Raw genomic sequence first — 72,089 nt, forward strand, 5'->3', positions numbered from 1 at the left:
CACAACCTGGAGAAAAGCCAACATAACTTCACCATTTGCTCTGTGCAAGTGCCACCCAAATCATGTTTGCAGCCTGGAGTTCATTCCAGTAACTCTTCAGTAACTTGCTGGCCATTTTCACCTTTCACTTGCTAGTTGTGTCACCAGACCTCAAATTTAACCAGATTAAGAGACAATACATGGCCTGCAAAGAAGCTCCAATTTTCCACCTTCACCCTATGATGCCATTGCTTCTCCTGTCATCTCTTTAGGTTCATATCTCCTTGCCTTACAAGTTACATATAATTTGTCTTTTAATTCTCTTTCCCTTCATGGATGTCCTAGCTCAGGTTCTTATGATTTCATGTCAGCCCTTGGCAATAGTCCTTACATTACTCCCTCACCAGCTCTCCTCTTTTGCTCCTTGATAACACCCCCTCCACACACCACCACCAATATCACTTTCCCAAAACACCACTTTCAGTATGCCACTTGTCTGCTTGAACACTTTCAATGGCTTCATTACCTAAAGAAATAAGCCCAAACTCTCCAGCTTAGAACTCAACTTCCCCAAAATCTATAAGGAACTCACCAAACTCCACACCTGAAAAACAAACAACCCAGTGAAGAAATGGGCAGAAGATATGAACAGACACTTCTCCAAAGAGGACATCCAGATGGCCAACAGACACATGAAACGATGCTCAGCATCCCTCCTCATCAGGGAAATACAAATCAAAACCACACTGAGATACCACCTCACGCCAGTCAGAGTGGCTAAAATGAGCAAATCAGAGAACTCTAGATGCTGGCGAGGATGTGGAGAAACGGGCACCCTCCTACACTGTTGGTGGGAATGTAAACTGGTACAGCCCCTCTGGAAAACAGTGTGGAGGTTCCTCAGGAAACTAACAATAGAACTCCCCTATGACCCAGCAATAGCACTGCTAGGAATTTACCCAAGGGATACAGAAATGCTGATGCATAGGGGCACATGTACCCCAATGTTCATAGCAGCACTCTCAACAATAGCTAAAACATGGAAAGAGCCTAAGTGTCCATCAACGGACAAATGGATCAAGAAGATGTGGTTTATCTATACCATGGAATACTACATGGCAATGAGAAACAATGAAATCTGGCCATGTGTAGCAACATGGATGGACCTTGAGGGTGTTATGCTGAGCGAAATAAGTCAGGCAGAGAAGGACAAATATCATATGTTTGCACGTATAGGAGGATTAGGAGGAACTTAACTGAGGACCATGGGGGAGAAGAAGAGGGGAAATGGTGGGGGAAAGGGAGAGGGGCAAACCATGAGAGACTCTTGAATGCTGAGAAACAAACTGAGGACTGATGGATGTGGGGGGAAGCGGGGAGATGGGCATGGAGGAGGGCACTTGTGGGGATGAGCACTGGGTGTTATATGGAAACCAATTTGACATTAAACTATTTGTAAAAAAAAAAAAAAAAACTCAACTTCCTTTTCATTGACCCCAATTCATCTTTACAAACTTGATTCCCACTATTCTAAAAGAAATGAAGCAAACACGCTGGTACACTCTCCATGCCCTAAACATACTTAGCAAATTCTCACTTATGTGCCTTCACATGGCTGATGCTTCCACCCAGAATGCGTCTCCACTTTGACATTGGTTTTCTCAGGTCCTGTAGATCCTTGAATACTCCTCATTTAATTCTTATTTCCCAGATACCATCCCTGAACCTGTACATGCATCGATTTGTCTCTCACTTGTCATACTACAAACACTGATTAGGTTTACCTTCTCTATTTCAGCATGTTATGTCTGTGCCCACACTCTATTATAGATTCCGAGGACAGGAACCACACCTACAGCTATGTATTCCAACTTACCTAGCACAACCCTCTGCATGTAACCGGAGCTCAGGACATAGCTCTGGCTCACTATGTGCCTGAATGATAGACATTATCTCAGGGCAAGCTGCTTCATCCTGTTTCATCTTTCCTTAACCTTGAGGCCAAAGTATACAGACTATAATGAAACCACCGAAAATTGGATATGAAGTGATTAACGCTCATGCTGCTTCCCAGAAATTATTTAAACACTGTTTCTCAAAAAGTGCCATGGTTCTGCCAAATGGGGTCTACATCCATCCAGCCTGAGAAATGGCAGCCAGTGTTCACACAGCGTTGGCAAGGGGAAGCAGAGCCTTTTATAGAAATCAGTTCAATGAACATGTAGGACTTAAAAACTACACTTTCAGCAATTTTGTAAACAAAGTCAGTATTACCAGCTCTGAAGGGGGAAGTAGGCACTTCAAACATTATGGTGGGGGCCTCTATATGGCCTCTGACACACCAAGGCATTCCCCCAGTCCTGAGGATAAACAGAAGTTAGACACCAGAATCCAGTAGGGGTCACCAAACAGCAGTGTCTGAATATTGTTCTCGTTATTACAGAGAGTGTCGGCCATCTTTGGCAAATTCCTTTGTCATCTTCATAAATTACCCAGTCTGGGTGAAATATCTGAACAGGGTGGACTCAGGTGACTATTCCAGAATGGACAGAACCCACTAAGGAGCCTCTCCCACAGCCTTTCTTCATCCATTTGCTGCACTCTTGCCCTTGAATCTGTTACAGACACCCACCTGTAAACGTGGGTGTGAGGAAGAAAGGGTGGAAAGGGATTTTAGACAATGTTTACTGATACCTATTAAATACCAGGCTTTTTGTTAGGCAGTTCATTCACATTACCTGTAATCCCTATCGGAGTCCTGAAAGGTGGCAACTGTTAACTTCATTATGTAAATAAGGACACTGAGACTTCCAGAGGTGAAGCCAAGGAGGCTGATATTCCAGCTGGGAAACTTCACCCACCTTTGAAGCTCACACTGTGTGGCCACCTGTGCCTGGGGTCCTGAAAATCTGCAGGAAGCCTTCCTTCTCCCTGTCATTGGGGCCTATAGAAATGGAACTGGCCCTGAAACTAGCAGAGTCATTTCTTAACACAAACAACAACTATTTCATGTAAGATAGCCTTTTGGTGAAGAGGTTTGGAAACTCTGGCAGGAAATGATGCATGTATTGCACAGCCCTCCAGAAGGCAGCATGAGAATGCTGCTCATTGTGTGGCTACCGGGCTGTCATCACTGTGTCCCTCAGAGTGGTTACTCAGCGACAGCAAAGGGAACCTTGACTCACTAGAAGGGATTCATAAGAATAGTTTCCCTTGCAACCTACCTCCCCACCCCTGCCAACATTATCTAATTTAATCCCTGTTTTCCAAAGAAGGGAGCAGAGAGCCCCAGAGGGTAAGGAGGGTGTCAAGGCCACACAGCTCCTAATGAGCAGGGCCACTCCGACTCCAGGGTTCTGCCTCTAGAACTCATGGTTTCCCTGCTATGGGGAAGATGTAACACTTTCCAGAAGAGCCTCTTCCTCCTCTCAGAGCTGGAGTTGTGCCCCCAGCAGCCTCAGGCTGGCCAGTGATTCAGAGACACTAAGGCGGCTGTCCACTGACCTCTAGACTCTCCATCCTACCTACATTCTGAGACTTGGAAGTGTTTTGTTTTGTTTTGTTTTGTTTTTAATAGAGAACAAGTCCTTTCATTCTGTACCTAGATATGCTGCAAAATGCAAAAAGTGGTACAAAATGTAGCAACACTGATTTAAATTTGCCCTGACATGCAGATAGGTTACATAGTCAAAAGGGAAGAACATGAGCTTTGGAGTCAGAACAGAACTCAAACTTGGCTCTACCAGATGTGAGCTGTGTGGCCTCAGGCTTGTTGGTTCACTTCTCTGAGCCTGAGATGCCTCATCCATAAAGTGGGCAGGAAGATCACTTGGGAAGTGCACGGAAGTGCCTAGTGCATAGCCTGGTGGACAGTATGTGCTAAGTCAGTGATAATCATTCTCTTCATGACCATCATAACTTCTCGATAGTTTAAAGTTCCCAAAAGGTGTAACCGTACAGAAGAAATAACAAATGTTATTTTCCAACTTCAGCTCCACCAGCTGGTAGGTCTATAATCTTGGGTACATTACTTACCCCCTTACCCTTAGGTTCCTCACTTTAATTCAGACTGTTGTGAGGATCAAATGAAACAATGCATGGGAAAATGCCTTGTAATGTGGGAAAGCCTGTGCCAATATGCAGCTGTGGAGGATATTCGAAAGTGCAGGGCGAGTCCAGAGGTCATAACAATTTACAGTTTTCATGCTATTGATCAGAGTACTAATCACAGGTTATAGAATGTGAGTAGCAGAATCTTGTTGGAACTGTAAAGAAATTTCACCTTAAATTCTCTATTAGTGTGTATATGTGTAAAGAGATACATACATTTTATAGGTAAGTGCAATAATATGTTATATGATAATATCAATCTAATTATACACCATATCAATCCAGCGATAGCCTTGACCTTTTGTTTTAAAGCACTTTCTAGTGCTATCCTCAGGCCAATCTGGGAATAAAACCTCTTTGCTGATTCACAAAAATAAAACACGATACTGCAGGCTGGGTCACCAGACACGCAGATGGAGCCCCGAGGTCAGAGCTAACCTCAAAGCAGCGTGCCCCTGAACAGGAGATCTCAAATGGCCAGGATTGGTATGAAACATTAACAGACATGAGCTTCCTCTGAGGTAACTGGAAAACAAATATGAAAAAGCCATTTGCAACTTCCCCAGGCAAATAAGGTCAGGAAAAGGCTCCGCTTGGAAAGCACCTTGGAAGTTGCTGGCAGCTGCTGGTGACTACCGCTTCTGCTCTGCCGTCCGGGCAGCCCAGCTGCGTCTGCAGAAAGCTCGCCTATGTCCCCTTCCGGAATGCCTTCGCTCTTCCACCCTCTTCCATCAGCCGAAACTGTTCTTACTATTCATCTGCTTACCACACGTTCTTGATCTGTGTTTTACTAGAGAATTCTTTTTTCACTAGAGAATTTGCCAATATGGCCTGGCACACAGAGCAGTTTTGCTCTAGAGAAGTAAATATAGCCTTTTAAGGATGTAAACAAATGTAAGAGGGAAAAACGCAGATTGTTTTATGCAGCTTTTGGCCCAGTGGTATAGTTAACAGCTATCAGGCCCTTGAAATATGAAAATTAATTAAATTCAATGTGATAAATGACAATAATCACTTCAAATAGGATAATGTGATAAATAACCCATTTCATACGGAAAAGAATAATTTTGGTGCTACAGATGCCTTGTTTTGAGGATGGCTGAAATGCAAAAAATTATGAGCTTATGGTGTGAATGGTATTTATGATAATAAAGTGGTGCCCTGTAGGCCCCACCAGCGAGATTTCTGCTTCTCGATAGTCAGTTTGTTCTCACATTCCAGCCAGCTGGGGCGTTCTGATCCCCAGAGGTAAATAACTCCTCTGCGTATTCAATTCCTATTGCTGCAGTAACAAATTACCACAAACCTAGTGGTTTAAACAAACACAGATTTTTGCTCTCTTTTGGTTCTATAGATCAGAAGTCCTGATATAGCTCTCACTGGGCTGAAATGAAAGCAAGGCTGTCTCCTTTTGGAGACCCTAGAGGGGAATCATTTCTTTGCCTTTTCCAGCTTCTCAAAGCCATCTACGTTTCTGGTTCACGGCTCGCTCCTTTTTCAAAGCCAGCAACGTAACAGCTTCATATTTCTCTCACTCTGACCCCTGCTTCCAGTTTAGTATACATGCATGTAGTGCACACACATTTGTCAAAACCCATAGAAAGTACAATAGTAAAAGTGAGCCTTAAGGTGAACTGTGGACTTTGGGTGATTATGATGTGCTCATGTAGGCTGGTCAATGGTAACAACTGTGCCACTCTGGTGCAGGATGTTGATAGTGGGGGAGTCATACTAATCTGAGGGAAAGGACTAAATGGGAAGTTCCTGTACTTTCTGCTCAATTTTGCTGTGAACCTAAAGATGCTTTAAAAAATGGAAAAAAAATTAAGTCTTTTAAGGAAAGAATCATGTGAGCAATGTTCTTGTAAGGGTTTACTGCACTAGACTCTAAGCTCCTTGGGAGATGAAACCTAGCATTTCAACTTTATATCCTGAGCTCTACAAATTCCTGCCCATGGTGGCAGCTAAATCTGTGAGTGATTTACACTCACAGTGATTTACACTGGGGGGGTGACCAGGTTGTGGTGAAGTTGCATGTGGCCCACGGCCACCCTCAGGGACAGCGATGCCTTTTGCAGTGTGACGGCTCTTCCTGCAGCCCAGAACGGAAGTGGGGAACCAGAAACCGGCACTAATCATTTAGCCCAGTGCCAAGTACCTCTGATTTTCCCACCTCAGGCTCGAAATAACCCTACAAACTAAATATGAACATGTCTACCTTTAAAATGAAAACAGCAGGGCTCCTAAAGTTTAAGTCACTTGCTGAGCTACAGGTTGAAGGGCCTGGATTCAAATACAGGTTTGTGTGGGTCCAAACTCATGCCAGGCTTCTTCCTCAAGAAACAAGTGTAGAGAAAAGCAATTCTTTGAGTGTTTTGAGCTCTGGATGTAGGGGAATGATGCAGCAAAATGGACTCGCAAACCAGGAGAGGTTCCAAGGGAGGATTCGCTGTTGAAGGCAGCTTTGTGCAGTCACATAAAAGACTGGTTGCCACTGGAGGAACTCCCAATGCTTTTAAGATGACAGCAGTACCTGTGGACTCTCCCCTTTAGTGCGAACCGAGCTAAGGCCTCCAGACCAGACCAAGCAGTGCTAGAGCAGAGAGGGGCCAGCAGAAGGTGCTGTGCAGATGTGGTGACCCAGGTCTTTCCTGGGCACTGCCCAGGGCTAAGCCGGGGAAGGAGAAAAGTCTTTTTGAACTAAGTTGGTTTCCTTCCCTTGAGACAAAGTAATCCAGAGAATATTTTTTAGAAAGCATTGGAGAGTGAAGTTTGCCTCTTGCAGATAGTAATTGTGGTTTTCTTTCTCTGACATAAAATGTCCTTTTGCTACAGTAGGTGTCAGGAGGCAGTGCAGAAAAGTGAGTATAGCAGAGAGAGTCAGCATGTGCAATCCCAGATCTGCCTCTTATTAGACGTGTGGGTTTTGTTTCCTCTGAGATTCCTTTTTGTTTTTTGTGTTTTTTTTTAATCTTTATTGGGGCGCCTGGGTGGCTCAGTCAGTTAAGCGTCTGACTTCGGCTCAGGTCATGATCTCACAGTTTGTGAGTTTGAGTCCCACGTTAGGTTCTGTGCTGACAGCTCAGAGCCTAGAGCCTTCTTCAGATTGTGTCTCCTATCTCTGCCCTTCCCTTGCACACGCTCTGTGTCTCTCCCTCAAAATAAATAAACATTAAAAAAATTTTAATTACAAAAGTAAAAATGTTTATTTACTTTGAGGGAGAGAGAGAGAGAGAGAGAGAGAGAGTGTGTGTGTGTGTGTGTGTGTGTGAATGAGCAAAAAGGGGGCAGAGAGAGAGAGAGAGAGAGAATCCCAAGCAAGCCTTGCAGTGTCAGCGCAGAACCTGATGTGGGCCTCGAACCCACAAACTGTGAGATCATGACCCAAGCCAAAATGAAACCAAGAGTCACATGCTTAACTGACTGAGCCACTCAGGCTTCTCCTCCTTTTTGTCTTCTGTATGTTGGAAATCAAAGGCTTTAGCTGAGGGGTCTGTTCTGAAGACTAAAAATGATGTACAGAAAAGATAGATACATGATCTCATGAACTTTGCAATCATTTTGGTCTTACAATGCATTTATACTCTTACAGGTTATTGAAGACTCAAAAAGCTTTTGTTTATGCACATTCTATCAATATTTACCACATTAAAAACTGAAATTTACTTTTCAGTTAAATTTCTTATTAAAATATGTATTTCAGTGGAAAAATAACAATAGCGAACCCATCACATGCTAACTTTAAAAGAACATGTTTTTATGAAAAATAACTATATTTTCAAAATAAAAAACCTAGAAGAGTGACAGTGTTCTCCACTTTTGTAAATCTCCTTAATATCTTGCATTCACATATATGTTCTCATTTAGACTGTTGTGATATCACACATTATGTAGACTCTAGAAAACTCTTCTTTTTATACATATTTTTTAAACATTTATTTACTTTTGAGAAACAGAGAGACAGAGCACGAGCAGGGAAGGGAAAGAGAAAGAGACACACAGAATTCAAAGCAGCCTCCAGGATCTGAGCTGTCGGCACAGAGGCTGATGTGGGGCTCAAACCCATGAATGGTGAGATCATGACCTGAGCTGAAGTCAGACGCTTAACCGACTGAGCCACCCAGGTGACCCTCTAGAAAACTCTTCTGTACAGTCATTGAAGAGAGTGAAAAATGCAAATAACATCTTAGTGTTCTGTGAAAATAGTTTTGATCTAGGCACTCAATAAGGAATAGTGGTTACATTGTTCCTTGAGTGAGTTCATTCCAACTTCTGGGTACCAGCTCCTGAGCTCATGGACCTCCCAGTATATGCCAAGGTGAAGTCTATCCAGAACATACAAAATCAAGAAGTCACTCAGAGAGCATCTGGTTAACTAGACACTTTATTTCAAATTTACATAAAATCTGCCTTTCAGTGACTTCCAAAATGCTTCGTTTCCTTCCTGCTTTTGATGATGAGATGCATTTACTGTGTTTCCATTTCCTCCCCAGCAGGCATCCAAGCCTGATGAATCCTTGTTAACGAACTTCAGCTTCCTGCAGAGACCTGTGAGACTTCCATGGGCCTTAATTGCCTTGTGTCTGCCCAGGTGGGCACAGGGCTTCCCTAGGCGCCTTTTGCTGGGGAGGGGGAGGTACACCTGCCAGAGGGGTCAACGCTTCAGCAGCCAGGTGGAAGTTTCCTCTGTCCGCCCTACCCAAATCCTCCCTCCTGACCCACTGCTCTCTCCCTGTCCAGTGCCACCTCTCTATTTAGCCCCTTTCTCTTCCCTCTTCTCCCTTCCATGCATTGCAATACAACACCTTCATGTGCCACACCCATGCTGGGCTCTCTTGCATGTAATTCAGGTACAATCTACAAAGTAAATGGCATTTGCACTCACTTTCCCAGGTGAGAAATGTAAGACACAAAAGAGTTAAGTGGCTTACCCAGGTTCCCATAGCTAGTTACTGCTCAGACCAGAGAGTGACCCTGTGGTTGCCTGGCTTTCCATCTCATCATTGATGAATTTTTAAAGTAGCTTCTTCATTTAAAGCTGCCCGTGTTCACTATCTATCTCATATGCCACCTTTGCCATGTCTCACCACACACAGCCCTACAGTGTGCCCTCTGGATGCATCTTCAAATAAACTACAAATTCACCGGGCACCAGTGATGCACCAGGAGCTGCTCTAGTCTGCAGGGAGAGGGCAGTAAGCAAGCCTTAGCTCATGGCACGTTTGCTCTTTTCCTTTCTGCATCGACTGTTGGGCCTGTTGAGGTTCCTTTGCTTCATCCGTCTTCTGCCGTTAGCCCAGAAACACTTTTATCTCGGGCACAAAAGTTTGCTTTGTGCTTTGTCTTTAGCAAACCCCTCCCAACCTTTCTTCTTGCAAGGTCACTTTCATGTAATTTCCCGTTTTGTTCCCAGCTTTTAAGATTTAGCTGGCCCTGAGCCACTCTGCTCTTCCTCACCCATACCCTCTCTAACATTTCAGGGTAGATGTCCTTTCTGGAACCTCTTATGTACTCATGGCAGCCTGCCCCCCTCCCCCACTGTTTGTTGAAAGCTGAAAGCTGACATGGCTATCAGAGCTGCAGGATAATAGCACCTTGGGGTCCATTGAGACGCCAGTGCCCATGAGGCCAACGACAGGACAGACGCCCCTGAGGGCCAGGCCTGAGTAAGGAAGAGCCAAGTCAGGGAAGCAAAAACTAAGGTTAAGTGCTCATTCATTCATAGTCATTCATTCAAAATCTGTATTGAGTCGCTTCTTTGTTTCAGGGGCTGATCGAGGTGTGGGCCGCAACAGTGAATGAAACTAATGAACCTGCCCCAGTGGAATTTGCAATATATTGGGAAAGACAAGCCACAGACAAATAAGTATATACAGTAATGTCAGATGGTGATAAATATTATAAAGATAAATAAAGCAAGATCAAGGATAGACGTGATGGAAGAGAGGAGTGCGAGCCATTTTAGATAGTATGATCAGAGAAGAACTTTCTGAGAGGGGCAGCATTTAAGTAAAGTAATAAATGAAGTAAGAGAGTGGGCCAAGTGAATACCTGAGGGAGAGATTTCTAGACAGAAGAAATGACTGTTTCAAAGGCCCTGAGGTGGGAACATGCTTGTTGGTTTTGAGTAGAAGTAGGAAGCCAGTATTGCTGGAGGGAGTAAGAGAGAAGGGGATAAGGGGTGAGGTGGGTAGAGCCAGATCTTAAATCATGAGGGAGCTTATAGGCCATGATAAGCTGTTGGGATTTGAACCCAGGATTTCTGATTCCAGCTATAATGTTCTTTATGTTACACCACACTGCCTCTTGAAGGAGTTTCCTTAAGAAATAAGTCCAGTTTTAAAGGTCAACAGAAGTGATGGCTTGGACTCTCTTGACATTTACTTTCCTTCAGTTCACTCGTAAGCCAACTAACAATCAGAGGGAAGGTCATGTACAAGATCAAAACTACAAAGGACAAAGCTTCCTAACATCTCCCTTAGTTCTCCCAGAGGTGTACCGCTGGTTCTGAGTTCCTATAGCCCATGAGGAGGGAGGAATCTGCCATGAGGAGGAGGCCAGAACCATTGTGGGGAGGAGGGTCATGTTGTCTCAGATGTATTGTATGCTTCTATGAACCAGACTGTGTCACCCCCAAAATTTATTTTGAGGCCCTAACCCCCAATGTGACTATATTTGGAGATGGGGCCTTTAGGAAGGTAGTTAAGATGATAATTCAGTGTTGGAGATGGGGCCTTTAGGAAGGTAGTTAAGATGATAATTCAGTGTTGGAGATGGGGCCTTTAGGAAGGTAGTTAAGATGATAATTCAGTGTTGGAGATGGGGCCTTTAGGAAGGTAGTTAAGATGATAATTCAGTGACTAGGATCAGATTATCCTAATCTGATAGGACTGGTGCCTTGTAAGAAGTAGAGGCACCAAAGACAATTCTCTGTCTCCGTTTCTGTCTCTGTCTCTCTCTTTGTGCACACAGAGAAAAGGCCAGGTGAGGACACAGGGAGATGGTTGCTCTTTCTACAAGTCTGTAAGGCCACATTAGTAAACAACCCTGATGGCACCTTGATCTTGGACTTGTAGCCTCCAAAACTGTAAGAAAATAAATATCTATGTTTTAAGCTGCACAGTCTATGGTATTTTGTTATGGCAGTCTGAGCAGACTAGTATACACTCTCATGAGTTCCTTCTGTTTTCTGTTCTTTATTGCATCTCTGGGCCTTTAGCAGGCCTGACCAGGGCCTATGTCACCATCAAATTGGAGAAAAACATTGCCTCTGACTTCTGGGAAGCACAGTTTCGCTTGCAGAAGGGCTGGGAGGGGATAATTCAGAATCCAAGATGCCTTAACTTGTTTATGACTCTGTTTCTTCATCTGTAAAATGGAGAGGATTGTACAAGTGCTCTGGGGAAAGTTTTAAGTATAAAGATCAATTTAATAAATAGTTGCTGACATTCGTTATGCATAAGCTGTTGTACTAACAAGGATATAAGGGCATGTGTGTGTGACCCCTTATGAGAAATTTTTCTCCATAATAATGTACGTATATAAAACAGTTGTGAAAGCATTTGGGGAGTGTCACATTTTTATTATTTTTTAAATTTTTTCATGTTTGTTTATTTTTGAGACAGAGAGACAGAGAGTGAACAGGGGAGGGGCAGAGAAAAAGAGAGACACAGAATCTAAAGCAGGCTCCAGGCTCCGAGCTGTCAGCACAGAGCCCAATGTGGGGCTCGAACCCATGTGAGATCATGACCTGAGCTGAAGTCGGAGGTTTAAACCAAATGAGCCACCCAGTTGCCCTGGGAGTGTCACATTTTTAAATAAGGAGGGCTTTTTCTTATCATGTTAATAGTCTTGTGACCTCCTTAATATAAATGCACTGATTTTTGTAATCATTATAGTCTTCTAAGTATTGTCTCTTAAGGTATTAAAATATTTACAAGACTCTAATGTATTTGTGAATTTAATTAAACATTTAGAAGTAGTGGATTAGGTTTGCAATGTTTAAATATTTAGAAAAAATTACTTTAATTTATATATTTTGGTTTATTAGTTATATACCTACTCTAAGAATATCTGGAGGGTTGTTGATTATTTAATTTTCAAAGAAATGCTAATTATTTAATAAATGCGTACTTGGGGGAATGGATTTCTGTATGCTAAGAAAACAAATCTTCTTGGGCATTTTCTTGAAGGGCTGTGTTAAAGGTTCTAATTGCTTAATTACCCCTTGGTTGCCAGACTGTGTTTCTTTGAATGTGCCTCCATGCTATAACTGTACCACACAAGTACTTGACTTCACACAGGTTATAAGAACAAACGTGCAAGGTAAATGCACAGTATTATTAAAATGAAGCAGTGTTCTCTGCTGTATCATTCAAATAGGCCCAAATTCTTCCCCCCTGGGAAGTCCAAATGGACTAAATGTAAACTTTCTATAAATTAACTTGTCCAAGTTGGCTTTACGGAGGGAGGATGGTGGTATTTAGGTGAGAGCATCTCCGGGAGGTCTACTCTGTACCCACTCTTTTGCTCATTGTATTTACATATGTTGTCTTATGTAATTTTCACACAGCACTATGAGGTAGATCTTAACAGTTTCAGGTTTACCGATTAGAAAATTGAAATTTTGAGAGATTGCGTCTTTTGTCTGGGAATTCCAGAGCCAGAGTTCAAACACAAGACCCCCAGACTGTGAGCCCACAGCTGTCCTGTTACACTAAACTGCTTCCCAGGACCTTAGCCTTGAGTCTTGTATGTCACCAGTAGTCCAATCCTCACCATTCTGTGATTTTTCTCTTTCTTGCAGCCTTGTGACAAAATGAAAACAAACCAATACAAAAGAAAACCCCTAACTTTTAGTTTAAGCTTGTGAATTTCAACTGTCCGTAAACAACAGGTGGTCAGAACTGAGCTCAACCAGGTTTGGGACAATCTTAATTTCTACTACACATCTTTGATAGTCTAACCTCTAACTTTTGAGATTATGGCTTTGTTCCCATATTTCTGGATGTAACAAAATATATTTATGTAAGAAGCTCTATAGATGTCTGGATTTTAGAGGTTAAGGAGACCCAGAGTTGCTTTGAGTCATGATGAATTTGGCTTCCATGACTTTACTTCTTAAGCAGAGGATTAAGGTCCGTTGTTCTAACAGTTCCTGGGGTGTCACCTGGAGCAGTTCTGGGATGCTTGTTTCTCCCTCATCTCAAGGGCTAAGGTTGACTTCTGGGCTCCTCTCTGTCCAGCACTACATTATGCTCAGCATAAACACTGCATTCTTTTAATTTTTAAAAATGTTTATTTATTTTTGAGAGAGAGAGAGAGGGCATGGGTGTGAGTCAGGGAGGGCCAGAGAGAGTGGAACACACAGAATCCCAAGCAGGCTCCAGGCTCTGAGCTGTTAGCACAGAGCCTGATGTGGAGCTTGAACTTACAGACCGTGAAATCATAACCTGAGCTGAAGTTGGACCCTCAAACTACTGAGCCACCCAGGTGCCTCACTGCATTCTTGTAGGTAGGAATATGAGTATGCCATTTTCAGAAGACTCAAAATAGCAAAATCCAAACATGAAGAACAAATTAGGGACCAACTCATAATTAATTAATAAATACTAAATAATTAATAAAAATTCCATTTAGACAAAATACCTAGTAGCACATGATAGTTTGCATTTCTGTAGAGTTTTATAGATTCCAAAAGGATTGACATGTTTTTACATTTTATTTTGTCCTCATGACTACTTTGCAAAATGGGGCAAGTATGTCATTCCCATGTTACAGATGAGAAAAACCAGGACAAAGGCAGCTATGTCCTTTGTCCAGGGTCACTTAGCTGGAGTGTTAAGAGCTGAGACTAGGTCTCAGCTCATTTGACTCAGTGTTACAACACTCTTTCCCTTTTAAACATGGTTCTTTTTCAGATTTATATTTTCCGTTGCAATAGAACTCATATACTCAGGAGCTATTTTGACATGTATTCAAATTTGAAATGGAGAACTACTTGTAAAAAATGATTTGACTTTTTCCAAAAAGGGTAGTGGGAAGTCTGAAATATTCTGAAAAGAGTATCTGAAAATATACACCATCAGGAGCGCTAATGAAGCTTTTAAAAAACACAGATAATCATGCCTAACTACAAATATATTCAATAAGAATTTCCAGGTCTGGGTTTGTTTGTTTGCTTGTTTGTTTGTTTGTTTGTTTTAAAAGGTAAAAAGTTGATTCAGCCCAAATTAAAGAGCACAAGCTCAAATGTGGCCAAAACGAGGCAATCTGAGGACTGGTGAAGAGAGTCATCAATTTTCAAAGTGAATGGTTCCTGTGCTCAAAGACTTACGCCATTTCCTTGCAGGCAAACCTAATAAAATTAATGTGTACTTATCTCCTCCAGCAGAGAAGAAGACAGCATGAATCATGTACAGTTGAAGATAATCAAAAGTAAACTCCATTTGGCTGCAGGACATTGTTCTACATTTATATTGAAGATCTAGTCTGCATGTTCCTTCTAGAGTAATGTTCCTCAGACACGAATGACTCCAGTCATTATGTAGTCTTCTTCAGAAGTCTCCCATGACTTCCCAGTGCCTCTTGAATCATGAGCTTGAATCATGATCACAATCCTCCATGATCCCACCCATCCTGCTTCCCCAGCTTTTGTGCACTACCAACCCCTTCCAGGAAACTGTATGCCCACCAGTCCACATCAGAGTGTCACAATTTTCAGAAAGCACTAGATTTGGTTGGGTCTTTATCCACATCCCTCAACTGCAATGTCCTTCTCATTTTCCTTCCTCGTTGTCCGTCTGCTAAACTCTGCTCTTTCTTTAAGGGTTAAGGTAAATGTCCCATTTTGCATAAAACCGTCATTTGAACTAGAATTCCTTCTTCTTTGTATTCTGTTGGTGGCTCATCTGTCTGTTTCTTGTTTGTAACAACCATCAGTTTGACTTAAGTTTTGGTGTTATATGGCATATAAAAAAAATCCAGTAGTGAATTTAATTTAATGTGGTCTCGGGGCTGGAATGCATCCAAGAACCTGGCAGACATAAACATAAAACCTCTCTGGGGCAGAGCCAACATAAGCTTCAAAATATTTCCACTGATAAAGTTCCAAAGAACAGGGGCCCAGAGTCAAAAATCACAAAACATACCAAATCACCTTGGATGAGAGGCAGCAAAGATGATATACATCATAGTAATATTTCAGAATACAAAAGATAGAAGATCTCAAGACCAGCCAGAAAGGAGGTCAATTCACTTATGAAGCAGTATCACACTACAGTTTGGTGTATAGTACATAAGAAAATAGGTATAAGTGGCAAATGTAGTAGCTAAGAGCATGAGCTCTGAAGCCACATTGATTGGTAGTTCTATCATTTGTAAGTACATTTCGGCAAGTACTTTTTCTCTAGGACTTACTTTTTTCATCTATAAAATCCAATTAATGACATTTTCAGTTTCTTGTATTTCATGAAAAATGTACACATATTTCCTAGAAAAGTATCTAGCATTAATAAATTGTTGCTATTTTTTAAAGTTTATTTATTTATTTTAATAGAGAGCACAAGTGGGAGAGGGGCAGAGAGAGAGGGAGGGAGAGAATCTCAAGCAGCCTGCGTGCTGTCAGTGCAGAGCCTGATTCGGGGCTCAAACTCACGAACTGTGAGATCATAACCTGAGCCGAAACCAAGAGTTAGACACTTAAACAACTGAGCCATGCAGGTACCCCTGGTAGCTGTTATTAAAGGAATTGGACAGATGACTTCTCTTTAGCAACAACAAAAAGCAGAAGATAGTCAACCTAGCTATCAATCTAGAACTCCTGATTTACCCATATATTTATCTACTTCTTTGTTCACTATTCCTTCTTGCATTTCAGAGTGTCCATCTGTTGTCATTTTTTCTTTTGCCAAAGATAAAATCTTTAGGTTTCCTTTTGTGAGTGTTTATTGCTTATTAACTCCTTAAGTGTAAATAATATATGAAAATCACAGTGCAGTATGAACACCACAGTGGAACTCACCAGGTTTCAACAGGCTAAAAGTCTAACTATCTCAAATGCTTCCAAGGAGGTAGATACATGGATGTTCTCATACACTGATGTCAGGTGGCTGAATGGGTAAAGCCAATTTGGAAGAGAGTTGGGTATTACATAGAATGGTTGATCATGAATACATTCCTAAGAATATTATCTAGACAAGCTTTGACATGTGTGCACTGAATGACACATATGAGAGTATTTGTAGGAGTGTTGTTCTTGATAGCTAAAATCTGACGTTAATCTAACTTTCCATTAACAGAAGTATGGATAATTCAATGTTACATTCATACCAGCAGCAGTGTCATGATTGAAGTTCAAAAAGATAAAGCTGAATGGAAAAAAATAGTTACTAGATTATTCCATTGGTACAAAGTACAAAAACATGCAAAACTAAATACAGTTGACCCTTGAACAATGTTGAGTATTGAGGGTGCTGACTTCTCACACAGCTGAAAATCCATGTATAACTTTTGACTCCCTCAAAACTTTACTGACAGCCCACTGTTGGCCAGAGGTCTTACTGATAAAATGAAACAGTTGATTAATACATATTTTGTACATTACATGTATCACATCCTATATTCTCACAATAAAGTAAGCCAGAGAAAAGAAAATCTTATTAAGAAAATTGTAAGGAAGAGAATATACACTTATGGTATGCATATAAGTGGACCCATGGGATTCAAACCTGTGTTGTTCAAAAGTCGACTGTAACATCTTGCTTGGAGATACATTTATAAATGTAATATGTAAAAGAGTTATTACACAAAATTCAGAATAATGGTTACCTTCAAGATCAAGGGTACATAAATATGTGTGGAGGTACTAATAAGATTCTATTTCTTAGGCTAGGTAGGGAGTAAGAACAGAGGCAACAATCTTCTTTAATTCAAACGTTTTTATTTGTGTGAAAGATCTTGTGAATAAAGAAAGTGTCATGCTTAGTTTTAAGAAAATTGATTCACATCAGACTCTAAGCACCAATCACACAAAGCTAATAGGAAATTCAGTCTTGGCCATTATAAGGGTTCTCCAATTTGAGAGTTATACAAGAGTTTGCTTTTCCCTAACTTGAGTGTTATGCAAAGGTCCTGATGTTCTACATGAGCGAACCAGGCCCCTCTGGTCCACTGACCCAGACTGTAGCTTCCTTTTATGTCACATGGGCACTGCTACATCCTACTCTACACTTGGAATGCAGGAATCTTTGGGGACAAGAGCAGGGGAGCAGGAGGCCAGGGCTTAGAATTTAGCCTCCTCAGGGGCATCTGGGTGACTCATTCGGTTAAGCATCTGACTCTTGATTTTGGCTCAGGTCATGATCTCATCGTTTGTGGGTTTGAGCCCCGTGTCCCACTATCTGCTTGAGATCCTCTTTCTCTCTCTCCCTCTGTCCCTCTGCCCCTCCTCTGCTCGTGTTCTCACTCTCTCTCAAAAATAAATAAACTTAAAAACACCTTAGCTTCCTCAGAACATCATACAGCTAACCCTGCTGAGACATTTCCAGCTCCCATGTAAACTAGCCTCCATTCTAAGCTGTGTACCTTTGAACTCTCTGTGAATGCTTATGTCAATGCCATACTCTTTATTTACTAGAGCTTTAAATACGCAGTAATGTTTTTTTTTAACAAGGTCTCTTTCGTTATAATTCTTGTGGCTTTTATTAGTACTAAGTAGCTGCCTCTATCTACATGGGGACAGAATGTTTCAGAGGAAGGATCTTTTATCCCCATATCCCCTGCATTACCCCCTCCCCACCTTACCCCCATTCTCCCTGGACAGGGTCTCTATTTGCAAGCTCTTTTCCAGGAAGGAAGAAAAATGAATTCTCCCTTGTCAATCTCCACTCCCAACCTGGTTTTGGCCAGTTTGATATTATCTCTGCTTCAGAATAAATTGCAAGTCATCCTAATTAAATCCAAAACAGAAAATTGGTCATTTAAAGTAGTTATGAAATATAATGGCATTTGTTCTTAGGTCTTCACTGAAACAGCATGGTGTCAGTATCATAATTCCACTAAAGTTGACACAACGAAAATCCTTTCTCCCAGTTGAACAATTTACGCACTTGCTTGAGGGGATATCTAATCTCTCAAACAAAAAGGAACTGTATTTAAAACCTCAGGACATTCTTTGCTTTCACTTTGGTAAATAAAAAGTTTCATTTTGTTTTCTTCCTAGAGGACAACATTCTTTACCAGATGAGATGCTTCACCCTGACTAGAGAAAGGAAAACTCTTGGAAAAAGAAAATGTAAGTCATTAAGCATACGCTCGCTCACTCTCTCTCTCATACACACACAGAAACATACACACACACGCACATGCACACACATGCACACCCACCATAGATTCAAAGACATGAAGAGCTCACAACCCCTCCATGAACATTCATCCCAAGGACCTTGGGTGCTCTGTTACCACAGCTTGATCTGAGCTAGCTTAACCTTGGAGAGTTGTTGAGATTTCTTTTTTTTTTTTTAATAGTTTATTGTCAAATTAGTTTCCACATAACACTCAGTGCTCATCCCCACAAGTGTCCTCCTCCATGCCCATCCCCCCTCCCCCCACATCCATCAGTTCTCCGTTTTTGTCAGCATTCAAGAGTCTCTCATGGTTTGCTTCTCTCCCTTTCCCCCACCATTGTTGTTGAGATTTCTAATCACCCTTTGAAAATCCCTATGACTTTACAACATAAACTCCTATTTTAGCGTTCATCCTTCTTCCACCAGCACATCATCCCCTCACCCTCCTCAGCTGCTGGGGCTGCTGCGTAGGTACTGGCCACGCTGGGCTTGGATGTCTGACTGGCTGGCAGTTCTTTTCCACTTCACTTGCAATGCAGAATATGTGGCTTCTGCAAATCCCATTTCGATCTTCTTCCAGCTGAAATTTCAGTGGGTTTAACCCTACTGCAGGTGTAGACTCTTATCATCCTCATTCCATCAAAGCAATGCCTTCTTTGGTCTAGTAAACTAGAGCTGGTGTGTAATCTGAGTAGGTCTGATCAAGAGTAAGCCCTATGACTTTTGTTAAGTGCTTTGAGCAGGAGATACCCTGTTTCTTCTCCTGGATATAATAAGTAAGGAAACGTAATAAGTAGCCTCAGGCTGCTTGCAATCAGCTTATCCCATGTGGTGATTCAGCCATGAGACCAAGCTGATAACTGTGGAAGAAGGCTCACAGAAGCCCCAGGTGAATAGGCCCGAAGTCCAGCTTCTTTTTGGATATTACAGTTATATGAGATAGTGATTGTTTAAGCCACTTAGAGTTGGGTTTTCTGTTACATATGACTAAAAAATATCCTGATATACCAAATCATCTCTCACCCCAGGAAGTGACTCCATTCATTCCAACAGGGGTCCCCCCTCTCCCATGGCAGGGTTGGGTGGGCCTCCCTCAGGGGCCCAAATCCAAGTCTAGCCATTTCCTGCTTTCCTTTATTTCCTTCTTTTAAAAAAAGTTTAAAATAAAGTTTATTTACTTATTTATTTTGAGAGAGCAAAAGAGAGTGCAAGTGAGGGAGGGGCACAGAGAAAGAGAGAGAGAGAGAATTCCAGAGAGAAAGAGAGAGAGAGAGAGAGAGAGAGAGAGAATTCCAAGTTGGCTCCTCACTGCCAGTGCAGAGCCAGACATGGGACTCAAACTTACCAAATGTGAGATCATGACCTGAGCCAAGATCAAGAGACAGACACTTACCTGACTGAACCATCCAGGCACCCCCCTGCTTTCCTTTCTTCTGTCAGTATTCAGTGCCCATTTCTGGTGGCCTTTCTTTTCTGTCTTATTTCTTTTTTAATGTATTTTTTCAATTTTTTAATGTTTATTTTTGAGAGAGAGAGAGATCTCAAGCAGGGGAGGGGCAAAGATAGAGGGAGAGAGAGAATCCCAAGGAGGCTCTATGCTGACAGCTCCATGCTGTCAGCACAGATAAATGTGGGGCTTGAACCCATGAATCCCGAAATCATGACCTGAGCCGAAGTCATCGCTCAATTGACTGAGCCACACAGGTGCCCCTCTGTCTTTTTTCTTAAAAAACAAACAAAAAAACAAACAAACAAAACCCACAGAATTAATTTGAATTTTTTAATTTAATTTTAACTTAATTTTTATTTCAGCAATACACATTTACAAGTTAGATGATTAATTCATAAAAGGAAAAGAGAAATCTCCACCCTTTTCCCCCCCCACTCCAAACTCCCCAGAGACCATCCTTGTCTATTCATTGTTTCTTCTGGGTTGTAGCTCCTATTGCTAAATAACATTGTTACACAGTTTTTATCATCCTTTACCTCTAGTTATTATGCATTTTCTGTGATGGAAGATGGGAACCTAGATTTCTTACACCCCTCCCCTGTATACATATCTTCTTTCATTTCCTAAAAAAAGTTATATCACAATATTTTGTTATTTACATTATACTGTGTAAACATGATTCACAGCTGAGCCATGTAGTGTAGTATGATTACATTTCCTTTCTTAAACAGCAGTTTCTTTTTCCTAGCTTTCAATGACTGCAGTGTCTTTTCCCTTGCTTACTTTTCTATGTACTTTCACGAGTTCATCCCAAATTCTTCTAGAAAAATATAAATCTCTCCAAATTGATTGTTCAAATCAATTAGTTTCTTGTTGTTCTGTTACCACCACCATCCTGTGTTGCTCACCTTTCTCCTGTACTGGATTCCTTGTTTCCTGGATGTCATGTTTTTCTTTATCTTAGCTTCATCACTTATTTTGGAGGGCAATCCACACGGTAGGTTTCTGGTAAAAAGTGCAAGGGTAATAAGAGTGTTGAGATCTTTCATACTGAAATTGTCTCTATCTATTTTTTGATTTATTTGTTGGTATTTTTCATGCTTGGACCTTCCTCCCCTGCCCACGTGTAGTGGTCATAGACTGTTCATAATTAAGAGTAAGGCATTACCAGGTTGACTAGACACTCTCTGAATAGATTAGTTGCAGTGTGGGCTTCCCTGTCAGGTAGGTAATAAGGCAGATGCTGGCTCTTGTGTTGGAGAATCCTCAACAGTCTGTATCTGTTAGTCTTTTTCTTGGGTTTCCCCGTAGGAGAATTCTCTAGTCTACTGTTTTGACAGGGTATTATTCTGTCAGCATTTTGACAGCAGAGTAAGGGAGGGGTTCTGGGACTCTCATTTATAATACAGACATTCACATCTTCCCCGACTTTAGAACACCACCTCCCTCTCACACTCCATTCTGCCTGGGGTCAACACCTCCAAAAAAAAAAAAAATCTCATGAGAGTGAGGAGGGGTAGGTGCCTGGTGGGGGAACAGAACTCTTAGATTTTTCAACCACTCTGCCTGAAGGTTTGTAGGAAGAGCAGTAGAGTAAGCACCCGGCCAACCATTCTGCATGGAGATTTTTTAAACTCTTACAAGCTGTGTGAACTTGAACAAGTTTGTTGATTTCTCCGAGCTTCCATTTCTTCATTCATAGAGTGGAAACACATGGCTTTAGTGTGAGGGTTAAATGGAGTTCCTGAATATCAAGTGCCTGGCACAAGTCTGCCCAACATGGAGAGAGCATTCAATTGTTGGTGGTACAAAGATCTGGGAGGTAGTAGTTGGTAGTCTCCCTAGCTTTGTTTCAGTGGACAGAAGGGACCCCTTCCCACTATCTAGTTATTTTCTATACTTCCTCAAAAGGAAAGCCACCCTACTCATATTCTGCCAAAATATTAATAGAACCTCAGGGGTACAACAACCTTTACAACTTACCCTTTACCACACCCTCTCTTTCAGTGCCCAAACAAACCCTTAGAGCCACCTCCTCCATTCTGGCTTCCATACCAACGGATTAATGTGCAGGACTTAGAACTGCAGTGGAGTCAGTCCAAACTGAAATCCCACAAGTAAAATTGACCCCCTTTTCTCTGCTATTTCACACGTAATACCTCCACCCACTTGGGTAATGCCCCAGTTCCTCCTCCTAGGCTTCCTATCCTTTCTAGCCCCTTGGCAAGAGGGAGGCAAAGGGAGCCTTCTTGCATTCAGTGTGCTAGAGCCTCTCCCCCAGTGCAAAATAAAATTTGTCTTTCTCCCTACTTCTTACCAGCTCTTTCTTGCCCTAGTCCTTCTCTTTTACTCTCACTGTTTTTTTTTGGGACCCTGACTCTGCCTTGTTAAAGGGCAGCCTCTTCACAGTCAGTCTTTTCACCAAATAATTAGGATGCTTTTCTTATCTGCTCTGGAACCTTCTTTAGCTCTGGAACCTGGCTATATCATAGGGGATTGAAGATGGAAGAGGAGCTGGAGAAGCTGAGGAAGTTGAGGTTGTCTTAAAGTTAATTTAGAATGGCTGGTGGAATGGAGGTCTGGTACAAAATCTGATGAAAAGAAGCACCCACGGTGCTCAGCATTTCTTCCTGGTCTAACATTTTAGGTTGCAAGACTATTAGAGATTTTGCCTGCTACATTCTCATTTAGACTCAACCACTAAAAACACACCTAATAAAATATTTGAAGTAGGACTTATTGACAGCAGTCATGGTCAATTAAATGTCAGGAATGATCTTTGTTGGAAATAATGTAAATACATGGTCATTTTGGACGAAGTGTGAATGAAAGTGGACACAAGGATACAAGAACAGACCTTACCTAATAATCCCTTAAACTTGTGTTTCCTTTTTCAACCACATGCAGACAGGAATGCTGCACTTTGTCTTCCACGGGTGATCTTTTCTGAGTGCAGACCTTAGTCTGTCCTTAAAATTTTCCCCAGCAAAATAATAGAGGAAAGGATTGAGGCAGCTATTGGCTGCTGCTAAGGTCAGTGTGATGACCACAGCTTTATGCAGATTTTCTCTGCATGTATCCACTTTCCACATGATCAGGTGGAGGGTTCTCAGTATGTGATAGGGCAGGAAACATAGAAGGAAGATGATCAAGGCAATGATGATGGTGATAAGTGCTTTCTTGTGAGAAACTCGCAGCCCAGATTCTGGGACCTCTACCTTTAACAGGGCTCGAATGATCAGCAGGTAACATATGCTGAGCATGCAGAATGGCAGCAGGAAGCCTATTACCAAGGCAATGTAGTTCATGGTCTTCAGTTTAACAATTTTACTGATATTCAGCTCTAAGCATAATGTGATATTCCCCTTCTGCTCAGAGCCATTTTTCAGAAGCACTATTGAAGAAGTCATGATAAGGAACCATATGATCCCACACAGAATCCAGGCACTCCTGATGCTAGTCACATGGAGGAGCCGGAAGGGATGAACAGTTGCCAGGAAACGCACAATGCTCAGCACGGTCAGGAAATAAATGCTGCTGTACATGTTGACATACATAGAATAAGACATAATCCTGCAGGTCAGGTCCCCAAATATCCAATTGGAGCCTCTGATGTAATAGTCAACTCTGAAGGGCAGTGTACTTATGTATAAGAAATCTGAAATGGCCAGGTTTAGCATGAAAACATTCACAGGTGTGGACTTCTTATAAGGCTGCAGGAAAACATATATGGAAAAACCATTTCCCAAGGTTCCCCAGACAAATATTATTAGGTACACAATGGGGTAAAAATCCCTCTTGAAGTTTTCAATTGAACAGTCCCCATTGCTGTTGTTACTGCTGAAGGTGCCATTGAGTTCCATTTATGATATGGAGATGCACAGAGGCAAGGGCATAAGTTTTCTCTCCACGCTGGATTAAAAACAAACAGATACAAAAAGTTACTTCCTGCTCATTACTTACATCTTTCCAGGTTTTAATGAAACAGAGAAATACTAGCTTTCCTTTGAAGCTTGAGTCAAAAATATCAGCAAAGTCTTTACCATATGCTCCATTATATTTCATGATAAATTTCTAGAGTACAAAACAAACATTAATTTATTGTTGAAACTGAAGCCTCAAACTTGGGAGATGTTTGGTCCAGTGCTTATGTTGATACTGCAGTCCAAATCTACCAGACAGCAGATGTCTCATCAAAATATATGGAAGACAAAAGGAAGTGGCGTAACATTTTCAAGTGCTGAAAAACAAGTCTACCAAGCCAGAGATCTATATCCAGTAAAAATATCTTTCAAATATGAAGAAGTCAATACATTATCAGATGATGGAAAACTTAAAGAGAATTGTTGCCATAAGAACTATCCTAAAAGAATGACTAAAATAAGTTCTCATATCAGAAAGGAATCAATAAAAGAAGGAACCTAGGAACATCAGAAAGTAAGAACATGATAAGCAAAAATATGGGTAAATACAATAGGATTTTTTTCTTCTATTTTGTAGTCCAAGTTATGTTTGATGATTGAAATGAACATTGATGTGTTGAGCTTTGATGTAGGGCAATTTTTAAAGATAATTATAATTATATTATAAATGGGGAAAGGTGAAAGGACACAAAGGAGGTAAGGTTTCCACACTTCACGTGAGTTGGTAAAATGATGTTGCCAATAGACTGTGGTAAGTGATGTGTGTGTAATGTAATACCTAGAACACCCATTAAAAAGCCATACAAAGAGATAAGCTCAAAAACGCTAGAGATAAATTAAACCAGAATTCTGAAAAGTGTTTAAGTAACCAACAGGAAGATAGGAAAAAGAAAATAGATAATACAAATAGAAAAAAATGGCTGACTTATCCCTAAAAAAATAAATAATTATAATAAATAGAAATAGTATAAATATACCAATTAAAATACAAATTGACAGAATGGTATATCTATATCTATCTATATAGTTATATATAAATTATATGCTATATATAAGAAATTCACTTCAAATAACACTATTGGTAAGTTGAAAGTAAGAGGGTGAAAACATATGTCATGCAAACATATATCAAAGGAAATCAGGGGTGGCTCTTAATACCAGATAAAGAAAACTTTAGAACAGAGAAAATTATGAGAGGGAGATTTTATAATGACAAAAGAGTTTATCTACAAAAAAGACACACCAATTCTAAATGTGTATGCAGCTAACAATAGTTGCAAATACTGAATAGTGAAGCAAATAGTGAAGCAAAAACTGATAGAATTGAAAGGAAAAATTGACAAGTTCATAGTTATAGTTGATAATTTCAAATATCACTTTCTCAGTAAGTGAGAGAACAACTAGACAAAAGTGCATAAGAATACGGAAGAACTCAAACACAATATCAACCAACAGGAACCAATAGACATTTATAAAAACCCCATTCAACCACAGCAGAACACACATTCTTTTCAAGTGCCCACAGAACATATACCCAAATAAACCACATCCTGGGCCATAAAACAAACCTCAACAGATTTAAAAAAATTGAAGCCATACACAGTGTGCTCTGTAACTACAATGGAATCAAACTAGAAGTCAACAGCAGAAAGATAATAGAAAAGTCTCCAAATTCTTGGGCACTAACCAACACACTTCTAAATATTCCCTGGGTCGAAGAAGAAGTCTCAAGGGAAACCAAATAATATATTGAACTGAATAAAAATGCACAGGTATCGTATCAAAATTTGTGGGGTATATCAAAAGCATTGCTAAGAGAGAACTGTATAACATTAAATGCACACATTACAAAATAGTTTTAAATCAATCACCTAAGCTCCCATCTCAAGAAGCTAAATTTTTTTGAATGAAATAAACCCAAATCAAGCAAAAGCGGGCAAGTAATAAAGGTAAAAGCAGAAATCAAGGAAATTGAGAACAAAACAAAACAAAAATCAAGGAGAATAAATGAAAAAAAAGAACTGGTTATTTGAAAAGAACAATACAATTGACAAACCTCTAGCAAGGCAGACAAAAGTAAAAAATAGAGCAGACACAAATTACCATTATCAAGAATGTGAAACAGGGGACATCATTATAGATACTGTGGACATCAAAAGATACTGTGGTATAATAAAGGAATACCATGAATACCTCTACACGTATAAATTTGATATCTTAAAGGAAATGGATTAATTCCTTTAAAAAAAAAACTACCCCAGCTCACCAAATACAAAATGATAATTTGAACTACTGAGAAAATTAAATTCTTATTTTAAAGCTGTAAAAGGAATCTCCAAGTCCGGGTGATATCACTGGAGTATTCTACCCAAATCTACCATATTTAAATAAGAATTAACACCACGTCCATGCAATCTCTTCCAGAAAATAGAAAAGGAGGATAGATATCCCAATTTATTTTATGAAGCTAGTATTACTTTGATATCAAAACCAGACACAGTACAAAACAAAAGACTGCAGGCCAATATTCCTTATGAATATAGACACAAAATCTCTTAACAAAATATTAGCAAGTAAAATTTAGCAATATACAAAAAGAATTATATACCATGACCAAGTAGTGTTTATTTCATGCATTCAAGCCTGGTTCAATGTTTAAAAAATAGTAAGTGTAATTCATGTAAAGAGGCTAATGAGAAAAATCATGTGATCATATCAATCAATGCAGAAAAAGCATGTGAACAAAATCCTATACCAATTCATGATCAAAACTCTTAGAGGAATAGAGGAGAACTTCCTCAACTTGATAATTATCAACAAAAAACCCCGCATAGCTAACATAATTAAGGGTGAAAGACTGAATACCTTCTCCTTAAAATTGGGACCAATGCAAGGACGTCCATTCTTACTTCTCTTATTATACATAATGCTGTAAATTCTAGCTAGTGAAATAAGGCAAGAAAAAGAAATAAACATCTTACTGATCAGAAAGGAAGAAAGAAAAGACTCCCCATTTGCGACGTGATTGTTTACACAGAAAATCCCAAGGAATCTACACCAAAAAGTCCTAGAAGTAACAAGTAAATTCAACAAAGTCATAGGATACAACACATAAAAATCAATTATATTTTTATATACTAGCAATGAACATATGAACACATTGGAATAAAAAATACAGTACCATTTGCAATCATTCAAAAATAAGATGAAATACTTGTGTATATCTAACAAGACATTCCAGAATTTATATGCTGAAAACTACAAAATGCTGATGAAAGATATCAAAGTTCTAAGTAAATGAAGACACCTACCATGTTCATAGATTGGAAGGCTCAACAGAATAAAGATGTCAGTCCTTCCCAAATTGATTTCTAGGATTAATGCAATTCCCAATAAAATTCCTGCAAGATTTTTTTGTTGTTGTTGAAATAAGATCATTCTAAAATTTATGTGGGAAGGGAAAGGAATCAGAAGTGCTCAAGACTGTGTGATATTGAAGGAATAGACACATAAATTAGTGGAACAAAACAGAGTACCTAAAAAAATTGTTAAACAAATATGCTTAACTAATTTTTGACAAAGGGCAAAAGAGATTCAACAGAAGCAGGATGGTCTTTTTGCAGGTGCTGGAGCAAGTGGACATTCACAGGCAAAAGAACAAACCATGACCTAAACCACATATCTTACATAAAAATTAACTGAAATGGATCATGGACTAAGTATAAAATGTAAAACTATAACTTTTTTAGGGAAAAAATACATAGGATAAAATCTTTGGGATTTAAGGGTAGGCAGAGAGTTCTTGGACGTAACATCAAAAACATTATCCATGAAAGGAAGAATTGATAAGTTGGACTTCATCAAGATAGAAAACTTCTGCACGGCAAAAAAATTCTGTTAAGAGGATGAAAAGATGAGCTACAGACTAGGAGAGAATATTTGCAAACCACAGATTCTACAAAGGACCAGCGTCTACAATGTATAAAGAACTCTCAAAACACAATAGTAAAAACCAAACCAAACCAAACAAACAATCTGATTAGAAAATAGGCAAAAGACATGAAGAGATATTTCAGAAGGTGTGTAGATAAACATATAGGTACATAAAAAGTTATCCAGTAGCATTAGCCATTAAGGACATGCAAACTATAACTACAATGGGATAGAACTACTCATCTATTAGAATGGCTAAAATAAAAAATAGTGATAACCCCAAAACATTCTAGTTACCAATCAGACTGGTAAATGCCGTAAATTGTGACAATTGTTTCCTAAACTTCTAATACCCATTGTATAGTCTGTCTATTGTCTTGAGTGTTGTTTGCCCCTCAGAGGAAAAGTCTGTAAGGAAAAGATAAGGAAAAGCCCCACAAGTCCATCTTCCAGTTGTCCCAGGGACTGAGTGTTCAGAAGGACTGGCATTCTTTGGACAAATTTTGTTCTTTGGATAAACTTTGTGTAAGGTCATCATTTCAAAAATTGGAATGACTTCTCTTTTGTATCTTTGTGACCCTGAAATCTGCTTTGTTGTTTATTCAGCTCTAACTTGAGACAAATTTCTGCCCAAATTTCAGAGGCAAAAGTGCGGACAAGCACCATCCTTACACCACCACAGTTCTCCTAGGGTCCACTCAACTTCAGACTGCACATCTCCCAGGGCCAAGAGGTTTCCTTCAGCTTGTCCTCCTTGTAAAGCACACGTGCAACTGCACAATATCACCAGGGACGATTCAGAATTGTAATGGCCACTTTGAGGAACTTTTGACATAAACAAGATTGTTTACTTGAAAGACACTCTAGAAACAAAAAGTGAGGCAACTTTCAAGAGGAAGTTATCTAAAAGAAAGATTCTTTTATTTAATGTTCGTGATACCCCTTTCTTTCCTTCCATTTGTTGGGGATTAATAAATGCTGGCTTTTATTTTTAAATCAGTCATTGACAAAATTGGCAAGGACTTAAGCCAATTTTCATGTATAAATTTCAAAGTATGCTTTTTGTTTTTTAGTTTTTGTTTTAGATTTTATTTTTAAGTAATCTCTACACCCAACATGGGGCTTGAACTCACAGTCCTGAAGTCAAGAGTTGCATGCTCCTTTGACTAAGCCAGCCAGGCACCTCAGAAATTTGTTTTTCTATATACAACCTTTCTTCTCAGAGGGAACATAATTGTCTTTTTTTAGTGTTAATGTCGTATTCATCTAAAGGAGATTCCTCTTCCTTTTTTTTTTTTTTCATTTTCTCTTTCTCATTTTCCTTCTCTTAAGAAATGAATGATTACCTGATCAAGAGTCCTTCACTCTTTATGTGCACATTCTAGGAATGTATAGTCCAGATAAACAGGTGAAATGTCTGAAATAAAAAAAGACAAAGTTATTAAGATGTATTTCATTTGTGGACCCTAAAAGTGTATTTACATAACAGCTTTTATTATTACATTTGTGAGAAAAGAAAGGGCATTACTTTCAAGTAAAAAGAAGGTAACATTTTTAGCATGATTCAGAGTCTTTATAAAATTAGTTTAATATATAAAAACTAGTGTCAGTACAATATTTTGATTTGTACAAGGCCGGGGTTAAATTTCTTTTGATTAAACTGGATTTCCTACATTGTTTATGAGTTAAGCAATATTCCACTACTTCCATAACTTTTTCGAAATTTAAAATTATACATATAAAACTGTATTTAACTAAAATGAGCAATAACAATGAATGCCTTTTTAAAGGTTTAATTTTATGACATAGTAACTTTGGGACAAAGCATAAGAATTTAATGTTTTAACTAAAATTATAGTTTCCTAAAATTATGATTATAATTTATCATTATAATTATAAATCCTAACTAACTTTAAGCCCTTAGACAAATAGTTAATTAATAAATAATCTTTGGATGCCTAAACAGTTTCTAAATAAGAAACAGATACAAAGCAGTGATCATTAAATATAATTTTTACTTTATTTTTTACAAGGGCAGTAGATGAACAAAATTTGTAAATGCTTTTGAATTATACTTTTTCATTATGTTATACTTTAAAATTATTTAAATTGTATGACATAAAAGCTAGTAGACAGAAAAATATCTGAATTATTCTTTATATTCTCTCTGACTTTCCTTATGCTTGATGACAAGGAAGGTTGATTATTTTGGTTAAAGATGATAATTAATATAAATAGTTAATACAGAGAAATATGAATATGTATAGAAGATAATGAATATGATTTTCTGTTTGTTTATTAAGAAAACTGAAATAGTTTATTCAGAGGGTAAATTTAATTTGATATACACTTTGTTTTATTTAATAGATTTAATTTTAAAGCTATAGTTCAATACTTTAAATTCATGCTATTTGTGTATTTATACATTTGTGAATGTCTAAATGCATGCATATGAGGGAATAATAATACATCCTTTATTATAGATTATTTTGTGAATAATGTACAAAAAAACAAAATTAGGATTCGTCTTTTTAATATAAAATAATTAGGTTATTTTATACTAATTAATAAAAATTTTTGTCAATAAAATATTCTGTTAAATTTCAGTGCTTCTGATATACTTTTCATTCATTTTTTAAAAGATTCCTTTCTTTCAAAGAAAAGTTAAGTTTCTAATAATTATTGTTGAGTATTTTTATGTTGCCTATAATTATTTCTTGACTCTATGAGTTATATCTTCTCAAACAACTATTCCCTTTTCTTTCTTTCCCAAATTCAGGCCCAAATTTAGGATAAAGCTATTAAACCATCGTAGGCACATTGGGTTTTACTAAAATGGCCAAGGGGTAACACAAGATTTGTACTTTCATCCCATGAAAGGAAGAAAAAATGGGAATAATTAGATTTCTAAAAATCCTTTGAATTTTGATTAAATAAAACTATTATAGGAGTGTTTTTATTTACCAAGCTTAGTAATAAAAAAGCTCATAAATTACCAAAAAAGAGTTGATGTCCCTAAGTTAATTATACTTAGATAAAATATACTAATATAAATATCTTTCAGGGATTGCATACTTTTTAAATTAAAAGAAGCATGCTCATGTTTAAATACAAAATTTTCTACTAGACTTCTGGTGGAGTCTGTTGGGTTTTCCATGTAGAGTATCATGTCATCTGTGAAAAGTGAAAGTTTGACTTCATCTTTGCCAATTCTGATGCCTTTTATTTCCTTTTGTTGTCTGATGGCTGATGCTAGGACTTCCAGCACTATGTTAAACCACAATGGTGAAAGTGGACATCCCTCTCCTGTTCCTAGAACTGATCCATGAATTCAGCAAAGTTGCAGGGTACAAAATCAACATGCAGAAATCCATTGCATTTTTAAACACCAATAATGAAGCAACAGAAAGAGAAATCAAGAAACTGATCCCATTCAAAATTGCACAAAAAACCATAAAATACCTCGGAATAAATCTAACCAAAGATGTAAAAGATCTGTATGATGAGAACTAAAGAAAACTTATGAAGGAAATTGAAAAAGATACAAAGAAATGGAAAAACATTCCATGCTCATGGATCAGAAGAATATTGTTAAAATGTTAATACTACCCAAAACAATCTACACATTCAATGCATTTCCAATCAAAATTGCACCAGCATTCTTCCCAAAACTAGAACAAACTATCCTAAAATTTGTATGGAACCACAAAAGACCCCGAATAGCCTTAAAGTAATATGGAAGAAGAAAACCAAAATGGGAGGCATCACAATCCCAGACTTTAGCCTCTACTACAAAGCTGTCATCATCAAGACAGTATGGTTTTGGCACAAAAACAGACATGTAGACCAATGGAATAGAATAGAGAACTAAGAAATGGACCCACAAATATATGGCCAATTAATCTTTGACAGAGCAGGAAAGAGTATCCAGTGGAAAAAAGACAGCCTCTTTAACAGATGGTGCTGGGAGAACTGGACAACAACATGCAGAAGAATGAAACTAGACCACTTTCCTACACCATACACAAAAATAAACTCAAAATGGATGAAGGACCTGAATGTGAGACAGGAAACCATCAAAACCCTGGAGGAGAAAGCAGGAATCAACCTCCGCAACCTCAACTGCAGTAATTTCTTACTCGACACATCTCCAAAGGCAAGGGAATCAAGAGCAAAAATGAACTATAGATAGAAACCTCATCAAGATTAAAAGCTTCTGCATGGCAAAGGAAATAATCAATAAAACTAATAGGCAACCGATGGAAAGGGAAAAGATAGTTGCAAATGACATATCAGATAAAGGGCTGGTATCAAAAATCTATAAGGAGCTCACCAAACTCCACACCCAAAAAACAAATAATCCAGTGAAGAGATGGGCAGAAGACATGAATAGACATTTCTCCAAAGAAGACATCGAGAAGGCCAATAGACACATGAAACGATGCTCAGCATCACTCATCATCAGGGAAATACAAATCAAAGCCACACTGAGATACCACCTCACGCCGGTCAGAGTGGCTAAAATGAGCAAATCAGGAGACTCTAGATGCTGGTGAGGATGTGGAGAAACAGGCACCTTCCTACACTGTTGGTGGGAATGTAAACTGGTGCAGCCCCTCTGAAAAACAGTGTGGAGGTTCCTCAAAAAATTAACAATAGAACTCAGCAGTAGTACTGCTAGGAATTTACCCAAGGGATACAGAAGTGCTGATGCATAGTGGCACATGTACCCCAATGTTCATAGCAGCACTTTCAGCAATAGCCAACTGACGAATAGATCAAGAAGGTGTGGTTTATCTATACAATGGAATACTACATGGCAATGAGAAAGAATGAAATCTAGCCATTTGTAGCAACGTGGATGGAACTTGAGGGTGTTATGCTAAGTGAAATAAGTCAGGGAGAGAAGGACAGATACCATATGTCTTCACTCATATGGGGAACAGGAGAAACTTAACAGAGGACCATGGGGGAGGGGAAAGGGAAAAAATAGTTAAGGAGAGGGAGGGAGGCAAACCATGAGAGACTCTTGAATGCTGAGAACAAACTGAGGGTTGATGGGGGTGGGGGAGAGGGGAAATGGGGTGATGAGCATGGAGGAGGGCACTTGTTGGGATGAGCACTGGGTGTTATATGGAAACAAACTTGACAATAAACTATAATAAATAAACAAATAAATACAAAGATTTCTTTTTCTTTTTTTACCATGACAAATCTGAATAAGCACTACTAGACTTTCTGACTCAATTACATGGGAATCATCAGAGACCAATTGTTGATTTCAGTCTTTCATTATATCTCATTAAACCATCTTGTGTAAGAGCTATAGCAGTTCCAGCAAGGTTTATAGAAGCCTTAAGCCTCGGCCGCTTAGTCAACTTAGTTCTATGATCTCCACTAAACTTTTAACAGTCCCCCTGTTTGTGGTGTCTGGCTGGCTCAGTCAGAAGAACATATGACTCTTGATCTCTGGGTCATGAGTTTGAGCCCCACATTAGTTGCTAAGACTATTAAAATAAATAAATAGTTTTCCTGTTATATATACTCTCCTATTGATAGAAATAACCTGGGACTTCTCAGCCAATCACATAACTTCCTATATAATTTTGCTGTTTTCCCTTAAAACATCACCATCTGTTGCTTTAACACTAAACCCAGCTACACTCCTTTCCTCATCTATAAAAAAAAAAAAAGCCCATGATTCGTTACCTCATTAATGGAAGTATCCATACTTTGCAAGGACCTTCTAGATTCTCCCTTGGATATCCCTGGTTTAATTTTGTTTGTTGGTTCCTACTTAGGAAGAAAAATTAAAATTTCCAAGCAGGCTATGCTATCACTGATCTGAATTTACCCTTGAAGTATAAGCTTTACTTTGAAATAAAATCAATTCAGATGACTAAATTAATTGCCTTTACCCAGACTTGCTGACAAAAGGGTAAAAGAACAAATATTTATACTTATACATAAAATATGATTTTGGATTCATCCATGAATTCAAAATATTTTTGAAATAGAGATTTCCTGACACTATAAGACTCCCTGTAAAGTAGACAATGAATCAAAGAACCTTGAGATGCCTTGCTTTTACCCAAAGAGAAAGCCATAATAAAAGTAGAGTTTAGCAAGCCTGTTTTGTGATATTACCTACAATAACAGAGATAAACTGGCAATGATATTAACCAACACTGGCAGGAAATTTGAAGACTATTGCTAAGGATATTCCAATGCGTGCTCTACCTGCCATCAACACAATTCTAGCAAGTCTGTAAAGGTAAAACATGGACAACAACAGCCTCAAGGCTCCTTTGAACATCCCCAGAAGGTCTGTGAATATGTTCTGGTTGTTGTTTATTCTCAGCGTATGTTAAGGCTTTTCTTTGTTACAGGAAAAAATTGCTTAACTTGGGAATTGCAACTTGTCTTTTCAGTAAGAGACACACATTTCACTGACATAGTCATCAAAGAACTGTAAAGCCTTACCTTTTACTTAGAAACATCACTGTCCTTATCCACGGAAAACAGGGAAAGTAACAACAACTAATGGAATTCTAAAACCCTCAAACTTCTAATGGTTGAAGGATTTCCATTGTCCTTGATTGCAGGCATTGAAATCAGCCCCATCTAGAACCAACAAAATATCTCCTCCTGAGTAGATAGCAAGCTGCCCTGTGCCTTTGGGAATCACTTCCAAGCTTTGATCCTATCCTATTGTGATCTAATGTGATGACTATAGGAAAGCTGCATTTCCAAAATGTTCTCCAAAGCAGTCTCTGTCTGATTGGAAACCTAGATATTCGGTTTTCTGGAAAAGACCTCAGAGAAAAACCTCTCTTGATCCAGATGGAAAAAACCTTATTGCTATCTTTAACAACTGACATTGCATTAACATTCCAATATTTTAATTTTTGGACTCATGTCTCCCAACTAAAAAGACATTCAGAGCTTCCTTCCAACTACTGGAAGTCCATTCCTTTGAAAGACCTCAAAGTGAAGATTTTTAGAAATTCTCCAGAAGTTATTGACTTACAGAAGTGGGCAACTTCTGCCCAAAGCAGCGAAATAAACTATTGACTACAGAAGCAGATGGCTTTCACACAAGACAGAACAAAATTTTCTAATCCTTTAGCACCCTCTTCTTTTCCTTTACTAGTCATCTTGTTCATCGTTGTACTTTTACCCTGTCTATTAACTAATATGATCTCCCTTATTTTCATCTTATGACCTATTATAGTCTTTGCCACTTAAGAGAAGACAAAATTCTCTGGGTTGTTTTTTCTTAGACCATAGCCACTGTTATGAATTTAACTGATTACTGACAAAATTTAATAACGAAAAACTAGCAAACAGGGGTGCCTGGGTGGCTCAGTCCATTAGGCTTCTGACTCCTGGTCTTGGCTCAGGTCATGATCTCACGGTTCGTGAGATGGAGCCCCACGTCAGTGTCTGTGTTGACAGTGCAGAGCCTGTTTGGGATTCTCTCTCTCTCTCTCTCTCTCTCTCCTTCTTTCTGTCTCCCCCTAGCTAATGTGAGCTCTTGTGGTGTGCACTTTTTCTCTCTCAAAATAAATAAATAGAATTTTTTAAAAAGCAACAAAAAACAAACAAACAAAAACTCTTCAAGAGGTCAATTTTCTTCTATATATCCCTTCTGATAGTCAAGTTTCCCTTGCATAATTAACCCCCAATTTCAGGCTTATAAAATTGTACACCAGCCAAATATTAACAAAATATGTCTGCTGAGTTCCTTACAACTCTATCAGCAAAATCTAACACTTTTGGAGTAAGAACAAAACTTGGATCTAACCTGGATAGAATTGCTACTTTATTTTCTTTCGTAACCCTCCAGCCTGCTGAGCAGGACTTGTCTGACTCCACTGAAGGAATCTGTCCACCCCAAGTGACTTGCCATCACAGATGCTCAAATAAAGAAAAAGACTCATTCCTGTTTTCATAAATGATTCTTACATTCCCAGTACCACCAAGTTTACTTCTTATATGGACATCAGGCTTACACCCACCTGGCACACACTGCCCTGTGTATTCAAAATGATCATTAGAGAATGTCAGATGATGAAAACTACCACCCCTCTAGGAATCATGTTTCCCTAAAGAGAATACACAGAGACATCTGAAAGAGGCAGCCACAGGCTTACTGAGAGAACTGTCAGGAGAAATTACCGAGTCCCTGGCACACATACTGTGCAAGCAACAACTATTAGAGTTGGAATAATCCAACTGGAAAGAATCACTCATAACTTGTCTCTGACCTTGGTAAGGATCTTAAAGTGTCCAACTTCTGCTCTGGAAGCTAACAAAGACTCTCTCCTTGATCAAATTCTAACCAGGCTCTTCTGAGCCCTCTTCTTGACTCGGCTTCTACTTTGATCTGTAAGGACTTGAATAAAGGACTAGCAGTTTTTTTTCTAAGAGCACAAGGCCGTATCTCTAGGATGACCATAACCTGCCCTTCTTATAGAGCCTGAAAAAACTCAAGGATGTCAAAAGAATTTACCATTTGTTCCAGCCAACCTGAAGACAGGGCTCCTGTCCCTCAGCCTCTGTGGGAGGCTAGAATCCTAAACTTTGTGTCAGCACACCCAGATGCAGTTCCCATTTTTTGCAATTTTCTACTTCCCTAACTCTGCTGAGCTCCTGTTTACCCCCTGTCTATTTTTTCATTCTTCCTTAAAAACATCCACTCATCTCTATAAAAATTGAAGTTGAGTTCAGTTCATGTTGGAGTCTTTTCTCTATTGGAACAGTATAAAATCTGTCCTTCCTTTAACTAGTGTCTGGCCTTGCTTCATATTTGACAAATCCTATGTTTAAATGTAAATTCATGAGGCAGAGTTGTCACAGATAATAACATAGTCCTTAATTTCTTCTTAACTAGCCAAAGAGAAATTTATGCCATAGTAAACACACTTATTATACACCTATAAATATCACATAACAGCCTATGACTGGAGGTGTGAGTGGAGAAAAGCTTCCTGGATGGCTAGAAAAGAACAAGTGGATTTTGCAAGGGGAGGGGCAATCATGTTTTCATTGTCTGAGTATGATAGTATGAGTTTCTGTTTTTCAGAGTCTGTTATAAGAACTAATAACCATTTTTGTTCCTACAAAGTCTGCTTCCTTGAATCTTACCCCCAAATTATCTAATGCAGCATAAATCCTATTATATTTCCTAACATCCTCTTTCTGAGATTCCCCAGTTTCCCTTTATGTGAATTCTCCTTTAACACAACAAGACAATAAACCCAACTTTGTTCAACTATAGGTGTGTTCTGGGGGCGCCTGGGTAGGCTCAGTCTGTTAAGCATCCGACTTCGGCTCAGGTCATGATCTCATGGTTCATGGGTTCGAGCCCCGCGTCGGGCTCTGTGCTGACAGCTCAGAACCTAGAGCGTGTTTCCAATTCTGTGTCTCCCCCTCTCTCTGGCCCTCCCCTGCTCATGCTGTCTCTCTCTCAGAAATAAATTTAAAAACAAAACATTAAAAATTTAAAAAAAAAAACTATAGGTGTGTTTCCAATTGCCTTTTACTTGAAGACACTGACTCTGAGAATCCACATGATGATCTAAAGGTATGGCAAAACAGTAGTTAAATGAACATACCCAAAGAGCTGGTATGTAGACTTCTGATGCAGCAAGGATGTTTTTCAATTCTCCTTCAGACACTTATATGAACATGTAACTCAGAAAACATGGTTGGCATGTAAATGATGTTGAAAAAAGAAAAGCTTTTTTTCTTTAATTCAGCACTTCCCAAAGTATCTTCTACAGAATATGAATTCCATGAGATGTTCTGTAAAAGACAAGGCTTCCATGTTTAAATCAGCTAGAGAAACACTGTGAGCTCTAATATTCCTCTTTTGGAGACCCATAATGCAGTTAAAGGTTCTATGGGGAAAGAAAGAAAGAAAGAAAGAAAGAAAGAAAAAGGAAGGAAGGAAGGAAGGAAGGAAGGAAGGAAGGAAGGAAGGAAGAGAGAGAGAAGGAAGGAAGGAAGGAAGGTAGGAAGGAAGGAAGAAGAGAGAAAGGGAGAGAAGGAAGGGAGGAATAGAGGGAGGGAGGAATGGAGGGAGGGAGGGAGCGAGGGAGGGAGGGAGGGAGGACCTCTTCTTACAAGAATAAGTCATTCAGCTTAGTGCTCATCTTAATCCACTGTGACTTCATCTTAACTAATTACATCTACAAAGATCCTATTTCCAAATAAGGTCACATTTACAGGTACTTGGATATATTTTTGGGAGGAGGGCATAATTCAACCAACAACAAGGATATGTAACATCAATTTCATGGGTTTGTTGTAAGCATTAAATGAGAGAGAGAGAGAGAGAGAGAGAGAGAGAGAGAGAGAGGAGGGGGAGCATGAGCTTCATAGACTACTTGGCACTGGGTAAGTGCTCCCCAGCTGCTTTACTGTCATGAATGAATGTAGGAATGACCTAGCTTCAACATCTGTTATCCCACTGATCATGAGGATGAGTTGATGACCTCAGTTCTCATGTTCATATGAAGTATAAAAAGTAGATTATTGTTGGTATTTGCTAGAAAGGCATTCTGTACAGAAATACTGATAACTCTTAGATTATTCTGACATGTTTATGATGAAAATCTCTCAATTCCACTCCACTTCTTTGCTTTCAGTCTATTCCTACTAGGGAACCTTCTAATAACCCCTCTGTTTCATCAGTCCTCTCTGAAAGGATGGACTTTGAACTGTGAACTGGAAGATTACAATAAAGGGAAAGTAGAATCCCCCATTATAAATGGCCAAACCAGAATGACCAGAATTCTGGGTTAAAAATTATTTCTTTGTGAGTTTGCCTTGTGAAATTGATTTCCTGAGGTCTAAGAATAGACTGACAAGATGAGATTTTTCATATGCAGCACATCTTATTTCTGAGATGATAGTAGGGCCTTAGTTATGATTGCATGGATAATGGCTCTCTACTTTTGATCTGTTTCTAGCTTGGGTTATAGGAGAATGGTGAGGCCATGAGCTAGGATAAGGAGTACACACTCTAGAGTTAAGGAGACAGGTCAAGTCTATAGATACAGTTCAGGAAGACCATCCCACAGAGGCTGGAAGTCTGTAAGCCTGACTTGGGAGAGGGAATACAGCAAAATGCGGAACTGGAAATAGCGTCTTAATTCAATCTTACAGGGAATTAAAGTTTCTACTGGTTTGCAAGGCCAGGACAGGAGGATGAAACCTCAAATTAGGAAATGCTAGAGGTAGTACAGTCGACACAAATAAAGCCTTCAGGCAAGCCTTGGCAAGCCTTCATGGACACTGTCAGCTACGGTTGCTAAGAAAAGGCTCATCTCATAGGCAGAGCATGGAAGCCAGCAGGTACAACCACAGAGGTCATTTAAAAAGATAGTAATAAGTGTCCCACCAGGAAGATGAGAGGTTTGGGGAGACCAAATAAAATGCTAGCAACACGGACTCCTTGAGCAACTGGGGAGAAAGGCAGAATTCATGGGAAAGTCCATCTGTAAGCTGCAAGACCCTTTATAGCCAGGCCATAGTGCAAGGAGAGGGTTTGGGGACTGAGAGGAGGCCTGACCAGTGCAGGCAGGCCCTGAATCCTGGAGGCCCTGAGTCCTTGAGAGCCCTGGGTCCCAGAGGCCCTGGATTTTGAGGCTTTGAGTCCTGGAGGCCCTAAGTCTGAAGACCCTGAGTCTTGGAGGTCTTGAGTCTTGGAGAGCCCAAGGGCTGAACAAAGCCTTGGACACAGAGACTCAGGCTAGGGATGCCAAGGCATGGCTCCATTTTCCCTAATGAGGTGGAGACCAAATTTCAGTGACAGGAGAAATGCCCAACTTTAGAGTCATGGCACAAAGTCAGGATCCGATCAACCCAAGGGTAACACGGAGTTCCAGAATTGCTTCCATTCCTCTGCCTGAGATTGGGATTGGTTCAGGACTTTGTAGGGACCTGAAGGGGAGTAGGAGTGGTCACTGGCTGGCAAATAGCCTCTGCTGCAGGGAGACAATAGCTACAGAAGCTGGAGCCTTAAGTCCAAGAGCATCTTAATCCCTGGAAAGCTAAAGAAAGAGAATACACTAATATCCTTCATAGAAGCCTCATTTAGCTAACAGCCACAGGCTAAATACAGGACCAGCTCAGATCCAAGATTCCATTTAGCTCAACACTTTCTCTTGAGAATCCTTTAAAACATTTTGATTGTTCTTTTCTGCCCGTATAAAACATACCTGACCACATCGTACTTCAACCTTTCGCTAGATAGAAGAAGAAGAAGAAGAAGAAGAAGAAGAAGAAGAAGAAGAAGAAGAAGAAGAAGAAGAAGAAGAAGAAGAAAAAGAGGAAGAAGAAGAAGAAGAAGAAGAAGAAGAAAGGAAAACAAAACAAAACAAAAAATGCCTGCTAAATGTGGCTGTAAAATCAGCCAGACCAATTAGTACGTGACAGGAAGCTGAGAAATACATGAAAGGTAAATTCTAGGAAAATTAGGAAATAAATTGACAGCCTAATTTCCACCGCCTTGGCAGGAGTGGAGAAAGAGCTTGTGCACAGCTTCCTGTATTGAGAAAGGGCTCGGAACAAAGAATGAATTAGGGCTTTGTCTCCTGCAGCTTTACTGGTGATCCAGCAACAAAGAAGAAACAGTGAGAAGCAGCAGCAGATGGGGATTCCGTATTTCAATTATGAAGAAAACCAAATGTGTTGCATGACCAGATAAATCTGATGAGGATGAATAGCTTCTATTGATGCTTATAATGTTTTCATGGTCACAGCAAAGCTGCAACTGTCCAAAACACCACAGGAAGAATTTTCATTTATACTTAGAAAAATACACTTTATTTTAGAAATATATATTTTTGACACATTCACAAGGGATCATTAGACCCTGTCACAGAGTGCCCCCCCCCCTCCGGTCAGCACGACTGTGTGTCACAGGTGTGCTCACCTTCAGTTCTGCCACCTGGGCATGTGACCTGTCTCAGAACCTGAAGCCTGAGGCACTCAGACACACTGACATAGATATACCCGGCAGAGCAGCAAGGGGTGCGAGTTGCACAACGGGATGCTGTGAGATTGTGATAAACTGCTAAAGAACAGAGAATCTTCTGGGGAATAAACGTCAGTGCAGTCGGCTTGCATCATCTTTACAAGGAACTCATGATGGGATTTTGAGCAACACCTAATCTATCAGTATCATGTCAGGAGAGCTAGACCCGCCTGCCAGCAGCCTCCCAGATTGCCACTAGGTGACGTTCTGGGTCCTCTGTTTGGCCACTGTCTCTGGGACTTCTAACTCCCACACTGAGAATCCTTATGGCAAGTTAACATCAGGCCCTTGGCTGTCTGATTTCATCAGACACCCTCACTTCCCTCACTTCAAGCTACCCTCCTTGGCCAAACCTGCCTAAGGGCTCTGGGAAAGCACACATGCTCTATCAGCCACTTCCACCTCAAGCCACAGATGTTTGTTCATTCAAAATAAGCAACAGCCAACCTGTATTGTGTTTACTCTGTGGTAGGCACTCTGCAAAGCTCCTTATGTATATTAACTCAATCAGTCCTCAAACAGCCCTAGGTACCCTGCATCTGCTATGCATAGATGACAACAACCAGAGGGCAAAGACACAGAATAGTGTGTGTGCCCAAGGTTGCTTGTCATTTAGCGGTGGGATGAGACTGAAATCCAGCTCCCAGCTCTCTGTTATGTTAAGTTGTTATGCCTCTACCTGAGCCACAATTACTGGGTCCTGTGTGTCTGACAAGGAAGAAAATACAATCTCATACCTACAGGAACCTCCACAGTGGTGAATAAATCAGATAAGTTAATAGATAAAGCAAAGTGAGAAGAGGCATCCAAATAAAATGCCATAGGTGTGCCCTTGGGGAACAAGGGAGTTTTTAAGGTGCTGAGGGGAAAGGTTGACTAGGGAAAGTGGGCAGGGGCTCCAGACTGAGGAGCAGGATATATGAAGACTGGTTGCTGAGAGCACATGATAAGTTTGGGGGACAGCAAGGGACACAGTATAGGAGAAACATGAAAGGGAGAATGAGGTGAGCAGAGGGTGATCTGAGAGTAACCTACATCCACACTAAGGAGTTAGAGTTTTACTCTGAGGGCAATGAGAGCCCTTGAATTATGGAAAGAAGATCTGTATTTTAGATGAGTGATTCTGGCAGCAGATGGGAGGGCAGTTTGGAAGGAGGCAAGCTTAGGTTCAGAGACTGCAAGGGACACCCCTGTGATTGCCAGGGCAGAGGGAGTAGATATAGTTGGATGGGATTGATAGATATAAAGAAAAATGAGAGGTGGTCCCAGTTGCAGATGGACCAGTTATAGAAGAGAGGACCAATCAAGGGAAGGGGGGATCTTCTCGGGTATTTGCGGGGAGAATGTTGCCTTACACTAATAAAAAGAACATAAGAGGGGGGCGCCTGGGTGGCTTAGTCGGTTGAGCGTCCGACTTTCGCTTAGGTCATGATCTCGCGGTTCGTGGGTTCGAGCCCCGCGTCGGGCTCTCTGCTGACTGCCAGCTCAGAGCCTGGAGCCTGTTTCCGAGTCTGTGTCTCCCTCGCTCTCTGGCCCTCCCCTCTTCACGCTGTCTCTCTCTCCTAGAAATAAATAAAATATATTAAAAAAAAACAAAAGAACATAAGAGGAAGATGCTGTTTGGGGGAAAATGAGTTCAATTTGGGACATTTTGATTTTGAAGCTTTTGTGACACATGTAAATGGAACTGTCCCCTTGCAGTCTAGAGCAGGGGCAGAGGGACTAAGGGAACTTGATGAATTTAGGGGCCATCCGTGCTTGATGCTAACCGAAGCCAGAAAAGTGGATGACCTCACAGGGGTGTGAGAACAGAGAAGAAAAGAGTGTCAAAAGAGTGTCCCTTAAAGCTCCTGTTAAGGGACAGGCAGAAAACAGGAGCCTGGAAAGATGATTGACAAAGGCTGGCCAAACCATAAGAGACCAATCAAGAATGTAATGTAAAGGAGGCCAAAAGAAAGACTGGTTGAAAGAGCAGGTAGTCAGCGGGGATAAAAAGTCTCAAGGTTATCAGTGACCAGAGGAGTGGGATGGAAGTCCAAGGATAGGAAGCTGATAAAGGTGCAGCAGTCAAGAAAGTGACTGCCAAGATGGGAGAGGACACCCTCAAGCTCTGTAGTGAAGGGGCGCACTGCCAGAGGAAGATTTTGAATCCGGAGGGAAGATGCATGTCTTCTTTTCTTTGGAGACATCTTGATTGTTACTCTTAGACAACCTCCCTCCAGTGACTTCAGTCTCTTCTCTTCATTTCTCCTTCTCTCTTCAAACTTCATCCACCTGAACCTCCAGATTAGAATGTACACTGTGCCTGAAGTGTAGCAGACCTCTTCTGACTCCCAACTCTCCCACTTTCTAGTTGTAGAACTCTTACTCTTTGAGCTTCAGCCTCCTCACCTTCAAAATGAGGCTAAGAAAGCCTTATAGGACTGTTCTGAGTTGCAAGTGAAAGAATGTGTTCACTATACCTAGCAGGTGGTCAACCAAATGCCAGTTCTCTCTTCTACTAATTCTGTGACCTACTCAAATTTTTGTTTTTGCTTGTCCTCTTACACCTTAACTCCCTACTTGGCTCACTGTTGTCATTTCTTTCTCACCTTCCTCTTTTTAATTTACAGTTAGAGCTGCCTTGCCCCATCCCCACCACCTCTTGAGAGCCCCCTCTGAATCATACATGATTAAGATAAAATCATCTGTTCCTGCTCAATAGCGGGTACTACTGCCGCTTCTCAAACTTCCTTCTCAGTTACTTTAGAATTTGTTCCTCATGTCTTGTCTGTGAAACATCCACTTCTCTGTTTTCTGTGGTCCTGGGTACTTGTGGTTTTCCATTTCATGATTGTTCAGTAATCCACTGTTAGTTCTTCTTTACCCAATTGTGGACAATCACTGGAGCCCGCCATCATCTCAGCTTGCCTCTCTCTCATCCCCCGAGAACTCAACCATGATGAAGACTTTACTCCATCTCTCTGCCTCTGACTCCCAGATGTCTTTGACATATGAAGATATCATATTTTCAGCTTACAGTTTGCAAAAAAATTATTTCTCAGTTATCTTATTTGCTTCACTTGGACTACCTTGTGAGAAAGGCTGAGTTGGTATTATCTCAATTTTATAACTAAAGGAAAAAAACTCTGAGACTAGAAAATTTTTAAGTGATTTTTTCCTGACTTCTAACCTAAGCAAGATTCCTACATTTCTAGTTGTCTCCAGGATAGCCTTATTTGGAGATCTGTCTCTACTTAAATCTTACTTGGGTTTCTCCTCTCTCTCAAACCAATCCCACTCAGCTGGTATTATTGGACTGAATGTTCATGTGCTTCCAAAATTTATATGTTGAAGCCCCAGCCTCAAATGTGACTGTATCAGAGATAGGTCTTTTATGGAGTTAATTAAGGTTAAATAAGGGAAGGATGCTGATCCAATAGGACTAGTGTCCTTAGGACATGTGAGGACATAGTAAGATGGCAGTCACATAAAAGCCAGAAAGAAGGGCCTCAGAATAAAATCTACCTTGTCAGCACCTTGATCTTGGACTTCCAGCCCCTAGAACTGTGAGAAATAAATTTCTGTTATTTAAACCACCCATTCTGTGGTATTTTGTTATGGCAGCTTGAGCAGACCAATTTGGGTGGTAGCCATTTGGGGCATGTTTTCTTTCATTTTTCTTTCTTATATATTTCACATCCAATCAGTTGACAGAGTTACATCTACTATTTTTGTATGATATGCCTTGAATTCTATCCTTACTCTTCACATACAAAGTCACCACGGTAACCTTGGATTTTGTTAGCTGATGCTTAGAAACCGTTAGCATCTCCTGACCTGTATCTCGCTGCGAGATTAAACTACTGCAGAACCATAGGATTTGATGGTCCAGGTGAATTCACAGCCCCATCAGACCTCTCCCTCTCCTCCTCACATACATCTACGTCCTCACACTACATCACCATGGGTTTGTAGTTCTCCACAGCATGAAGATTCTACTTTAATAGCTATCCTGTGGTTCCCCACTCCCCCCATAATAATGCCCTTTGTTTTCTCTGCCAACTTTAGAGTGTAATTTGGATTTTAGCTCCCAGAACTACTGCATACTGTGGAATGGCAAATAGGACATTCTTTTTATAGTTGATGGAAATGTTCAGAGGAGGGAGTTGGCATAAGATCAGGGAGCCAAATCTGCCCCTTACAAGCTTGGGGATCTGGTACAAGTGATTTAGTGATTTATCTTCTCTGGGCCTCAGTTTCCTCATCTGTAAATGGCACAGTGAGTGCAAAGTATCTCACATAGTGTGAGCACTCAACAATGTTAACTATAATGATTAAACTTCGAAGTTGGGGCCCAGAGAAATGATTTAAAAGGTGAAAAGGCCCATGGGGCATGAGTCAAACTAGAAAAGCAAGGCTGAGAGATGATTTAATGATACAAAAAAAAAAAAATAGTGCCTCTGCAGGGAGGAAGCAGTTGCAGAGAACTGGTTCTTTCATCACTGGCTTTGTGACCTTTGCAAGTAGCTTTATCTTCCGGTGCCTTAGTTCCTCCTCAGCAAAATGGGGGCAGTGATAACACTAGTCACTCCTCCACAGGGCTGCTGTGAGAAGGAAGTGGGATGATGGCAAAATGGCACACAGGCCGGGGCTGGGACGAGAGAAAGCACAATGTGGGAGTTCTTGTTACTGCAAAGGATCACAGGCTGAGCCCCCGAAGTTGTGCACAGAGGATGCAACCCTCTGGATCAGAAGATTCCACAACATGTTTGTCCCTCAAAATCCCAGAGGCCCCAGAGTGCTGACAAGATATGTCTCCATGACTCCCAAACAGGGAAGTATCATTGAGTGCCTGATTCTTGAAATCCAAGACTTCTAACTTACTTACTTAGTTGAAACTAGGCCCCAATGTCATGGCAGGGCATGTAAAGCTTTGTATACTTTCTGGCCTCCTGGGAATAGGAGCTTGTGCTTTCAGATTTTTTCCAAAGGGACACAATAAATTAGGTTCTTGGAGACCAAAACAGAAATATGGACAAAAAGAATGGGGATAACAACATCTTTTGAATGAGGAACTGAGCTGGTCCCCAGGTTTCCAGAATAAATGGGAGCAGGAAGGTGCCTTTTTGTTGGAGTCAGCAGTTTGATTTTTTGTTTTGTTTTGTTTTGTTGTTTGTTTGGTTGTTGTTGTTTGCTTGTTTTTTTTTTGAGCATTCTGCTCAAAAGGGATTGGAGCACAATCCCTCCTCCTCTGTCTCCCTGCAAAGTGCCTCAAAGTACCGTTACTTCACAAACTACAGGCTAATGCCCTTTCGCCTTCCAAATGCCATTTACTTCCCCATGCCTCATAGCTGACAAGTCAGCACCTTGACCGAGATCTGCTGTAAAGCAGTAAATGTAGAACAGTGTTTATGGCTCTGGAAGTTCCCTGAGGAGGAAATTCTCTAATTCACTTTCTCTGTGTTATAGAGATTCTTCTTAACAGCTCTGGGGCCAGGGGAACTTTTCAGCCAGAGTCCTGGGACCTGATAATTCACCCTGAAGGATAATTGGAGTTTCTGCTCCGTGGCCTATGCAGAGTTTTATTGTCTAATTCTTGCCCTCTGGTTAGGACTTTACATTCGGAAGTTGCATCCTCCCAGGTCCCACAAACTTGTGCCTGATTCACCTTGGAACTCAGCAGGCAGAAAATTCAATGTGCCGTTCATAGGATTGCTGTGGGCTTCTGGAGTGGCTTGAAACCTCTGAGGAAGGGTCTTTGGATCTGGCCTGTTTTCCATCTAGACCTGAGTGAGTCCTTGAAGCAAGGGTGGAGAGGCTTTCACAACAGGCAGAGGATCTCTGTGAGTGACCGAGTGCACTGAACACTTTCTCCCTTGTTATTGCCTAAACTAAGTGGCTTATTTTTATTTTTATTTTTTTATTTGAGAGAGAGAGCACATGAGCAGGGAAGAGAGGCAGAGGGAAAGGGAGAAAGAATCCCAAGCAGGCTCCATGCCATCATGGAGCTTGATGCGGGCTCGATTCCGAGACCCTGAGATCATGATCTGAGCAGAAATCAAGTCAGTTACTCACCCAACTGAGCCACCGAGGTGCCCCCTAAGTGGCTTCTTTTATAATCAAACTTTCCACCACCCCCCCATCACCATCTCTCCTCAGATTATTCAGGAACCCATCAGGATACTGAAGGAGGATACTGCGAATTGGTCAGTCTCCCTGACCTGCCTGCTGACTAAATTCCAGAATGTTCGGAGAAAGCTCGAAAACCCCCAAAATAAATTCTGAATTTCATTAATTTGATTTCCTATTTTGGCTCTAAAGACTAGGCACCTTATGAAGTTTCCTAATTAGAATATTTTCTTAAAATCATAGCAGTTGGATTGTCAAGTTTTCAGTGATTTTGGCCAACTGCTGATCCACATGTGCCCTTCCATTTGTATCTGCCTCTCTCTCCTTATAGCACCTTCCCTGACTCCTGTGAGCTCAAGGAAGTCACCAAAGCCTTCGTGGTCTGGGCTTTTCCTAAAGCTGCTGGGCCCTCTTGAAATATGGACTGTTAGGCCTAGTTTGGGAGTGGGGCTGGACATGCAGCACACACTAGCTGTGGCCTCTTCTACTGAAAGGGGAACTTTGCTCAGACCACAGAATGTATGGTAAAATGACATCCCCACCACAAATGCACAGGGACAGAGGAAGAGGCACTGTAAGAACATGTGTATTGCCAGAGCTGCCATTAGGGCCAAGATCTGTATGGATGAATAGTGACCGTTTGGAAAGTGCTGGAGTGGCCAAGATGTCAGATGTCAGATATCAGCATCAGGCTTACAGGTGAGCAATAGTTGCCTTTTTTTTCTACCCTTTGCTGATATGCTTTTCTCCTCTGTTTGCTTGGCTGCTTTTCTCCTCTTGTTTATACATTCTCTTGTGAAGTTCCATTCTGGATAATTTTCCCGTGCAAAAAAGGTGGCTATGAATTTTGGACACACTTGGGGATAATTGCCCCTTGCAATTGGACTTTTTTCACAATTTCATTCTTTCTTGTATATTTGGAGGGTAGAAATGCTTCCAGAGAATAATTTACCCCCAGGGACATAGCAGGAGCTGAGGCCTAGCAGAAGGTCAGCATCTCAGCATGTAAAGGGGCTTCTCTCTGCCCACAAGGGTGAGATGTGTGGCATTATCTCTGGCATCCTCATTACCACCTCTGTCTTTGCTTAATTTCCTTCTTTCATTCTCTACTATTCTCCCAAAGCTGGCTTTTCTTCATTGTTCTTCCTAACCAGCAACACTCCACCACTACAACAAACGAAGACAAATTGAACACAAAGAAAACCGAACACGTAGGGACTACTCTGAGCTCCTTGAAGATATAACTTCATTTTTCAGCATTATTTTGACTAAGTGCTGTCTTTTTTCTGGCTTTTGTAACTTTTCTCAGCTCTTCTTTGTTAATAAAAATGTTAATAATATAATAATCCTATGACCAGATTATGGATTTAATTTTATAAAAATACCTGAACAAATTTTTGTCCCCAAATGCCTTTTGCATCTGTCTCTGATTCTCCAGTCTTCAATTTGCAAAGACAGAATAAAGACAGAAGGTGAGCAAGTGTCATCTCAGAAGCCATTGCTCAACTCAGTCCAATAATTTCCTCTGGACTGTGTCAGCATTAGGGACTCTCTTGCCTATGACAGAAGTGACTACGGGCCATGACTCAGGAGCTCCCTCAAAGCCCACTCATTCAAAATTAAAACTCCCTCTCTTTCTCTTCCCTCCTACCGAGGCATCTCATATTCCACCGTAAAATTCACTTCTTAGAGCCAAGAAATTATTTACAAAGAAAGCTTGTTAAATGTCCTTTGTTTCCTGGAATGATATAGAGGCATCGTGATATCATAGAAAAGCTTTAAATTGCAATAGGATCCAAATCCTGGCTCTACCCTCTGATAACTGTGTAAGCATTAGCAAGTACTCAACTTCTTGGAGTTATCCGGAAGACCAAAGGAGGCAATGCAGGTGAGCGCCTACAACCTAAAGCTGTACTGATCCTGGCACTTGTACGCAGTCAATGCACTATCGTGCCTAATGCAACTCTGTCTGTTGGGAAGGGAAGAAAAGCCTGAGAACTGTTTAGTATGCCAGGTGTAGGATACTTGTATAGGGTGGTAACAAACAAATAGACAAGGAGAGAGTGTTTTGATATGTATGGAAAACTGTAACCCAAGGTAACTGTCCAGGAAGGTGCCCTAGGAAGCTGCCAGTAGCATGGGAGCAGTGGGCATCTGAAACCAACGAGAAGAGGGCATGCAACAAAAGCAGTCCATGGGCTTTCCTCCTCCCCCCGCCTGTCCTGCTGTCCAGTGTCTTCTCCAAGGCAGGCTTGGCCTCATTACCCTCCTGTCTCCACCAGCACCTTTTTCCATTACAGAGGAGCTGATGGCAGTCCCAGTACAGTCTGTTGTCTCTCACCTGCACAAGGGACACAGATTCCTGAACGGCTCCCTGCCTTCACTCTCGCTATTCTCAGCTCATTCTCCACACAGTGGCCAGTGACCTTTCCAAAAGACATATCTGACCACATTACTTTTCTGTTTACCACCATCACATCAGAATGAAGTTCAACTCCAGGCACATCACAATATGGATCTTGTCATCTAGCATATTCTCTCCACTCCTCTGCCCTAAGTTAGGTCCATTCCAGCCTCATGGAACTTATTTCAATGCCCCCAACACACCTGGCTCTCTCTCACCTGTTCACTTAGAGCACCAGCTCATCACCTGGCCATCTTTTACCCAATCTCAGGCTTCTTTATTATATCCTTTCTTCCAGGAAAAGCCTTCTCTGCTCCCTCCCGGTCTTGGCTGGCTGCTGCCCCACCTGGCCCTGCTGCCCCATGGGCTTCCTGTCCCAGCACCTACCCCATAGCTTCTGTCTACCCCCACTCACCAGACTGGTCACCAGCAATGGCAGGAGGAAGTCTCATGCTGTACCTCAGGCCCTAACACAGCTTGTGGCACATAAACATGCTCAAATAATTGACCGCTGAATGAGCTAATGAAGGTAATATCCACCTCACTCATTTTATGTCTCACAATAAATCTCTTCTAAGGAAAAGAATTCCCAGTGGTCTTTTGCAACAAAATGACATTTGCGCATTTTTCCTCACCAATTTTCTGCTTCTGAAATTCAGATTTAGGTTCTGGGGACAGGGATACAGAGTCAGTGGCAGGGGGGCAGGAGAGTATTGTCAGAAAAGACCCAAATAGTGCTCTGTTCTAAACACTGTAGAAAAGGACACTATATCTTTGAGGCTTGACAGTAGTTTTTCTCACTTTGTGCCACGTTCCTGGTAGGGATTTGTGTCTGGCAGGAAAACTGCCTTTAATTCTCTCAGAGAATTTCTAAGAAACCAAAGTTATCATTGAAGTAAAACTCAAAATACAACAAAATCAACATCCGTTAAAGAATCTGCAATGCCCCCATGTACCATGTAGACCATTGTGTGTTCTGTACTATATGTGCAAACGGGGTAAAAAGCCGTCTGTACAGCCTCACAGGACACTTACACGGGAAATTGTTTTTCCTTTATGATTAAAAAAAAAAACCTCTTGTTTTTATAATGTACACATAAAGGTTTGTTTACTGGATCCTTTTAAATTCTTCCAGCTTAATGAGTCTTTAAACCCCTGGAACAAAGAGGCTGTGCTCCGCCCTGCCTCCACCACTTTCCCTCCACTTGATTCTTCTTTCCCCCCCCCCCCCCCTGACCTGTCCTCCCTCCCCTCCCCTCTCTTTTTCCTTCTGGTTCTTCTCCAAATCTCCTTCCCCCTTTCCTCAAAACCTCTCTTCAAAACACCAGAGGTACAAAAAGTTTTCTTTCCTGACCCTGGCCCTTCTCAAGGACCTTTCCAACTTTTGGGATGCTTTGGTTCCCACTCCCTGCTCCAGCTTCTGTTACTTCCCTTGTCAAAGGCATCAGCCCCCACTGCCAAGTTATCTATCCAATAGGAGAAGTTTTCCTTTAAATACTCTCAAACATTGTACCATTTTCTCCATGGGTCAGTTAATATAAAGAGGTTAATAGGTTCAACAGAGATAAACATAAGCTGTTAGTTAAACTCCACATTCATTGAGGAATTAATTTATTTATGCCTTCTCATCTATTCTTAAACTTTTTTCAATGTTCATTTATTTTTGAGAGAGACAGAGAGCTCAAGCGGGGGAGGGATAGAGAGAGGGAGACAGAATCAGAAGCAGGCTTGGCACTGTTAGCACAAGGCCCGATGTGGGGCTCAAACTCACATGACCGTGAGATCATGACCTGAGCCAAAGTCAAATGCTCAACCGACTGAGCTACCCAGGCACCCCTAACCTCCCATCTATTCTTAACGGAGCCCATGTACTAGGTTTTCTGCAAGGACTCCATCCTCAGGCATTCTTGGTCAGTAGAAGGGTTGAGATCTGCAGATAAGTAACTCCAGTACAAAGAAGGCAGTGGTCAGTGCCCCCAGAAAATCACAGATATGGTCCTGGAGGTTCTGACTTAAATTTAATAAGGTGCAACAGCAAAGCTGAGCAACCCAGACAACTGTTTGCCTTTCTCTCTTTGGCTGCTGCATTAAGGAGAGCCCACTGGGTAACTGTACAAGCTCTTGTTAGGCTTTTATCTTCCAGGCTTAGCCTTGGAGGAATAATGTGCCTTCCAAGTCTGGTGTGTAAAACAAACTTGAAAAATGGGAGTCCCGGAGTCTGGAATACACATGAGATACTAAAAGTGCCCAGGGTGATCCTGACACAGAGCAATGAGTACATTGCAAAAATATGTTATTTTTCTTCTAGAACAGGTGTTATTTATGTTGTCTTGTACCCCTTATGACTCCAGGAGGGGAGGAAGGCAGAATACTAACAGATGCTGTTTAATTTGGATTCATTTGGAACATTCTGGAGCCCTAACCTCTCTCTTTTAACCAATGCACTGGAAACAAATCCATCTCTTTAAAGGATTAGTAAATTGAAATTCATAAACAGATTCTCATCTCAAGAGTTTATGTGGGTGAGGTGGATGATAGAAATTTCTAGAGGTTTTGCTCATTTTATGTTTCTCACAAATTATTTTGGCATTATTAATATAGTATTAAAAGAAAGATCTGGGTGGCTTGCCTGAAATTGTATCTCTCCTTTCCTTAATACTTACTGATCTCAGGCATGGGTCAGAGACAGGAAAATATTTCAAATGACCTATGTCAGCTTTTAGTATGCTGGCCACCCATTAGAACAACCTGGGAAATTTTTGAAAAACAAAACAAAACAAGACTACTACAGATGACTGGCTTGTCTCTAAAAGCTAAGTTTCAGTTATTCTAAGGATACTTTTTAATTTCCTCAGAATCCGGTGATTCTGGCTGAATGCACAGCTAAACCACTGACTCAGGCCCTAAAGAGGTAATAAACAGGTTATATACATATGCTGTCTCACACATACCCTCTCTCTCTCTCATTCTACCTTCAAGTAAAACCACTGACACATACATTCTCAAATTTAACTTCCTCTCCCCCAATATATAGCCTCACCTCCGAATGGGAAAAAAGTACATTTTACATAATAAAATAACCCAGTCACAGAGTACCTGGGTGGCTCAGCTGGTTAAGCATCCGACTTCAGCACATGTCATGATTTCACAGTTTGTGAATTCAAGCCCCACATGGGCTCTCTGCTGTCAGCGCAGAGGCCACTTTGGACCCTGTGTCTCCCTGTCTCTCTGCCTCTCTCTCTCTGTCTCTCTCTCTCTCAAAAAATAAACATTTAAAAAAGTCTCAGTCTATGAAAAATAAGAAAGATGTTATATGGCCAAAAGCAGGGGAATGCTTGAGTGAGGTGTGATAAATCACCTCAATGCAACAATATCCAGCAATTTAAAATTACCATTATGAAGAATTTACAGCAATGTAGAAACAATTTATCCTCTAATGGAAAAACATGATCATCAAGTAATCCATACTGTATGGGCACAACAGTGGAGATCAAACTAAAAAATATGCAGACATGCAAAAAAAGAATGAAAAGAAATATCCCCCAAAATGTCAATAAAGACTAGCTCAGCAGTGGTTTTTGCTTCCTTCTACTTTTCTGTACTTTCCCAACATCTTTTAAAATGCTACATACATGGTAGAAAAAAATTTACATTAGAACAAAATTAACATACTGTTCAAAAGTCATTCTTCTGACTATGAAGTGATAAGCAAGGTCTAATTCTCAATAATGCATTAACAAGGCAAAGATGAAAATGCTCACCCAGTTTCTGTGCTTCTGCTGGCTTTGCTTCTGTCTTCTCTATTCCTCTCGCCTTCCTCCTCCAAGTAGTCCAGCTTGTTTAAAGGAAAAGTGAAAGAGTAAATTTAGTTTATAAACAGTTTCAGCTCACAGCAAGAGGATAAGGAACTTTGGTCAGCTGGTCTATCTATGCTTTATAGAGCTTGGTGTGGGTGTTGGCTGGCTTCCTTCTCAAGAAGAAGGGGGAAATATTTCCGTTAGGGACTACCTCTAAAAGGAAGAAACCTTAGCCCTGTCCCTCTAACACTGGTTTTATCAGCATCTTTCCCAACAGATCCTGGGAATGTGATGAGTTAGAGTTACGAGTATTAGGTGGCTATTGGTTCTCCTAAATGTTTTTGTTTCCGTGACAACACTAACATCAATGCCACCTCATAGGCCTTATAAGTATAGCACTTTATATTTGTTTAGAGCACTTCCCATCACACACTTACTTTTCCAACTTCCTTGCAGATGGGCGGAGGCCTTCCCAATTCTGCAGCAAATTCTGTGTTGGAGATCACCAATGACCTCATTGCTCATGTAAAAGGTCCTTGCTCAGTCCTCATCTACCTTCCCCAATTCGTTGCAAAATTAATTAAAGCCACTTTCTTGAAACTTTCTCCTTATTGTTTCTCTGACTCTCCTTGTTCTTTTTCTACCCCTTGGGTTGCTTCTTTATTGCCTTACTTTCTGATGCCTTTTCTTCTATCCCTTTTTTAAATGTGAGCTTGCCCCAAAAGTCTGTTTCCTGAACTCTTCCTATCATATTCTCTTGCTTTTATCTATGTTGTCCACATTGATGGCCATATTTAATATGGTCTCTCCTAAGCATACACTCCTCCAACTATCCCATAAATGGCACCACAATGGTTCATCCAATTTTTCTTTCTTTTTTTTAAAATAGTTTATTGTCAGGTTGGTTTCCATTTAACACCCAGTGCTCATCCCCACAAGAGCCCTCCATGCCCATCAATCCCCTTTCCCTCTCCCCCACCCCCATCAGCCCTCAGTTTGTTCTCAGCATTCAAGAGTCTCTCATGGTTTGCCTCCCTCCCTCTCNGCCCTCTATCTGATATGTCATTTGAAACTATCTTTTCCCATTCTGTCGGTTGCCTGTTAGTTTTATGGATTGTTTCTTTTGCCATGCAGAGACTTTTAATCTTGATGAGGTCCCAATAGTTCATTTTTGCTCTTGATTCCCTTGCCTTTGGGGATGTGTCCAGTAAGAAATTGCTGCGGTTGAGGTCAAGGAGGTTGTTTCCTGCTTTCTCCTCTAGGGTTTTGATGGTTTCCTGTCTCACATTCAGGTCCTTCATCCATTTTGAGTTTAGTTTTGTGTATGGTGTAAGAAAGTGGTCTAGTTTCATTCTTCGGCATGTTGCTGTCCTGTTCTCCCAGCACCATCTGTTAAAGAGGCTGTCTTTTTTCCATTGGATACCCTTTCCTGCTTTGTCAAAGATTAGTTGGCTGTACATTTTTGGGTCCAATTCTGAGTTCTCTATTCTATTCCATTGGTCTATGTGTCTGTTTTTGTGCCAATACCATACTGTCTTGATGATGACAGCTTTGTAGTAGAGGCTAAAGTCTGGGATGGTGATGCCTCCCATTTTGTTTTCTTCTTCAATATTACGTTAAGGCTATTTGAGGTCTTTTGTGGTTCAAATTTTAGGATAGTTTGTTCTAGTTTTGAGAAGAATGCTGGTGCAATTTTGATTGGGATTGCATTGAATGTGTAGATTGCTTTGGGTAGTAATGACATTGTAACTATATTTATTCTTCCAATCCATGAGCATGGAATGTTTTTCCATTTCTTTGTGTCCTCTTCAATTTCCTTCATAAGTTTTCTATAGTTTTAATCATATAGTTTTCTTATTTCTTTGCTTAGGTTAATTCCTAGGTATTTTATGGTTTTTTGTGCAATTTTGAATAGGATCAGTTTCTTGAATTCTCTTTCTGTTGCTTCATTGTTCTGTACGTTGATTTTGTACCCTGCAACTTTGCTGAATTCATGGATCAGTTCTAGTAGGCTTCTGGTGGAGTCTGTCAGGTTTTCTATGTAGAGTATCATGTCGTCTGTGAAAAGTGAAAGTTTGACTTCTTTGCCAATTCTGATGCCTTTTATTTCCTTTTGTTGTCTGATGGCTGATGCTAGGACTTCCAGCACTATGTTAAACCACAGTGGTGAAGGTGGACATCCCTGTCGTGTTCCTGATCTCAGGGGGAAAGCTCTCCGTTTTTCCCCATTGAGGATGATGTTAGCTGAGGGCTTCTCATAGATGACTTTTATGATGTTTAAGTAGTTCCTTTTATCCCGAGTTTCTCGAGGGTCTTTATAAGAAGGGATGCTATATTTTGTCAAATGCTTTTTCTGCATCTATCGATCAACAGGATCATATGGTTTTTATCTTATCTTTTGTTGATGTGATGTATCACATTGATTGATTTGCAAATAGTGAACCAGCCCTGTAACCTAGGAATAAATTCCACTTGATCTGGGTTGATAATTCTTTTTTTTTTTAATTTTTTTTTTATGTTTTATTTATTTCTAGGAGAGAGAGAGAGAGACAGCTTGAGCAGGGGAGAGTCAGAGAGNGCTTGAGAAGAATGGGTATTAATTCTGTTTTAAATGTCTGGTAGAATTCCCTAGGGAAGCCATCTGGCCCAAGGCTCTTATTTGTTGGGAGGTTTTTGATAACTGATTTGATTTCCTCAATAGTTATGGGTCTGTTGAGATTTCCTATCTCTTCCCGTGTGAATTTTGGTAGTGAATGTGTGTTTAGGAATTTGTCCATTTCTTCTAAGTTTTCCAATTTGTTGGCATATAATTTTTCATAGTATTCCTTGATAATTGCTTGTATTTCTGAGGGGTTGGTTGCAATAAGTCCTTTTTAATTCATGATTTTGTCTATTTGAGTGCTCTCTCCTTTCTTTTTGAGAAGCCTGGCTAGAGGTTTGTCAATTTTGTTTATTTTTTCAAAAAACCAACTCTTGGTTTCATTGATCTGTTCAACTGTTTCTTTGGTTTCTATATTGTTTATTTCTGTCCTGATTTTTATTATTTCTCTTCTACTGGGTTTGGGATGCTCTTGTTGCTCTCCCTCTAGTTCCTTTAGGTGCACTGTTAGATTTTGCACTTGCACTTAGCCAATTTTTCTATCTGTAAGCCTAGAAGTCATTCTTCACTCCTCTCCTTCTCCCACAACCATATCCAAGCCAAACAATTCTATTTATTCTAGTTGCTAAATGCATCCCAAATCCAAGCTTTCCCAGCCCCCATTAAAATCTTCATCATTTCTTGATAGAATGTTGCAGTAACATTAGACAAGAAATAAAAGACATCCAAATTGGAAAGAGAGAAGTAAAACTATGTCTGTTTGCAGATGATGTAAAATTATATGTAAAAAAAACCCTTAAAGATTCTATACACAAAATAAAATTTGTTAAAACTAATAAACTCAGCAAAGTTTCAGGATACAAAGTTAACACACAAAAATCAGTTGCATTTCTATATGTTAACAACAAATAATACAAAAAGAAATTTAAAAACAATTATAATTACAATAACATCAATAAGAATAAATAGGAATGTCTGGGTTGCACAGTCAGGTAAATGTCCAACTTAAGCATCCTTGGCTCAAGTCATGATCTTGTGGCTCATGGGTTCAAGCCCTGCATCAGGCTCTGCACCACTAGTGCAGATTATAAATAAATAACAAATAAGTGTAAAAACATTTTAAAAAATAAATAAACTTTTATAAAAAGAATAGATAGCTAAGATACTTAGGAATTAACTAAGGAGAAAGACTTATACACTGACAACTACAAAACAGTGCTGAAAGAAATTAAAGACATAAATAAATGGAAAGACATCCTATGTTCGTGGATTAAAAGACTTAATATTATTAAGACATCAATACTATCCAAATCAATCTACAGGTTCAATACAATCCCTATTAAAATCCCAATAATATTTTTCTCAGACATAGAAAAATCTATTCTAAGATTCATATGGAATGTAAAGGGACTCCCAAATAACCAAAACAATCTTGAAAAAGAACAAATTTGGAGGACTGGTACGTCCTGATTTCAAAACTTACTACAACACTAAAGTAATGAAAACAGTATAGTCTTGGCATAAAGACAGATAATAGCCTAATGAAGTAGAACAGAGATCTCAGAAACAAACTCACATATAGGGTCTAATAACTTTTGATAAGGGTGCCAAGACCATTTATAGGAAAATACAGTGTTTTCAACAAATAGTTCTGAGAAATTGGATATTCACACGTAAAAGAATGAAGTTGGACCTAACATCATATACAAAAAAATTAACTCAAGATGGTTCAAAGATATAAGCATAAAAGCTAAAACTATAAGACTCTTAGAAGAAAACATAGAGGAAAGCTTTACGGATTTCAAAAAAGAAAACAAGTGTTGAAAAGGATGTGAAGAAAACAAACTCTTGCGCATTGTTGGTAGGATGTATGTGGCTTCTCAAAAATGAAAAATAGAATTATATCCATAGGATCTGACAATTCCACATCTGAGTATATGCCCCAAAGAATTGAAAGCAGCTATTGCATAGTCAGATACATTTGAAGAGCCATTTGTACACTCATGTTCACAGTAGCATTATTCACAACAACCAAAAGGTGGAAGCAACCCAAGTACCCACGGATGGATGAATGGATATGCAAAATGTAATATATACATACAATGGAATATTATTCATCCTTAAAACAGGGAGGAAATTCTGACACATACCACAACACAGATGAACATTATGCTAAGTGAACTAAGCCAGTCACACAAAGACAAATACTGCATGATTGCACTTTTATGAAGTATCTAAAGAGTCAAATTCAGGAGCCTGGCCCAGCAAGATGGCACCAGCTACATATCTGTGCCATTTCTCCAAGCTGCTGTCTCCAGTCAGTCTCCCAAGCAGCTCTGCAGTGCAATCAAAGTTCTATATTTGGGAACCCACATGACAGACAGGACTGCCTGCAAGTTGAACTAACCTTGAGCACCTCCCTCTTCTTGTGGATTTATCTCATCAAACAACATAATGAAGATGCTTTAGAGTACCAAAGAAGAAATGGATTGGAATAAACTTTTGAAATACTACTACAGTATGCTCTATGTAGTGATTATACCAGTTTCTTTGGTTTCACCAATCTGCTGAGTTGTAAATATGAGGGAAAAAGTTATATGTGACTGTATGTCAAACCAGCATTTGTGTTTTGCATCATTAAATGAAAAAATAAAAATACTTCTGTATTCTTCAATAAAATAAGTCAAACTTATAAAGACAGAAAGTACAAGGGTGGTTGCCAGGGGCTGAAGGAAGGGGGAAATGAGGAGTGATTGCTTAATATGTATAAAGTTCCAGTCTAATAAGACGAGAAAAGTTTTGGAGATGGATAGTAATTGCATAACAGTGTGAATATATTTGATGCCACTGAATTGTAACTTAAAAATGGTTAGTTTTATGTTGTATAGATTTTACCACAGTTTTTACAAATAAATAATTTTTAAAATAAATGAGAAAAAGTCTTAAAAAAAAGAATGCTGTATAACATCCTACTTAGCTGTCTTCCTGTTTCCATCCTTGTTATTCTACAGTCAAGTTTTTCAAAAGTGAATCAAATCATGTCAGTCTCCTGCTCAGAACTCTGCAATGGCTTCCCAACATTCTCAGAATAAAAATCCTTATAGTCAAACAAACAAACAAACAAACACAATCCTTACAGTTCACAAAGGCCTGACCTATCAGCCCATCCTACGTATCTATACAACTTCAGCTCTGTCCCTGAGAACTTTCCTACAGCTATGTCATGCACCTGTGCCAGAATGTCCCTGTCCCCTTCCTCACTTCATTTGGGTCTCTGCTTAAATGCCACCACCCCAGAGATGACTTTCTCGACCTCCCTTTCTAAAAAGTCTCCCCTCCACACACTCTACCCCCTTAACCTGCTTTATTTTGCTTTACAGTGTTCATCATCATCTCTGCTTCCTATAACATCATATATTTGTTTGTAAGTCATTGGACTCTTATAGTATGTTGTGTAGACTTCTCTAACTCCTTGGGGTTCTGGTCACCTCAGACGTCTGCTGTTGCCCATGTTCTCATCCCACCCTTGGCTCCCTCATATGTTATCAGGAGCCCCACACTTAAGCCTGTGGATATTCCAGCTTTCTTGTCCATACCATGCCGCTGAAAACAGCTTCCCTTGACCACCACTAGGACAGACAGCTCCACAAATTGTATGCTCTGACACAACTGAGGAGGCAGCCACAGAGGAACCCCTAGGGACATTTAAGTGGTGAATTCTCAAGTATCCTGAGCACACTATAGACAGTGAAGTTGGAGGAGGTTAGCTCCACAGACTGCCTGTGCCTTTGGGACAGGAAGTACTGGAGAAGGACCAGAGAGGGATCCTCCAAAGCATGGCACTGAAGCTAGTGGTTCCTCATGTCCACGTCTATAAGCAGTTTGCCTTCATGAACCCATTTCAGCCTCCCTTTCAGGTCATGTTTCCCGTTGGTAGCTCTCTTGCTTCCTTCCCATGCTTTGATCAAACTGAACTGTTTGTTCATCTCCCAAAATAAAAGGCACTATTTTAGGGCCTAAGAGTAGCATTCTTTGCTTCTTTGAAGATAAACAAGGAAGGCTTTGTTTGTTTTGCTTGTTTATAATTTGTTCAGTGGACCTGAAACAGACCTTAAAAATCATCATGATTCTTCCAAAGAAGTGCAGGCTTAGACCTGCTAAGGCTCTCAGTCTTGGCAGGCAGGTACGCCTGTGGCTAGTGCCACACAAGGCCTAGAACCCGGAACAGGGGTCTGAAAAGCTGCTAACAGTCTCCAGGGCCTGTGCACCTGGTTCCACTCCACTAGCAGTCTCTGCCAGCCCAAAGGCCACAGGAAAGACATGCTAGCTCTGGACACAGCCTCACCCTAGGTCTCCTACAACCCTGGAAACCACTGATTCTAGCACCCTGCCCCATCCCTTCCCAGCCTTGACCCTGGCCAGGAGATAGGAGCCAGAACTGCAAATCCTTCCTCATCTCATCTGTAGGTTCCACAAGTAACAAAAGTCTTGAAACCTGGAGGAAAATAAAGTAAGTCTTTCTCAAAAGTTCTGGGCTGTTGCCGCTCTGAAGATGAAGAGGAAAGATTCTCCTGGAACCACTGTACTAATGTCCCACAGCTCTCTCACAATGACTGTGGCCAAGACAGTGCGGTGATGTGACCTTCACACCGCAGAACGGGCGATACACCAGGTACTTAGCTGTACTGGTTCTTCATGGAGCTGTGTAGAAGGAGCTTGAACCAAGGCTGCTGCTTGGAGAACAAGGCTCTTCCTGGGCCTGGAACTCTTTCTAATGTTGGATTGACCCAACTGGAAGTTACCAGTGGACAAATATCATAGCATTACTAATCTCACCTTCAGAAAAAAAAAGAAAAAGAAAAAAGAGCTTGAGAAACAAAGTCTACAAGCAATCATTATAGGTTTTCATTCTCCTCCCCAAAAAGTCCAGCAAACTGACTAATGTTCAACTCATTAAAATAAAAGCAGTGGAAAAAATTTTCACCCTACACACCCTGAACTAACTCTAGTATATGAGGGCTTCAAGGGGCAGAGTAAGACTCCTTTCAATGGTGAGAAAGATAAGTGAGGAAGGAAAAACCCCCTTTTCCCCCACTACCCCTGAATCTGTAAACCTCAGAGAGTGGAGAAATCTTTTACGACTTTCTTTTATTTTTAGAACAGTACGGAATTTCTAAGCATTCCAGAGGCAGGCAGTCACTTCACTGAGAAGGGCCCCTTACAAAGTGTTTTTGGTACAATTTGGCCTGATAACATAAAGAGCTGAACCCAACTTTTCAGAATGGCAAATGAAGTCATTTGTTTAGTGTAGAAATGGAAAGGTTCTGTGACTTTAAACAAAAAGATAACCCTAAGTGATCAGAGAAATAAATGAACATATTTTTCTAATTTGTTTTTCCTGACAACCTTGAGAAAAAAGAAAAATAATGTTAGCCTATTTTATGTGTAGCATGCTTCAGGGCACAGAGAACTTCTCTGGAACTCATAAATTTTCTTTTTTTAAGTTTATTTTGAAGGTGGAGGAGCATGAATGGGGCCGGGGGAGAGAAAGGGAGAGAGACAGAATCCCAAGTGGAGTGGAGCCATGCTGTCAGTGCAGAGCCCCCCATGAGGCTCAATCTCACAAACCATGAGATCATGACCTGAGCCAAAATCAAGAGTTAGATGCTCAATTGACTGAGCCACCCAGGTGCCCCAAGAACTTCTCTGAAACTCTTAAAGACTGTAGAATTCCTTGAAAGATAAGAATCAGCTTTGATTTTGAAGGAGATCGCAGTTGGTCCTAGATAATAAAGTGAATTAGGGAAAATCAGGGCCAATTTCTTGCTGATTTTATTGATGTACCAGTCACAGAAGCTTTTACTCAGACTTTTAGGGACACTGACTTGAATCTAGCAGGTATATTCTTTTAAATACAAATCTGGGATTCTTAAAAAGTCAGAACTACTGTTAAGGGCCTAGGGAAAGTGCTTATTTTCATAATGCAAGATTAAACACCAAGGAAGAAGTCAGTGTGAGTCGTGATTCTATTTAGGTCATTAACAAAGAGAAGGAATGGAAGCAAAACTTGAAAACTCAGGGAATTTAGAAAGCAACAAAGTTTATGCATGGGAAGGCTCATTCTGTGATAAGACAAACAAATAAAAGAATTACCCAGTGTAGTGGGCTGAATGGTCACAGCAAACATATGTCCACATCCTAATCCCAGAGTCTGTAAATTTTTTAAGATGTTATGAATCTATTCTGAATCAGAGTAAATCGTGTTCACTGTGGCTCAATTCCTTACAAATCATACTCCTTGGATAAATGTTAACACAGTTAAGCAGTTTTAATGTTTATTCCTAACTTATACTGGACACACAGCAGTTTAACTATACAAAAGGCAAAGCCAGCCTGGTGTCCTGGGACCAGAAGTGTGGTGAGGGGCTCCTACCTTTGCCTCAGGGAGCAAGTGGCCAAGTCAGAATCCTGAACAGAGTCAAAAAATGGTCTGCTCCGACCTTGGCAGACTAGTTGTACTGTCTTAGGAACACACTGGGGCCCTTGCCTTGGTGGAGAGAAAGAAAGAAGGACACAAAGATAAGCAATATAAGGAATTTCTGACATAAACTTAGTTCCTTTGCCCAAAAATCAATCATAGTGCCATCCCCTAAAAGACAACACTGTAATGCATTCCCTTCTAGACATTTTTCTGTGCTGCTTTTTGCTCATTTGTTGTTTCCTTTTTTTGACATAAATTTGCATCCTGCTTTTTCCCCACTAACACCTTAAAACAAACATTTTCCAACTTCAGAATAATTCTTTTATTTGTAAATGTTTACTAATTTATTTTGAGAGAGAGGGGGAAGGTGAAGGAGAATCCCAAGCATGCTTCAGTTCAGCAGAGTTTGATGTAGGGCTAGATCCCACTACCACAAGATCATGACCTGAGCAGAAATTAAGAGTTGGATGCTTAACCAACTGAGCCACCCAGGCGCCCCCAGAATAAATATTTTAATGACTGAATTATTTTCTGTCAACAGGATTCATGCACTGCAGTTGAGAGAATCAACTGCTTTCAAGGTTATTTTTATTCCCCTGATGCATAAAACTTTTCTTAAATTCAGAGTAATAGACCACTGTGGACGTTCTGGGTTAGTGTCAGTAACAGACTGTNTAACATGGCAGATGATAGAAAAGGATTCTTGAGAAAAATAGCAAATGAACTACCAGAAAACCCCAAGGAATATTCTATTTTTTGCTTTCCCTGAGTTGAGTCTGAGTTTGAAGCTGGAGCTTTAAGAATTAATGTAGAGGGCTATAGGGTAGGGGACCCTCCTGATCTCTCACCTCATGGCTAGGCTCTGTGCCAAAGCACCTGGGCCTCCCTGAGAGACCCTGTGAGTGATTTCTGGGCACAGCAGCAGAAGTAGTGGTGTTACCCTGATTTCCCTCTGCGCTTGGCCAGCCCAGGCACTGCTTGTGCTCAGGCATTTAAACGGCAGCCACAATGGCAGCAGGGTGAAGGCCTGTGTCTCCTCCTTTCACATCTATAGACAGAAGGATGATCCATCTTGAGCAGAAAACCTCAAGGGCATTTGGGAAATAGAGAGGCATAGGGAAGGCTGGGAACAAGGACAAGACAGGGGGAGGTAGTAAGAAATGGACTGTCACCCCAGATGAAGACATCCAAGACAGACCATCCATTCTGGTCTCTTTATCACTGAGGTAGGATCTGAGTCCCACCAGGAAGCATGGGGCTTGGGCTTGCTTACCATCAGTTCTATTCCTCACCACCACCATGCCTTCTTCTCTACTCTCTTTGGAGTGGGGCAGCAAGTTCACCCTTAAAGGCTGCATATCTCAGACCCCCAGGTCAGCCCAGCATCTGGCTGGATCTGGAGTGTGGAAGACGGGAGTGAGGAGGCATTCACTCTTCATTCTGATGGCAGCTGTCTCTACTGTGGTTCCAGCTCCTGTCTGCCTGTCCCACCATGGCCCCAGCTTCTGCAAGGTGATCCCTGAGCCTGGGGAAGGCCATGTCCTCCCTTTTTCCCTGAAGCCACCATGGTAATCACGTCCCATTGTGCTGATCTCTGTGTTACCTCATGCTTCTCTCAGTCAGCTCCTCTTATAGCACAAACCTTCCCTGTTCTAAATACTCAGCATGGACTCTGTGTTCCCAATTGGTCTCTGGCAACAATACCACCTCTGCCCATGTGAGCTGATGGATGAGCTTCTCTGATGAGCTCCTGGTTCTATGAGGGCATATGCTGACTACACTCAGATGCTCCCACAATTAGCTACTGGGCATCCTCCATGTGTCTGGCCCATGCAGGCACTGCCACACACATATCTCAGGTAGTCTCATGTAGTCAGGTGAGGCATAACCTAAATAATAAGGTGGCCACATTTCAGAGATGCTGAGTAATTATGCATCCTCCCACCATTAGCAATGCCTGGGATACAAAATGTAGATCCCTTTGACATGATAAACCCATCTATCCATATTAAGTGATTTCTATTTACTAACAGAAATGATGACTCCTCTTAGTATTGCTGAGCCTTTCCATGGCACTCACACTTATTTTGCACTGTAGTTTTCTTAGCTTATCAGTCTTTTCTCCATCTCAGCAGCCCTGAAAATGGGGGCAGAATATTCTTCTTCAACTGGGCATGCTCAGTAGAATGAGCACAAGCTGATGGGCCAAGAAAACAGTAACACAAAATGCATCATGCATTCAAGTATCTAAAGAGTAGTTGACAGCTGCTTTAATAGCTGGAGACCTCAGAATTCCACAGAGCCCAGGAAATAATATTATTTCATCTGAGTCATTAGGGAGGTCCCACGCACTAAGCCACTTAGGAACTTTCCAGACAAACCAATTCACTTTGCGCTCCACAGATGAGCCATGAGACTCCTGTTAATGACGTCCCAGGACCCAATTAGCACTACCCTATGCTCCAGTGGGGAAACAAAGATGCCCTAGAAGGAAAGGAGCTTTGCCTGGCAGTCCACCCTGGGCTTTGTCCTGGTGGAGTAGAGGAGGTGGGTTTGGCAAAGGAGTAAATGCTGTAGAAAAACAAACAGATGGAAAACATGAGGTGAAGAAAGCATTCTGACATCTGAATTTTCCACACTCCAGGAATGTCAGTGTTTATAAATTCCTTCTCCTGGAGTACATAAAAAGACTCTTCTGTTTTGAGTGTGTTAGGTCATTAGGAGCCTGGAAGGATGAAACTCCAGGAAACTTGGTGGGATACATTAAGGAACCAGCTTGCTGTAGAGCTGTTGTCTTTCCTCTCTGTATAAAAGAATAGAAAAGAATAAATGAGTTTCTCCAATGGGCCAGAATTAGAAAAACCTCACATGTCTTTGCAGCACCACTGTCTCTACTGCCACTGACACATAGTAGTTGCTTAGTAAATATATGCATATGGATGAAGAAAGAAATGAAATAATCTTGCCAACTTCAAAAAATACATCTTCATTTATTCTTTTTTTTAAATAATCCATTTGTCCAACAAACATTAAGCAGAGCTGTATCAGTTCCTGTGCTGGATGGAGGTACACAATAACATCTAAGACATGGGTCCTGCCCTCAAGAGGGTCACTGCCAGAAAAGGAACATTCCTGAGTATTTTGTCAGTCAGTGGGAGCCAGTCCTAGGGCCCAGCTAACCACACAGGTACCTCTTTTTTTTTTTTAATAAGCTTATTTATTTTTGAGAGAGAGAAAGAGAGAGCACAAGGCGGGGGAGGGGCAGAGAGAGAGAGAGAGAGAGACCGAATCCGAAGCAGGCTCCAGGCTCTGAGCTGTCAGCACAGAGCCCGAAGTGGGGCTCGAACTCAAAAACCGTGAGATCATGACCTGAGCCAAAGTCAGACACTTAACCGACTGAGTCACCCAGGCGCCCCTCTACTACAGGTACCTCTTGTGTGAATGACAGCCCTTCTGGATATGAGGATTATGATAAGGTGTAGCTTCATCAGTTCCCTGCAATGGGAACTCCCTGGTGTTGCCCCTGGTGTCCTGGTGAAGTAGAGACCCCCTCAGTCCAGAACACATCCTGGCACATTCGACAGGTTCTGGTCAGCTCTTCTTCCTAAGGAAGAGCACAGCAGAAAAGGCCTCTCAGAGGCTGTGGGGCAGGAGCTGGCTCTGGAGAGAAGTGACTGTCGCAGATGGAAGGGCCTTTATGGCAAACAGAATCTCAGAGAAAAACCAGGTACTCTGCAGGGAACAACAGCCAGCCTGAGCTCCACCCTGCCTCACCATTTCCAGCTGTGTGTGTGTGTGTGTGTGTGTGTGTGTGTGTGTGTGTGACTTACCCTTTTTGAGTGTGCTCCCTGTTAAATGATAACAGTGCTGTAGCAGCCCAATGGGGTTATCCTGCTCTGCAGGATAATGAAATTAATGCATGTGAAGGGCTCAGCACAAGACCTGATAATACACCAGTATACAATACTGGCTAAGTTTGGGGAGAGGATAGAAAGAGGAATGGAAAATAGAGCCTACTCGCAAGGAGCTCAAAGAATAATAGTTCAGCTAGACATTTTCACAAAAATTATATATTTGGTAGACTATAAATATTGTACAGAAAAAAAAACCAGATGAATCAAATCCCTTTAGTGTTGATTACATTCTAGTCCAGTGTGATGGTCAATTTTATGTTTCACCTTGGCTAGGCTATGGTGGTTTGGTCAAACACCTGTCTAGAGGCTGCTGCAAAGTACTTTTTAGATGAAATTTACACTTAAATCACCAGACTTTCAGTAAAGCAGAGTGTCATCTGTCATGTAGGTGGGCCTCATCCAGTCAGATGAAGCCCTTAAGAGAAAGACTAAAGTTTCCCAAAGTAAAGGAAATTCTCAAAACTGCAAAATAGAAACCCTGCCAGAGTTTCTGGCCTGCTGCCCTGTGGAATTTGGACTCCAGATATCATCATCTCTTAAGAGGATTTCCAACGTACCAGTCTGTCCCATGGGGTTCATTTGCACGAACCAATTGCTTAAAATAAATTTGTGTACGTGTTTGCATGTATGTATCCTATTGGTTCTGTTTCTCTGGAAAACCCTAATATAGAGGGAAATATGACATAATATTATGAGGAATCAGTAGCATTATACACAAGGGGGAAGACTATGTTAGTAACAGTGCTATTGGGGAATACAGATTGACAGCATTTGGGGAAAAGTGAAAACTAGCAAACAAACAATCTGTCTGTATTTGCAAGATTCTGTTTGGGGGTCCTCTTGGTCTCAGCTCCACATTGTATTAAAGCAGGCCTTCTTGAGACTCTACAATTTCAAACAGACCTCTTAAGGAATTCACTTCCCTGAAAAGAGGAGGCAAAGCAATGTATCCATTCACTGTTTGGCACTTAGCAGTAGCTGCCTGGCATTTTAATGAATGGTTGGTTTTGCCCTCTCTCCAACTCAGTTATAACCTTTCCTAGGTACTCTCGGTGTGGAGCCTGCCATTCTAAACATACAAGGTTCTCAAGAAACATTGCTCCAATTGTACTGAGTCAAACATGCCTTCCCATGGACCTCCGATTACTCCATTAGAATATATTAAACTCCAATAAATGGCAGCATTCTAGGCAGACCCAAGGGGATAGATGATCATGTAGAAACTACTCTTGCCTCTCTTACTTCCTCTCCCTCCATCCTGCACAAACAATTCCTGATCCTTGTTCACCTGTACCTGGCCTCATGCCCAACATTTAGTCAACAATTACCATGGACCAATGGGACGCAGAGCCGGTGCTTGATGCCTGGTGGGAAAGGAGAGGAGAACTCTAGCCTCTGGTTTCTTGGCCTCTAACTCCAGTGGCCACTTTCTCTGCCCCGCCTCCACCATCTGCCCCCTCTGGCATAGCCTCAGCTCTGTCTTCACCATTAAGCACACCATCTCCAAAGTCTCTGTTTCAACAGCCTGCTCATTCTTGGCTACCACCTCCTCACCTCCTGATTCACTCATTTGAGTTTCCCCACTCCAGCTACACTTCAAGACCACGAGGTCCTCTAATCCCCAGGACTTCTCCTCCCAGCCAGGCTTTTGTCTTCACCAACCTGCTGAATGACTCTTTGTTTTCAAGTTTATTTATTTTAGAGAGAGAGTGAGAGTGAGTGGGGGAGGGGCAGAGAGAGAGAGAATCATGCATGCACCCAAACACACATTAAACACTTCCTAGGCTCAGAGCCCATGGTCCAGCACATCAGCCTCACTGCTACAAACACCCTGGGCCCCCTACCTCTGCCGCCATTGAATTCACCTGGCAAAACCCCAACCGTCATTAAACCCAACTATCTGCCTGCTACATGGCTACATTCCAGCAGCAGAAACTGGGTGAAGAAAATCTAACAGTCCTGCTGCATGGGTTTTTTTTTTTTTTCATTAAAAATGTAGAAGATAACTTTTATATGGTCACATTTCCCTGGTAAATCAAGTCCCCTCTCCTCAAAGAGACTGTGTGGCAACTCCTCCTCCCTCCTCAAACCTACAGGAAATTTTTTTCTTCACTTTCAGCTTGCGACCTGATTTTATACTTCACTGAGAAAATACATAAAATTAGATGAGAACTACCTCATCTTCCCACCACTGAACTCAGAACCTGTGTGGAGACCCACAGCTGAGAGTTTGCCTTCTCAACCTGCTCTTCTCCAAAGCCAGGCCTCTCCTGTGCTCTGCAGCCAACCATTTCTCCCTACTCAAGAGCTTGCTCCTATGGTGTAAATTTCTTCCTTGCTGGATCATTCCAATCAACATATTAATTTGCCTCAATATGACCCATTTAAATATATTCCTGAGTTCCATGCCCCTCTAGCTATTTTTCCATTTCTTTGTTTTCCTTTAGAGCAAAGAAATTGTCTTTTTCATTCTACTCCCTCATCCTCCATTCTCTACACAACTTCTCCTCCCAGCCAGGCTTTTGTCTTCATCAACCTGCTGAATGACTCTTAGTTTTTAAGTTTATTTATTTTAAAGAGAGAGTGAGAGTGAGTGGGGGTGCAGAGAGAGAGAGACAGAGAGAGAGTGAGAGAGAGAATCCCAAGCAGGCCTTATGCTGTCAGTGCAGGGCCCAATGCAGGGCTCAGACTTATGAATCATGAGATCATGTCCTGAGCTGAAATTAAGAGTTGGACATTTAACTGACTGAGCCACCCAGGAGCCCCACCCACTGAATGATTCTTAATGAGACCCCCAGTGACAACTATTTTGTCAGCTCCAGAGGTCCGCTTTCTGTCCACATCTTCTCTGTCCTCAGAAGCACTGGCCATTGCCCACTATTTTCATAAACCATGTTTTTTCCTAGGTTTCTTGATACCACAATATCCTGGTTCTTGTCCTACTTGAGTGGCAAGTCCTTTTTTTTCTTTTCTAATATGGAAAGTTTTAAATATGTACAAAAGTCAACAATATAATATAATGATGTTCTTATCACTCAGCATCAACTCATGACCAATCTTGTTTCATTTATCTCCTACCTACTTCCCACTCCCAAATTATTTGCAAGGCCCAGACATATTTCATCCGTAAAGATTTCTGTATGTTTTTCCAGATAAGGACTCTTTTTATAGAAAACATAACCACTCCATCATTGTCACACGTAAAAAAGTTAACGATCCTTGATACCAGTGGCTGCTTCCTTTTAGCTTCCTTTACTGGCTTCCCTTCTGTACCTGACCTCTAAATACTGGAGTCTCAGGCTGCAACCCTTGTTCTCTTCTCTTTTTACTACATTTCCCTAGACAATCTCAGTCAGTCATAGAGTTTTGAATGTCATCTATATGTTTATGACTCCCTTGAGTTCCAGTTTTCTGTGGTCAATAGCTTAACTTAAATTTCTAATAAGAACAGCAATTTTGGTGTGACAAAAGAGGATCTTTGATTCTTTCTTTATCCAACCCTAGCCCCACACCTTTTTACTTTCAGCTTTACCCATCCTAATAAGCGGCACTACCATCTATCGCTTGCTCAGTCAAAAATCTGGCAGTTATCCTTGATTTCTTTACTTCTAACTCATGTAATAGGGACTGCTATTTGGCTCCAGTGTTTTCTTTTCTTCCATAGTAAGAGAACTTTTACCAGGCAAATATGCACCCAGAATAAAGATGCCACTTCTCAGCTTTCCTTATACTTAGTTGTGGCCCTATGATTTGGTTCTGGCCAATTGGATATAAATGGAAGTTTCAAAGGACCACTTTTGTCTCTCCCTTATCAGTTTCTCTATCTTCACATTTTGAATGCAGAGGCTGCCTTGTACCACAAGGATGAGGGTCACTCCCTAAGATGCCCTAATAATGAGCTGTTAGTATGTATGTCATTTAGGGTCTAGTCTGGAGATAGAATTTAAACAGGCAAAATTTAATATAAAGAATTACTATTTATAGGGTGTTGGGTACTAAAAGGGGATAAAACAAATCTCTAAAGGATACTTGAGGGCTAAGTGTAGCCAAGGAAGGAACAAATTTGTAAGGAGGGAGAGGCTCAGAACTTGTTGGAAAGGATATGGCTGCAGCCTGCTAGAGGTGGAGAAGTTTGGTGGGTTAGCTTAGAAGAAATTCACAGCGAGTGGACTAGCTGGTGGGTGGGAAAGTAGGCCAAAGCTGGACAGTAATGGCCTTGGGATGCCCTATATACATGCCACCAGAAGTCACTTCATCGGAGCAAGAGGAAGAGAAAGAAAACCATAACCAAGAAGAGAAACTCCTTCTTTCTGCCATATCTATATAGGACCGTCGATTGACAAAGCTAACATTATGCCAACCAGCAAAGGAAAAATGTTTACAGAGTCCAGTTCCGGTGCCAAAACAATGCAATGAAGAATGCTTTTGGAGTTAAGAAGCAAAGTCTGTATGCGAGGCTGCCATAACACAGACCAGGAAGGCACTCCTTTAAGTTAGAAAATCTGCTTGTTGCAGATGAGAGAGGGCAGGTCCACAGGCCTCAGTGCTCTGCCTGCATCCTGAGGCAGAAAAGGGACACAGTGGCAATAGGCCTCCTGCCTTAGGGCCTGGTCAGTGGCTGGAGAAACCTCGCCATCACAAACGTAGCAGGGATTCCATCAAGTCTGTTTCCTAACTTGGGAGGATAAATTTAATAATATTTTGACACTTAGGTTTAAAATTTGTGTAGTGGGGGGCGCCTCGGTGGCTTAGTCGGTTAAGCGTCCGACTTTCGCTTAGGTCATGATCTCGCAGTTCGTGGGTTCGAGCCCCGCGTCGGGCTCTGTGCTGACTGCCAGCTCAGAGCCTGGAGCCTGTTTCAGTCTGTGACTCCCTCTCTCTCTGACCCTCCCCTGCTCACGCCGTCTCTCTCTCTCTCTCCTAGAAATAAATAAAAACATTAAAAAAAAAAGAATATTTAAAAATAAATAAATAAATAAAAAATAAAAATAAAATTTGTGTAGTGGATTCAGAGGGGTGGAGTGGAAAGTGGTTCAAGTTTTCTGGCTTTGTTTTCTCACCTGAAGGTAGGGATGACAGTATGTCTCCTAAGGCTGTGTGAAGATTGGATGGGTCGGTCTTCACAAGAGTATGAGAACAATGGCTGACACAAAGTTGTTAGCTATTACTATTATTATCATTTCAGGAAAGGTAAAAGAGGTCCTATGACTACCTTTTTTTGCTTTATTTTATCCTTAGAAGGAGATAACATTCAATCAGAGAATTTATTCCCTATTCTCCATTTGCATACCTAAAATTTTTGCCAGAAATTAAATTATTCACACAAGTATTTTCAAACTATACACGCTTCTCTGGCTTTAGGGCCAATTTCTGAAGCTGTTACAATCTGGCTGGTGGATAAATTTACATGTGAAAAAAAAAAGTTGAGTTATTGGAATCAAATAGTCAACTCCTAGCCTGAGGAAAAGGAGACACAGAGCCTTACGCCTTCCACAGAGGAAAGCACAATAGGAGTCCACTCTGACCAGGGAAAAACAATGCAGAGCATTTTATACTTCCCTTGCAGAGAGATGTTTTGTGTCTTCCTGTCAAGGAGACATGAGAGAGAAGAGACAAGAGAGAATTAGAGACCCTAGAGCAGGAAGCCAAAGGAAAAAGACACATATTTGTGCTACATAAACATACCAAAGGCAAATAATTAGCCCACATTTGCTGGTGTGGAAGCTGCTAGTCAGCCCTTCCTGAGAAAGAAGGAAACCTGAAGACTACAAAATACAAAGTCGGTCCAGGAGAGACCTGCACACCCTACCTACAGCCTAGAGAGTTCACTGAGGAGAAGCCAGCAAGTCCTGGCACCCTGGTCTCCACCACATGACAGAAAGAACTGTTAACATTCAAGTCCGAACTGCATGGCACAGGAGAAATGTGTTTGGTAGGGGTTTGGTTTGCTTTTGTGTTTCCCTGAACTCTGACACCCCATTAAATTGGACTAAGG

The 72,089-nt window shown here is 40.7% G+C and overlaps 1 protein-coding gene and 1 pseudogene across 6 annotated transcripts; one reads left to right on the top strand and one right to left on the bottom strand.

The window, feature by feature from the left end:
• Window positions 1-20,310: 20,310 nt before the first annotated feature.
• CYSLTR2 (cysteinyl leukotriene receptor 2) lies at window positions 20,311-53,270 on the bottom strand. Of its 5 annotated transcripts, none has more exons than XM_077752628.1 (6): window positions 53,065-53,270; window positions 37,361-37,550; window positions 29,087-29,157; window positions 28,413-28,603; window positions 22,747-23,796; window positions 20,311-20,889 (listed from the first exon to the last, which is right to left on the bottom strand). In XM_077752628.1, the coding sequence occupies exon 5, from the start codon at window positions 23,745-23,747 to the stop codon at window positions 22,758-22,760; it is 990 nt and encodes a 329-aa protein (XP_077608754.1). In that variant the 5' UTR covers window positions 23,748-23,796; window positions 28,413-28,603; window positions 29,087-29,157; window positions 37,361-37,550; window positions 53,065-53,270; the 3' UTR covers window positions 20,311-20,889; window positions 22,747-22,757. The 5 variants fall into 5 exon arrangements, with proteins under 5 accessions (XP_077608754.1, XP_077608753.1, XP_077608751.1 ...); XM_077752627.1 differs by lacking the exon at window positions 28,413-28,603 and adding an exon at window positions 42,144-42,350; XM_077752625.1 differs by lacking the exon at window positions 28,413-28,603.
• LOC144222101 (NADH dehydrogenase [ubiquinone] 1 subunit C1, mitochondrial pseudogene) lies at window positions 44,620-58,531 on the top strand (annotated as a pseudogene). The gene is made up of 4 exons (XR_013332300.1): window positions 44,620-44,662; window positions 46,413-46,560; window positions 47,455-47,598; window positions 57,829-58,531. The product of XR_013332300.1 is annotated as an NADH dehydrogenase [ubiquinone] 1 subunit C1, mitochondrial pseudogene (transcript).
• Window positions 58,532-72,089: the final 13,558 nt, after the last annotated feature.

Source organism: Crocuta crocuta, unplaced genomic scaffold (genome assembly GCF_008692635.1).
Source record: "Crocuta crocuta isolate KB4526 unplaced genomic scaffold, BGI_CrCroc_1.0 scaffold190, whole genome shotgun sequence".
Lineage (NCBI taxonomy): Eukaryota > Metazoa > Chordata > Mammalia > Carnivora > Hyaenidae > Crocuta > Crocuta crocuta.

Excerpts from the sequence above, each read along its gene's own strand:
- CYSLTR2 (XM_077752629.1), bottom strand. The coding sequence starts at position 23,747 with ATGGAACTCAATGGCACCTTCAGCAGTAACAACAGCAATGGGGACTGT.